At 41.5% G+C, this 69403-nt stretch overlaps 1 protein-coding gene across 2 annotated transcripts; it reads left to right on the top strand.

Moving 5' to 3' along the window:
* Positions 1 to 50702: 50702 nt before the first annotated feature.
* Positions 50703 to 60137, top strand: zc3h14 (zinc finger CCCH-type containing 14). Of its 2 annotated transcripts, none has more exons than XM_033647847.2 (17): positions 50703 to 50847; positions 53585 to 53627; positions 53716 to 53830; positions 53969 to 54009; positions 54125 to 54299; positions 54393 to 54714; positions 54802 to 54965; positions 55110 to 55210; positions 55885 to 56043; positions 56510 to 56587; positions 56710 to 56866; positions 56953 to 57155; positions 57250 to 57430; positions 57525 to 57664; positions 59385 to 59467; positions 59614 to 59720; positions 59918 to 60137. In XM_033647847.2, the coding sequence occupies exons 1-17, from the start codon at positions 50812 to 50814 to the stop codon at positions 59919 to 59921; spliced, it is 2109 nt and encodes a 702-aa protein (XP_033503738.1). In that variant the 5' UTR covers positions 50703 to 50811; the 3' UTR covers positions 59922 to 60137. The 2 variants fall into 2 exon arrangements, with proteins under 2 accessions (XP_033503738.1, XP_033503739.1); XM_033647848.2 differs by having other exon boundaries at positions 57292 to 57430.
* Positions 60138 to 69403: the final 9266 nt, after the last annotated feature.

The following is a 69403-nucleotide window of genomic DNA, read 5'->3' on the forward strand; positions in this document are numbered from 1 at the left end:
TGTAAGCTACCAGATGAATTCAAAACACTCCAACCACTGGCCCTGATGCTGACAGTGACACAGCACATCACAGGCTCTGGTTTGTCTCAGAGGAGACACAGTAGTTTGGCCGGACTCCAGAGGAAACAACATCTGGATTTTAGCTCTTAATGGGCTTTGCTTAATGCTAAAAGCACCAAGTGTGATGGACTGAGTCTGCCTGGAAACGTAACTCTCAGTCAAGTGGACATCAGCTGTTGTGTTATGGAGATTTTTAGATATTTAGAAAACATTTTGACATTGTTTAATTGCATTCTGGAACTTTATTCATTTGAATTAAGAGTGAGTGATGCCAGTTTTTGTCACTTTTTCAGCCTTTTCTAGTTTTGTGGCGCAAATATGTCACTGATCCTGTGAATAACACTTACTTACACTTACTATTTTTCTCTACTACCACATGGCTTCTCTAAGTGGTTAGTGTTTCTCTCAGAGAGCTGAAAGGCCACCATTTGAAACTGATGTCTGTCATTATTCACACTGCCGTTGTTTAACAGCCAAGCTGAGCAGAAAATCACTGGCAGCAGAAAAAGTGTACAGACTGTGTCCTATCAAAAAGGCTAATGGCAAAATTGCTTTTATAGTAAAATAAGTCAACAGTCCTTCACAGGGCACCAATCGATTTGCATATCATTTCTGTGTGGTGCAGCCTGATCTCTGACTAATGTAGTTTACTGCAAAGAATTTGCCCTACATAACATAATGCCCTGAGCTCTGTATAATGACCCATGAAAATTAATGTCTGGGTACACCAATATTTATTAGAAACGGAGCAGCTGTGGAGGCAAAAGTTACCATATTGTTGCTTTGAATGTCACTGGGTGTTTTTTATTAAGACGTGTCTGATTCCCCTGCAGCCATCGGACTCTTTCTACCCATCCCTACGACACATTATTTTATGGATCCCACTATGTGCTGTGATTTGGTAAGGACTTGTCACAAGGACACGTCATGTATGGTGATAGTTGGGTTTAGAACAAAGAGGTCATGATTAGAAAGATAGAGAGACATGCAGGTTAATTGGTGACTCTAAATGGTGTGAATGTGAGTGTGAATGGTTGTCTGTCTCTATTTGTCAGCCCTGTGATAGTCTGGTGACCTGTCCAGGGCGTACCCTGTCTCTCGCCCAATGTCAGCTGGGATAGGCTCCAGCCTAAACTGATGAATCCACAGAGATTCCCCCTTCACTGCCATTTTCTGTCCATCCACCTGATTCCCTCAGACCCATCTACACACCTGTTCCCACTTCCCTCGTCTGCTCCGCAGTTGCCTGGCCTCCTCCACCCACCTCCTCACGTGCAGCTCATTCCCTCATTAGCCTCAGAGTTTATATACTGGCCCACTTCCATTCGTTCCCTGCCAGTTCCTTGAAGTTGTCACTATGATGCTCAGATTTCCCAAAGAAATTTGGTGGAGACCAAAAGCAGAGATAAAGAGAGATTTAGGGTGCTTTCAGACCTAGAGTTGTCTTGCTTTGGTCTGAATCAGGGACTAATTTTGTTCCAAAGTTGTATAACTGTCTAGAGTTGGTTCGTGTTCTCACGGCAGCATTTACAAGCAGACCAGATCAAATGCCTTGCACGAGAAAGCTGCTCTTGATTGGTCAGAATTTCCATGCGGGGAAAAATCCAGGAAGTAAAGCAAACGTTGAAGAAGAGTACACTTGCAAGATAAATGTGACACTTTCTAATGTCACAATGGAGGGACAACTACGCAGGTTGATTTTAGCACTGCTCATCGTGGACTATATTGCTGTCATTGTTCATTTTAGTCAAACCATACAGTTTGAAAACGAGGCGCGGCTCCAACTAGAAAACAATGTTTTGATGCATTGGATGTGCTGAATGTGCATATTAAGGCAGTACAGGAAGGAGGTGCACATTAATAATCCTCCAGGACTGTAACATGCTCATGTTTAACCCAAACAATGTGTCACGTGACAGAGTTTGTTTGTAACCAGACTGAGACCACCTCTTCAAGAAGGTCTCGGTCCAGTTGTTTTGGTGCACACCTGAGTGTGATTGCTGTGTTCACACCAACCAAACCAAACAGGGCAGGTGTGAAAGCACCCTTAAATTTTTCAGGAACAAGATTGCAAATTAAATGTAATGTTCTGTATCTACTTCATACTATATATAAACGGTCAACTGTTCGCTAACACATTGGTCATAACCAGAAACCGCTGATAAACCAAGACGGCCCTCTTTAGATTCAGTTCCTGTATCTTTGTCACATGGTTTTCACCACTGCTCCGTCTTTTTAGGAGAGCAGTGGTAGCCCTGAGTCTGTTCATTCCAATGGGAAAAGTCAACATGAGAACAGATTATGACCAGTTCTTTCACCCCATAGTCACCAAAGTTATTTTTGGACCCAGTTATATATCTTCTGAACACTGACACTAAGATGGCAATTTTCAGAGAGATAAATCAGAAGAAAATTAACTTTGTTTGGGACATGTCTCTGTCTCAGCAACACACTCTCGCAAGACCTGGCTTCAGAGAATCTTTTCTGTCTTCAGTTTCACACCTATTTTTTTTTTGTTTTTATTGTGATCATAAAGCCTCAGCAGACACATTCTCATAGATATGGTCTATGAGTGATAGGATCTATGAGGTACAGTGTCTGTACACACCGAGGATGTGTTGTCATATGTCTTATTAGAGTGTGACCTGCTGTTCCTATCAGACACTTTCCCACAGGCTGACAGACATGGAAACCTCGTGTCAGACACTGACTGCTGTTGATAATGTTGTGGTTTTTAGATATTTGGAGGGATATTTACAGATATGGTTGCAATAAACATGCACTGCACATGTTGCCACAGACAGGCTGATATGTTTCATATAGAGGGAGATAACAAATCTGATCACACAGGACTTAGTTTCACTACCGGTTTAAGTCCTTTTTTACAGTAGGGTCTTTGTTACTGAGCATATTTTAGCGAGTCATTGCTGCGTCTCCAGTGGCTTTTTTAGCCACCAAATGAGGGTGTTTTTAGTGCCACAAAAAACAGTTGTTTTTAAGTGAGAAATTGCTGTGTTTCTGCTGGAATAGTGCCACAAAAAGCGGTTAATTTTTTAATGAGACATCGCTGTGTTTCCTGCCAGGATAGTGCCACAAAAACCGGTTGTTTTTTTACTGAGACATCGTTGCATTTCCTGCCAGGATAATGCCACAAAAAGCGGCTTTTTCCTGCTGGGATATGCCATGCCTGTGACTTACTTTCACTACCAGTTCAAGTCCTCTTTTTACAGTAGGATCTTTGTTTTTGAGCATATTTTAGCGAGTTATTGCTGCGTCTCCAGTGGCTTTTTTAGTCACCAAATAAGGGTGTTTTTTAGCAACCTATCACTGTTTTTCCAGCAGCGATAGTGCCATGAAAAGCGGTCATTTTTCTAATGAGACATTGCTGCATTTTCTGTCAGGATATGCCATGAAGAGTGGTTGTTTTTTACAGAGACACCAGTGCATTTCCTTCCAGGATAGTGCCACAAAAAGCAGCTGTTTTTGACCGAGACATCGACGGCCTCTCCAGTCATGATTGTGCCACCAAAGTTTCTTAGGCCCGAACACGATTCTTTCCTCACCATTTTGTGCCTAAACCCAACCTCAGTTAACCACAGAGTTTCTAAAACGTGAAGTAAAGTTTCAACATAATGACATACGAATGTAACATATCCGTGGTTTGCAGAAGTGTACAATACTAACATTTCTTCTGGTGATTGTGTTATTCCTGCTTGGTTCTGTAATGTTCCATCATCAGATCCAATGAGAGCACGGTGTCACTTACAGAGCAAATTATGTGTGTCTATGTGAAGTGAAATTAAGACGTGCTTGTTTAAGAAGTATGAATGAGGCAGCATCAGAGTGTAAACTGTTACAGGCACATCCCAAATATGACCAAATATCTTTTTTAAATCTCTTACAAACACATGGTTTGCTGCTAACCTGAACCAACTCTTTTGCCCTCAGCCTGGCTCACTGCTACCAGTGTGAAGCAGAGAGGCCGTTAAGAGTTTCCCAGGGTCATAAACAGTGTTGTCAAAAACTGAACATCTTCCTCATAATGTCTGTTTTTAATAACCTCTTTGTGACTTCTCTGACAGCTGACAACATGCAGCTCCTGATTTGAAGGATTTCATTTCAGATCTCAAATGTGCCAAAGCCAACTTTCCCCAGTGTGAGCGGGCCTTATTTAAAAAAAAAACAAAAAAACAAAACAAATTGCACCGACTGTCACGACACTGAGTGATGGGGAGCTTGTCCATCTTGGCAGAGGGCTAATTTCGTGTGGAGAACATTAAACTTCTGGTTGCTCAGCAGTGCACAGGGAAACAGCCTTTGGCTCCACAGACACTTACAAAAGGCCAAAAGGGGAGCTGAGTAGAGCACACGCAAACATGAGTAATGACATCCAGCTGCTGGTGCGCACACAGACACACACACACACACACACACACACACACACACACACACACACACACACACACACACTGTTAGGGAAACAAAGCATTCAGTAGCCTGTAGATTCAGACAACATTATAACTTCAGAGATTAAACCAGGCGATTTCTCCTGTGTGACATGACTTTAGTTTCATTTTTCCTCTTTAACATCGTGTGACAAGCGACTCTCACGAACCCAGCACACCTTTTTTCACCTCTTTATTCCCACACTCACACACAGACTTTGTGCATTAAAGGATTATTTGCAAATGCAAATGCCACAGCCTGCCTCGTCTGGATGAAAGTTGTGGGTGATGAGGTTTTCGCGATGAACGCTGTGTTTTGCCCATGCTGTGGTTACAAATAATCACACTCATGTCTGCATTGAGAGCACACAGACGTGAGAAACATTATAGCATCTCTGTTTGGTGACTCAAGTTTCAGTTTTGTTTACACACAGCGGTTTAGAAAGAGGTGGGCCGGTGAAAAGTAATATATCAGCAAATTTCAGTAGTTATTTATGTTGCTAAGATGTGATTGTGTGTTTGTACATGTCTGCGTGTGTTTGTTTGCATTAAAGACATGACAGCAAACAGGAGCATGAGGACTTTTACAGATAAGAGCGTTCTCACTTAACCAGTTTCTTAAATGAGCTTGGACAGTCACGCACTGGGGACTTTCCAGGCTCTTATCTAACACTGGGAGAGGTGACATCACTGTCCGTGGAGAATATCATAACACAGCATGGCATGACATCTTAAGAGTTGCAGTCCTTGTTATGAGCTTGCCGCAGTCTTGAGGTTAGGGAAATGGAAGTTGAATACACTAACCTGCTTATTGTTTTAAAGGGACATTATGACTATGGGTCATAATAACCTTTTACTCACCACTTCTGTTAAAGGGATTTAGGAAACACTGACATCAACAACAGTGACTTTACATTCACACTAATATTCCACTGTTATTCTGAATTTGATATGCATCATGTAAACAGCATATTATCAGATAGTGCTGTCACAAAATTTAAGGAAAAGATTACTTCGTCGTTAAATTCAATACCAATACCTTCAGTAACAGAGGTTTCCCGTGCCGACTTTAACCTCTCCCAAATTGATCATTTTGTTGATAGCGCCGTAGGCTTGCTGCGAACAACGCTCGACTCTGTAGCTCCTCTTAAAAAGAAGTTAACAAAGCAAAGAAAGTTTGCTCCTTGGTATAACTCTCAAACCCGTAGGTTAAAACAAATATCGCGAAAATTTGAAAGGAATTGGCGATTAACCAAACTGGAAGAATCTCGTTTAATCTGGACAGACAGTCTCAAAACTTATAAGAGGGGCCTCCGCAATGCCAGAGCAAACTATTACTCAGCATTAATAGAAGAAAACAAGAACAACCCCAGGTTTCTTTTCAGCACTGTAGCCAGGCTGACTGAGAGTCAAAGCTCTATTGAGCCTTGTATTCCTTTAGCCCTTAGCAGTAATGATTTTATGAGCTTTTTTAATGACAAAATTCTAACTATTAGAGGCAAAATTCATGACCTCCTGCCCTCGGATGGTAGGCCTACCTATCTAACCTCAAACACAGCTGTAGAATCTAATATATATTTAGATTGCTTCTCCCCAATTTCTCTTCAAGAATTGACCGCAGTGATTTCTTCATCTAAATCATCAACGTGTCTCTTAGACCCCATCCCAACTAGGCTACTTAAGGAGGTCTTTCCTTTAGTTAACACTCATATATTAGATATGATCAATATATCCTTATTAACAGGCTATGTACCACAGTCTTTTAAGGTAGCTGTAATTAAACCTCTCCTAAAAAAGCCCACCCTGGATCCAGAGGTGTTAGCCAACTATAGACCAATATCTAATCTTCCCTTTATGTCAAAGATCCTTGAGAAAGTAGTCGCAGACCAGCTGTGTGAGTTTCTCCAGGATAATAATTTATTTGAGGAATTTCAGTCAGGATTTAGAGTGCATCATAGCACTGAGACAGCTCTAGTTAAAATTACAAATGACCTTCTGATTGCTTCAGACAAAGGACTCGTCTCTGTTCTTGTTTTATTAGATCTTAGTGCGGCGTTTGACACAATTGACCATCAAATTCTACTGCAGAGACTGGATCACTTAATTGGCCTAAAAGGTTCAGCACTAAGCTGGTTTAAATCTTATTTATCTGATCGTTTTCAATTTGTTGACGTTCGTAATGAATCATCCTTACGTACCAAAGTTTGTTTTGGAGTTCCGCAAGGTTCTGTGCTCGGACCAATCCTATTTACTCTATATATGCTTCCTTTAGGTAACATCATTAGAAATCACTCTATAAATTTCCATTGTTATGCGGATGATACACAGTTGTATTTATCAATGAAGCCAGAAGAAAGTAATCAATTAACTAAACTCCATAACTGCCTTAAAGACATAAAAAATTGGATGAGCACCAATTTCCTGATGTTAAATTCAGACAAAACTGAAGTTATTGTTCTTGGCCCCAAACAACTCAGAGACTCTTTATCTGATGACATAGTTTCTCCAGATGGCATTGCTCTGGCCTCTAGCACTACCGTAAGAAACCTCGGAGTAATATTTGATCAAGATTTGTCTTTTAATTCTCATTTAAAGCAAACCTCACGGACTGCATTTTTTCATCTGCGTAATATTGCGAAAATTAGGCCTATCCTGACCCGAAAAGATGCAGAAAAATTGGTCCACGCTTTTGTTACCTCAAGGCTGGATTACTGTAACTCTCTATTATCAGGTAGCTCTAGTAAGTCCTTAAAAACTCTCCAGCTAATTCAGAATGCAGCAGCACGTGTACTAACAGGAACTAAGAAACGAGATCATATTTCTCCTGTTTTAGCTTCTCTGCACTGGCTCCCTGTAAAATCCAGAATTGAATTTAAAATCCTACTGTTAACTTATAAAGCTCTAAATGGTCAAGCTCCGTCATATCTTAGAGAGCTCATAGTGCCATATTATCCCATCAGAACACTGCGCTCTGAGAACGCAGGGTTACTCGTGGTCCCTAAAGTCTCCAAAAGCAGATCAGGAGCCAGAGCCTTCAGCTATCAGGCTCCTCTCCTGTGGAATCATCTTCCTGTTACGGTCCAGGAGGCAGACACCGTCTCCACATTTAAGACTAGACTTAAGACTTTCCTCTTTGATAAAGCTTATAGTTAGGGCTGGCTCAGGCTTGCCCTGTACCAGCCCCTAGTTAGGCTGACTTAGGCCTAGTCTGCCGGAGGACCCCCTATAATACACCGGGCTCCCTCTCTCTCCCTCTCCCTCTCTCTCTCTCTCTCTCTCTCTCTCTCTCTCTCTCTCTCTCACTCTCATCCTATTACTGCATCTTGCTAACTCGGCCATTCTGGATGTCACTAACTCGGCTTCTTCTCCGGAGCCTTTGTGCTCCACTGTCTCTCAGAATAACTCATACCGCAGCAGTGCCTGGACAGTGTGACGTGTGTGGTTGTGCTGCTGCCGTGGTCCTGCCAGATGCCTCCTGCTGCTGCTGCCATCATTAGTCATTAGTCATACTTCTACTGTTATTATACACATATGACTATTGTCACACAAGTATACTGTCTGATATTAATACATACTTTCAACATATTGTACCACAGTAGCCAGAACTATAACTATAATATTATTACTTTCATTAATGTTGTTGTAAGCTACTGTCATTACCTGCATCTCTCTCTCTCTCTGTCTCTCTCTCTCTGTCTCATTGTGTCATATGGATTACTGTTAATTTATTATGCTGATCTGTTCTGTACGACATCTATTGCACGTCTGTCCGTCCTGGAAGAGGGATCCCTCCTCAGTTGCTCTTTTCCCCGTTAAAGGGTTTTTTTTTGGGGAGTTTTTCCTTATCCGCTGTGAGGGTCTTAAGGACAGAGGGATGTCGTATGCTGTAAAGCCCTGTGAGGCAAATTGTGATTTGTGATATTGGGCTTTATAAATAAAATTGAATTGAATTGAATTGAATATTCCATTTGGATATTCCAGAGAAGGCCTTTTTCCAAATTTAGCATTTCCAGATTATGACATGTGGGAGGTGCTGGTATTACTCAGGCTTTAGGAGCGTTCTTTGAACATGTCTACAGGGCATTTGGAATATGTGTCTCAAACTGAGCATAGCATTAGGACATGATGTCAAGCTCAGCTCACATCCCAGCTACATCAGCTGATCTCAGACAGCCCAATCAGCTGATGGAGCAGCTGATTGATGGAAGGGAGTCAGCTGATAGATCACATGATTCCTGTCTATGCAACTCATTGGCGAATCTCATTCAGGGCGCCCCATTTAAACTGCTCTGACCGGCCGACTGTTGCTGTTTCCTCTGCAAGCCACTTTGCAACCTCCCTCCACACCAGCTCCTCCTTTTCATGCTGTGTCTGACTTATTAATGTCATTTCTGTTTGTCATTGATGCTGCTCTGCTCTGGTCCCGAGGGGTCTTTGCTGCTGCTCTCTCTGCCTTAGGCTTTCCATGTAGGCGCATGGAAGGGCAGGGAAGTGTGCTCTCCCCACATTAGGCTTTCCACATAGGTGTGTGTGGAAGGGCAGGGATGTCTGCTCTTTCCGCCTTATGCTTTCCACATAGTCACTGCCAAAGTGCTGGATTTCAATTACTTCAGAATGAGACTGAGTTGCCCTGGCACAAGCAGCTCCAGATATTCCACTTTTCCATATTTTAACTTGATAACCGACATGTTGTGGCACGCTAAATGAAGGCTACATGCACAGCTGCATGTAAATGGAAATATTAGTGAAATATTTATTTCCATTAGCCATGTTAACAGCTTTGTAGGAATACTGCCTTTTTAAGAACACTGGCAAAAAAAAACAGAATTATTTGTGCATGTGATTGATTGTCGTTAGCAGTTTGAGCCTCCAACAGCTTTCAAGAAAACCTTTCAAATGTTTGTCTTTGAGTATGAAAGTTAACACAGAAAGCTTAAGTGCTATATCGTAGGCAACTGGACTTCATTGTTTTCAATGTAGACACGCAGCAGGCACACTCAAATGGCAGAGCAACACAGTCGAGGCACGCACTAATTCCCGAGCACCTATTTTTTCAGGGTGCGACAGCTGCGCCCCAAAACAAACTGAGTTCAGCTTTATGAATGCAGCAGGGTGCGCTGCATGTCATGAGATGATGAACAACCAGTCACAGTTGTAAATATCAGTTTTTCAGAGATAAATACAGAAAAGTTGATCATTTTAGTGCAGGGCTACCCACGGACAAAATGTCCACATACTTATAAGCAGCGCCTGGAAGAAGATCAGCTCTGCACTCAGGATTTCAGGTAAATAGGCTATGATATGGTGCTTGTTCAGGTTGATTAGCAACCTCACATGCAACCTGACGCCGCGCTCTTGAACGCTGGCTCAAAAAAGGCACAAAAGTTACGCCTGGTGCCTGACCTTACGTTTCCAGGCGGTTACAGATGCCGCTTCCATATGGCTCCCTTGTCCGTTAGAAGTGAAGAAGCCTCTTGGATGAGAGTTGAACATCTTCAAGAAACTCAAGCAAGTCTAGTTGCCTACGATATAGCACTTAAGATTACCATGACCTGGATGACTGAGAGTCTTCACTAAACACAGTGAAGTTAGTGTGGAAAACTGTATAACATATCAAGAACACGTCTGGGTTAATGTGCAGGCTCACCTGAAGTATTCATGCAGTCATAGTTCTCACCTCCACCTGGTTAATCACTGTGTGAAGAAAGTGTACCATTTAGTTACAGAAACTGTCAGACGCAGCCGGGAGGGGATCCAGACGCTTTTCTACCATTTGACAAGCACCTTGGTTGGAGCATTTATGCACATACCTTTTGGATATGTGCAGAGGCTTTAAGAACATATCCAATGTGTATAATTTGGTTCAAAACTATTTTTGTTATTTTGGAAAGCTTTTGGAGGCTTGTGCTCTTTTCCTTGATGGACACTGTGCTTGTGAGAGTCTGCTTTTCTCCACAACAGAGCTGGTGAGAAAATTTTATCATGAAGTAAGTCATAATGGACAAAAATACCAAAATTACACCCAGGCTGAAAAATTGCTTAATTTCGCTTTAAGTGCTGCGGCCATGAGTCTATCCCAGCAGCGGGCGAGAAAGCCCTTAGAGAGGCCGGCAGTTCATCAAAGGACATGTCATTTTCCTGGATGTATATCAGCTTTAAGTGCTTGTGACCAGGCTAAAGCCATTATGTATCATCATCTGATTGTCCTGGTGCTCTGCTTCCTTGAAGTATTTACAGTATAACTATATAAAACTGCAGATATTAAGCACGTAGAGGACTGGGTTTTGTTTAAATAACAAGATCTGCTCTATCTATGCAGTGAAAAATATGAGGATAAGGTGGGAGCAGCTGTTAAATTCTGCAAAGCTACAGTGTTAAATGTATAAACAACTTACTTTTAAGACTGTCACCAGACTGTGCTCATGATTCACATTTAAAAAGCATTAAACTTTGATGCTGCAGCTCAAATAAAAAGGCTGTGGCAGGCTATAATTTCAGTGTCAGCTGAGGAACAGTTGGGGTTTGGGGGCACCAGCTGTGTCTCCCTGTCCGGGGCCAAAGTCTCAGCTGGGAATTTGTCTTTTTTACTAAGCTGACAGGAAAACACAGAGTCGCTGTAACCTGAGCTCAGAGATTGAGAGAGCGAGATGGAGGGAACGTAGAAAAACAAATCCTTTCAATGCTGCCAGTGTGTGTTAAGGAGAGAGGGATGGATTAGCGCAGGGCGGGGTGGAGGAGCATCCCTCCCCCTCCGTGACAGATAACTCCACGCTTGCACAGAGGGAGACAAAGGAGGAGGGAGGAGGCGCAAAGAGAAGGGAAGAAATATGCCGTGATGATAAAAACACATAATAACACATTATAGAAACCTCAAAATGGGCTGAAACTGAATAACTGATGTGATTTCTGATAATGTCAGAGAAAATTGTGGTGCCAAGACTGTTTGGTCTGTCTGCATTATGAGAAAAGTGTGTTGAGGATTTTGAGCTTGAAGAACTAGAACAAAACTCATTTTGTTGTTGAAGTCAACATTATTTACTTTTAGGGGACACACAGGTGTTTAATTACATGTAATAATGTGTCATCAGCACCACTACATGAAGCAACCGACAATCAGCAAGCAATTTAGGAAACTACCACATGAGAGAATGTCTCATTAAATTAAATACATCTGCACCCAATTTGTACTTAAAGGAACTGCTCAGGCACTTAATGGCTTTCTGACTGAGAGTTAGATGAGAAGGTCGACTCCACTCTTGACAACACAAACTACATTTACAGATGAGATACATTTACATTTTTCATGTTTGTTTACAGATTAGACACATGAGGTGTAACATGTCAAGGAACTTCACCCGTTAAATGACTATTTGCATTTCAATTACTCATCATGTGTGACTGTTTTTCTCACATGCCTGGAACCAAGAATTCAAAAGAAAGGAAGAAGAAAATCTCTCACACAACTGGTGGGGTATCATCCATAAAGGGATTTATACTTCTGCATTGAATCGGAGGAAATCTCAGCTCATCACTAGGCTACTTTATATAATTGAAAATGCCATAGGCTTGTGCTAATAACGTTAGGTTGTTACATTTGTTTGCAAAACTTGTTTAGTATAAGACAGTTGTTTTGTCAGTGAACCTTGTGAGTTATAATGGAGCCAAATTTTGTAACGTTACCTTTGTTAAATGTTGCTGTTGTCCCTGGCTTCATTTGAGTAGAGGAAAAGTCTGCTAGCTGCTAGGCTAATTTATACAATGTAAAATGCCATAGGCTTGTGCTAATAACGTTAACATGTTGTATTTGTGGGGAAAATGTGTCCAGATAAAGACAAGTGTTTGTCTGTGAATGCTGCGAGTCATAGTGAAGCTGATTTGTGATTTGTGTTTGAAATTGTCTATATTAAGTCATGTTTATTGTGTGTTTTGAATCAACTAAACTTCACAGCACTTCACAGAAACCTCAGCAGCCGACTAGTGTTTTGGAGGTGTAACTGCAGAGTGACACAAACGAAACATCCCTTTAATAGTTGAGCTGTAGATGTGTAGGTAGACAGTTTTTTTTTTAACACACGCTTAAATGCAAAAATAAGATGATCTGCTCTTGCCCCATATTTAAAACACATGAGAGTAGGATAGATCTTCTCATTTAACACTCCGCAACAAACCAGATAAGCATGTCCCAAAAAATGTCAAACTATTTTTTTAACTGCAAACCTGGCTCTGTAGGATGCTGCTGAGCACAAACGCAGATGTTGGTACCAGTGCTAGCAGCAGGCAGGGCAACCAACCAGGGGATATTCTTACAAACTGGCCAGGAAATCACAGGTTTAGAAAAATGAATGTGACCAGATGTGAGAATTCCTTTGAAACTAACACTGGAATGACAAAAATTACAACAACAGCCAAAATCATAAACTGCACCTCTGAAGTTGTCCAAAACATCAGAGTCCCAAATTTTAATGCAGCAGTCAGTTAGTTTTACACTGAATTCAGCAAATCAAACTTAATTTTTGAATTGTATTTGTGTTTTAGCATTAACAAATATCATATATACCCCACTGATTGTGCTATTTTGTGAGGGTTTTTTTGTAAGACTTACCTTTTGTCTTAAAAAGGTACTACACTTCTTTGGCTTGTCCCCAGAGGAGAACTTTTTTGGTTCCTGGTAGGACATTTTAAAAAGGTCCCACCTTGAACCCTTTCCCCAAGGGTTATACCTAGAACCATCTGTGAAGTGTTCAACCCTTAATCCCCATGAGAGGTTCTGCAGACAACCCTTCAGTGATTTAATGATTCCACCCAGAGCCCTCTCTGGGGATTTATCGAGAACCTTTCAACCTTATAACAGTGCTAAACCCCAAAGATTCGCAATGAGACAAAACTGTTGCAGTTGTGTGAACTGGCTGGTCTGAGCTCGACTCAAACTGACTGATGGTGTCACCTGCAACTCAGCAGGTCAAATCACCGGTGGCTGGTTTTAGAATGAAAAGGCTGATCACCTGTTTCTACAGCCAATCAGCTTGAAGTGAAGTCCGCTGGTCAAGTCAAAATGACTACAGAGGGAATGTTCACTTGCTGCGGCAGGTGCTCTGAAAAGCTGCAAACAGAGTGGAGGTACAGAGAGTTGTTGCATAGAGATGATACACCATCTCATCCAGTTGCATTGGTGTGAACCGGCAGGTTTTTAGAACGTTGCAGAATGGTGCACTACAAGTAGTTGCACGTTTCAGCTCATCTTATCCTGAATCTTTCGTTTGAACTGGGTGTAAGAAGAACTCATCCAGGGGGTCCTACCAAGAACAATTCCATATTCCACTAATCAAGGTCGCAATTTGATAGGTTAGCCTGCAGCAAAGGGAACCACATCCAGCAGTCTGGGGTTTCAGGGGCCTCTAAAGGCTGATGTGATTCAGCACAACCCAAAACACTCATGGTTCACAATCACATTTTTAGGGGGGCCGAGATTTTGTGAAATCACTACTATTGCTATGAGGATCCTTCTGACATCATCAAGCACCGTTAAACTAAAACAGCAACTGACTGTGTATCATGCCGACGTCAAAAGACTGCCGCAAGTCACTGCCCAAGATTAGTTTTTGGGCTTTTTTATGTCTTTATTGGAGAGGACAGATAAAGTGTGATGGGGGAGGGAGAGGGAACAACATGCAGCAAAGGGTCATGGGCTGAATTTGAGCCCGTGGCCGCTGTAGCAAGGACATTGCCTTTGTACAAGGGATGCCAGCTCTACCCACTGAGCTACTCGATGCCCCAGGAAGTGTCTATATAAATTAAGATTTACTTATGAACCTGGAACACTGCTGTTCCATAACTATTATGAGATTGTCAGGAGGGGACTTTCTCTGGTATCCCTGAGTAGTATCCAGAGCACCAGCTGTAACCCCGTGCTTGACCCCTATAACCCTCTGACCCACATCCCAATCTGCAGACAAGACAGGGTAAAAAAATGTGCGGTAAGAAATGTGACACAGCCCATCACTATCACCAAGAAAGCTTGCACGCACACACAACCACTAACACCAACCTAAACAAAGGGGGATATCCTGTTTTTCCAGAGCCCACTCCTCCCAGAATAGCACAGCATGGCAGGGAGGTTGTTATCGCTCTTATCACAGCCCGCATTATAATGGTCTGTGTGGCAAGGAAGCATCCCTTATTGTTTTCTCACAGGCTTCCTTTCAGACGCGGGGCTGAAGTGGCTGAGAGGACCACGTACTGCTGCTGCTATCGCTGCTACTCTTCGCCTGTGCAGCCCGCCTCATTAAGACATGTATCTCCATCAGCGTTTTCCAACTAATGTTACTAAGACCCCGCCCCCGACCTTATCTTAATTTGCCTGAGCATGAGGGTGCATTGTACAAACATGTACAGACACACACTTATAACACAATCGCACTCTTGCTGGCGCAGTGGCATGTGCATGATAACCTCTAAACACTTGACAGCCAGTGTACTTGAGAGTGTCAGCAATGTTTCAATAGCTATAAGTGAAATACATGAACTAACATGCCCCTTGTGCGCACGCAGTACATATCTCACTAGGAATCCCATGCATCTATATGCACTGCACATTGCTATGGTTTGCGTATCATAAACACACAAACTTGCACACACACAAGACACATTCACACATCAGTTACACCCATATCTGTGTCACTCCCCCGAGCGTGCCACTTCTCATATCCATACTCACTGATAGTTTGGTATGTGAAAGTATCACAGGCTCATAACAAGCAGCTTTACACAGCAGCTGCTGCTTTCCTCATGTGCGCGCTGCTGGCACGCCTTTCCCCATAAGTAAACCCACGCTCCAGGTATTCAAGGCATGCGATCCGGCCCAAGCCAGGGGCATTGTGCACTTGTGCAGGGGTCAAGGCAAACTTCAGCAAGAGGTCGAAAAGTCAGCAATTTGAACAGCAAGGTCAAAACTTTCAGTTGGAGGGCAGGTTGGGCAGAGGATTTGGGACGGGATGGTGCTGCAGCTTCATTCCTTCCCAGTGGAGGAGCTTTACTGTCTTCAGCAGAGTGTGTGCTGCCAAGGCAAAGATGTGTTTAAGAGTTTGTGGTTTTATATAAAGTTTGTTCTGGTGGGACAATAAAGGCTTTGGTGTTTGCTCCATTTGGCTCAGAGTACGTCTTTTATTTGTGTTGTTACAATATTTGCCCTCTGGTCTAGTTGGCCTTCTGGTGCCAAGTTGGACTACTTCCAGTGTGTGTATACAATGTCCTCTAACTAGGGACGTCAGTTACAATTAATTTTGCTTTGATAGCAAAACAACCATAAACCAATAACTAACCGGTTAATTATTAAGGAAATAAAGTGAAATACAATCAGCCTTTTCTTTAAGTCCAGTGCTTTATTAACTCGGTGAGTGTTGGCACAAGTGCTGTCCATTTAGAGGTGGTAAAATATTGATGTTTTGTCATGTAAATGTTTTGCATTTTATTTTATTTACTGTTGGCTTTGCTGTCAAAGAGCTGGCTAACCGCATATAATGCAGAATCATAGTGCCCACTGTCCACCCTCCAGTCTTCACTGGTTAACTAACATTAGCCTTGGTTGGTCAGCAGTACATATCACCAAGAGAAGGTGGGAGCTAGCTAGTGGCGCTGCTCTTTTGGCAGTTACTACCAGTAAAGCGGGATTTATACTTGTGCGTCAGCTCTAAGCAGAGCCTACAATGTAGCCTACGCCGTTGTGAGCATTTATATTTGTACGGTGGTGTGTCTGTGTCACTTTGCAGTTACACCTCCAAAACACTAGTCTGCATTGGGGTTTCTGTGAAGTGCTGTAAAGATTAGTTGATTCAAAACACACATTAAACACACATTAAACATGGCTTAATAGCAACAGTTTCAAACACAAGTACACATATCAGCTTCACTATAACTGGCAGCATTCACAGACAAACAATTGTCTTTATCTGGACACATTTTCCCCACAAATACAACATGCTAACATTATTAGCACAAGCCTATGGCATTTTATATTGTATAAATTAGCCTAGTGGCTAGTGGACTTTTCCTCTTCTCATATAAAACCAGTAAAAACAGCAACATTTAACAAAGGTAACGTTTCAAAATTCGGCTCCATTACAACTCACAAGGTTCACCAACAAACAACTAACTAAACACATTTTCTAAACAAATATAACATGCTAACGTTATTAGTACAAGTCTATGGCATTTTACATTGTGTAAATTAGCCTAGCGACTAGCGGAGGTTTCCTCTGCTCATATGAAGCCAGGATAAATCACACACGGGACTTAAAATGTTATTGTTGTGGAGGCTTTATTGTCTGCACAATTTATTGTTTCTTATGTGTGAAATAAAAGTAAATAAAAGCTTTGTTTCCACTGAAGGAAATGGTTTCAGCTTCCAAAATAGATAGGAGGTCTGCATCACCGTGACACGAAGTTACAATTCTAGGGAGGTGTACGTCACGCTATGGCGTAGGTTACGGCGTAGGCTCAGAAGTATAAGACGCATAAGTATAAATCCTGCATTACCCTGCACACAAGTTCCCGCTCAGCTCATAGATTTTACATTTGATGGCGCCGCAGGTGTTTAGTTTTTCTGGGCTTGAGGAGAATTTTACAGATATAAAACATTCATGGATCAAAACGTTATGATAGAGAAAGAATCAAAATTGACCTTGTTTTGAAGCCAAAATACTTTTTTTTCCTCTCATCCTCACCTTTTACAATTAAAGCCCTTGTAAAAACACTGCGTAACTGTTTACTCAGAGCATTTCGCTATGAATAGCTTACAGTAGCTAAGACTATAAAACAACTTCCCTCAGGCAGACGTATTCTTTATTTGTCACGCCCCCAGATGTCAGTCATTATATGAAGTGACTCCTAACCATATTTATCTAGTCATTGTAGATACAGTAACAGACTTAATAATCCTTGTTTTATCTAATCCCTCAGAGCAAAACTGAAGATCCAGACAAAACACACAATGACAGTGAGTGAACGTCTCCACATGCAGACTCTGTCCAAATAGACTAGTGTAAGTATAGGTTCATGTTGAGTGCTGTAATTTCACAATGTACACATAAGTCAATTTAATGTCTCCGCCTATAATGCAAACAGACAGGTCCTCGCCGCTCACTTACGAGTCAAGGTGACTGTGGACAAGCAGCACCGACACCAAAATGCACAGCATAGTGAAGGATGTGCACCTGTCTCACTAACTGCCAGGGCCAACTGTCGAGGACAGACGGTCGTGGGAAAAACTCAGAGAGCGCTGTGCTGTGATGTTTTGTTAGTCCGTCTCAGCTGAGTGAAGAGATGATTTGCCAGCTGAGGGACATGGGCTAAATTTACAGTCCAGTGGAGCACTTGACTTGCCAAATGTGCCATAACTCTACGTGTCAAAGATCAGCAAGAATTATATTCTAATCTGTGGAGAGTATTTTTGGAAGAACTAATTCAGTCAACGAAGATTTACTGATGAGCACGAATCTTCAGAAAGCGTTTTAGCCCACAGAAGAAGCCAGATTATGTTTATTGGGCTTATATAAACTCAACTGATGTTAAGACACCAGAGGCCAAAGATAATATTGTATTAACATGGATGGCACCACAGAAACTGAATCAGTTTGAGATAAGCTTGTTGAGACAAGGGCAACTTTTAATCTCAGTGATCGATGTTATTTTACAAGGCATAAGCATTTGTAATAAATGACATAAATGAAATGAAATGATCTAAATGTACGCTGTGCTGAAGCTATCAAGAGTGCTTCCATGTCAAGTATTGTCCTTGCTGTGGTTCAGGGGAGGACAGCTGACACGGTTTGGCACACCGCATTTCACACATCACCCATGCTGTCTGAACTTAGACTGTGCAGGGGAGATGCCTATCACGAGCCGAGTTTGGCTGCACATGGTGTGCCGCACGCTACAAGTGAAATGTTTACATCTCAACAGTGGCATGTGATTAGAAGAGCTCCAGAGACACCTTAGGAGGTTTTCATTAAAGAAGTATTTTGAGGATAAGGATGTCTATGCAGTAAAAAAGACACAAATACTTTTGAAATTTGTGCCACAGAACCAGAGAAAACAGAAAAAAGGACACTTGTTCAAGAGGGAGAAAACCTGCAGTGACCAGAGTGCACAGCAGCCCGCCAGTTTAGTTTTACTGTGTAATCAGCCTACAGAAGGGTTTTTATATATGTACTTCATGGCTACATACATTTTATTGTGCTAAAAGGTGAAAGTTACAGCTGCATGTCTCAAAGAAGTAGCCAGTCCTCACCAGTTGATGATAGCAGACTTGAAAATAAATCAGCATCATTGTTTTTTTGTTTTGCAGTATGGAACTGTTTGTCTTATTAGTATGATGAAAAAAAAATGTACGATCAGACTGCTTACTCACCCTAAATGCTTGTAGGATGACTAACAGGTGAGATTGGAAAACATAACATGAACCACCCCAAATCCAATAAATGGCATCCAAGAGCAGCTTCACATTTTTTTTAACCCCCAAAACTAATTTATTTATTCAAAGAGATAGCTCACCCCAAAATCAAAAATTCATGTTTTCCTTTTTCTTACCTGTAGTGCTGTTTGGCAGTTTAGATTGTTTTGGTGTGAGTTGCAGAGTGATGGCGATATCAGCCATAGAGATGTCTGCCTTCTCTCGAATGTAATTTATATAGATGGAAATAGATGACACTCAGCTTGTGGTGCACAAAGCACCAAATAATACATTTGAAAAACTCAACAGCAATGTCTTTTTCCAGAAATAATGATCTGGTTACTCAAGATAATCCACAGACCTTGTTGTGAGCAGTTTCATGCAGGAACTATTTTCTTTCTACCGAACTACATTCACCAACCAAATCACCACGCAGAAGGAAGAGTGCATCTACTCAGTGATACCAGGCACCCAGGAAGGGTGCCGGGCTTTGAGGCCAACCTTCGTAGCAGCCAAACAATTACATCATTGTGTGATGGCCTGCGACCCGAAAAGACATGTAGAGAAATTCAAAGCTGGACAGGCCTGCTGTGCCTGGTTACAGTTTCTAAGCTACGATTGGATGACGCTGAAGTCGTTGGTTTGTTAAATAGCGCGCTGCAGGGATGGTGTTTTTTGATGACCAATACAGCAGTTAATTGCCCTGGTTCCCTCGTCAAAAAGCCAATGGGATTTTTCCACTGGATTTTGGATTATTGCTGAAAATAAGCTCTGTGGCAAACAGAAGTTTATACTTATTTGAATTTAATTAACACCGCTTTAATGATTTTTGAATTGTAAATGCAATCACCATAAGTAAAAACCTAACTTTAGGCTCTAAACAAACCACACTACAGTCGCATGACTTAATATCGCCACCACAACAAGGGCGGTTTGGCGTGATGATGTCCTGTAGTCTCATTTAGCCATTTGTTAGCAACCACTTTTATTAAGACACCTACAAGCTTCAAATTCACTAGTGAGGTACACTGGCCCATTTTATATTGTGGAACAAAACCTGAAAGTCTCTTAAGCATCTCTTAAGACCTTATTTAAGGCATAACCAAAAACCCATTAGAGAAAAAAAACATTGACTCCAAGATGAAGGAACCAGGAGCGCTAAAATGCTAACTAATTTCCAGGCTCATTCCTGCACCATTCTATTGCACATGGGGGAATGACTGTAACGGATGACCGCTGCACTTTTTACCACGAAAAATCACAAGTGAAACCTTTTAAACACACCTGGATATTTTCCAGCAGGAATTAGATCCCAAGTCAGGGAGAAATTTACCACACCAGCAACCAATTTTACATGTTTCTCTGACGTTAGCATGTAGCTACATGTGGTAGTGTAATGTAAACACTTGCAACAGTGTGCCTGGAGCAGATAATCATATAGAAATCCATCAAACTACAATGTCATACTGTAGCTAGAGTAGAGAAAAATCCCAAAAACCCAATAAAACAAAACTCACTGACTTCAAAACGAGGGAACCAGGAGTGCTAAAATGCTAACTCGTTTGCAGGCTTTAGGACTCATTCCTGCACTATTCTATTGCACATGGGGGAATGACTGTAACGGATGATCGCTGCACTTTTTACCACGAAAAATCACAAGTGAAACCTTTTAAAGACACTCGGACATTTTCCAGCAGGAATTAGATCCCAAATCAATAAGAAATTTACCACACCAGCAACCAATTTTACATCTTTTCTCTGACGTTAGCATGTAGAGTTACATGTGGTAGTGTAATATAAACACTTGCAACAGTGTGCCTGATGCAGATAACCATATACGTATATATAGAGCCAGCAAACTATGATGTCAGACTGTAGCTAGAGCAGAAAAAACTGTTGGAAACAACACTTGAAGGACCTTTGGAGCTCATTGTGATGACGCTCTGTAGTCTCATTTAGCCACTTGTTAGCAACAGCCTTTTTTGAGACACATATAAAGGCTTCAGAATTTATGGAGGGGTAATTACTGACTAATTATATATGGTAGAACAAAATGTGAAAGTCTCTTAACCTTGTGTTAACCACAGACCTTGTTTCAGGCATCTAACCAAAAACCCACTGACTTCAAGACGAGGGAACCAGGATTGCTAAAATGCTAATTCGTTTCCAGGTTTCAGGGCTCATTCCTGCACCACTCTATGAACCTCACTAGTGAGGCAACTAAAACAACTTTGGTGAAGGCTGAGGCTCGTACTGCAGCCTTTGATGCCTTCACTCGTCCTCCACCTGACCTGTAATTTCGGTGTCACACTCCCGGCTCGTTTCAGTCTTGACACCTTTCGTAACTCATTTGTGGCGGGAAAATGTATTCTCTCACTTTGTGTTATGTCAGATCGATTCACAAATCAAGATGAGTCAACAAGTCATTTTTGGAAGGAAGGAGGTGAAAATTTGAGTCATTTTTCTAAACTTCTGTTTCACAATTAACTCATCTAAATGGTTTCATTAACACCAGCTCTCTCCACGGATCCGGCTGAACCAAACAAAGGAATAAACAGAAACTTTAATTATCTGAACTAAAGGTTATCACCCTAAAGTGGCTTTGTATTTTTTGACAGTCTTTCTTAATTGGTCGGGGTGTGGTGCCAAGACTCTATGTGAGAGTGAAGTAGTGAAGCGATGCCAGCAGAATAGCCAGGCCACATGGAGGAAGGAGTATTGTTCTTGGCATGGATGGAAGCGACCAAATCCAAGCACCCAGATGGACTCCAACAGGCTCCAGCAATAATACACACACTGAGAGAGAATAGAGGTCACCTCAGGATACACACACAATAAATCCATTGTGACTGGCTGTCTCTTTTCATAGATATTTCATTGCTCGAAGATCTTATCTACCTCTACACATCGAGGAGAACTACTTGGTGAACAATTAGTCTGAAATCTAAACAGAGAGCAGGCTCTCAAAAACAGCATGAGTGGATGTTTTAAAGTGTATGCTGAATGCATCAGACTGCAGAGTTTTGGTTGGTCTAATTTCTTTTATATGTGCACCACAAACACACAATAAGCTCCGCATTTAGGAAATCTGCTGCCTTCTGTTACTGTGTAAGCATTATTGGGATTCAGTCATTGTTAGGCTCTTGTCCAAGATCTACTTCAGAGCCTCTTGCTGAAAATTCATTATGTAAGTGCACCAAGCACTGCACTGTTTAAACTTGAAATGTGCCTCTATATGCACTAAAGTGGTGCATTAGGGAGTCTGTAAGGGACTGTTTGTTATTTATGAACGGGAAGGGGGTGGTGCAAAATGGGGAAGGCATGTCAATATGTATAGGACTTTTTTTGGCTCAGGGGAAGGACATGCAACTTTAAATGGCTGTATTTTATATTTATTTTAAACACCATCTGAACCCCAAAACCTCCCAGTGGGTTTGAAAACCGCCCAAATTACAACATTTATCGCAGCCAGAAACTATAAAAATAGATATTATCATTAGATGTTTTTTTTTATTTATCTATTTTTACAAATTTCAACTTTCACTCCCTCTGTATTTGCTTATCTCATGTTTTGCATACCTACATTTGGTGTGATTTTTTTAAATGTTATTTTAAGGTGTATTTTTATGGTCGAGGGAGGTTCATACATTTTCCCACAGACACTCAGGGAGACCAGGGGTGTGCCATATCATCTTGCTCACGATAATACTGGTATTATTTTTTTTTTTTAAAGATTATTTTTTTGGGCTTTTTGCCTTTAATGTACAGGACAGAGTGAAATTGGGGAGAGAGAGAGAGAGAGAGTGGGGGGGTGACATGCAGCAAATGGTTGCAAGCTGGAGTCGAACCTGCAACCGCTGTTGTGAGGCATCGCCATTGTAAATGGGGCACCGGCACTATCCACTGCACTACCGACGCCCCAGTACTGGTATTATTTTTAATATCTTATGATAAATTCATATTGTGATACTCGCAATGTTTTGACTTCTTGACATATTGATGTCATGCTGTAACCCATGGCAACAACAAACATGGCTGAAAAGTGAAATTATTACTGACTCCGTGGAGACTTCTCAGACTCTTTTAGTGAGTTACCGCTCAGAGGGAACTCAGTCAGCGGCTCCCCTGGCAGCAGCACAGCGTCTCTCCCTCAACTACAAAGCGTCATTAACAGGCGGCTCGCTCAGTGTGTGACGTGCACTTGCAGATAAAATATAGGCCTATATTAATGAAGGTTCATTAGTACGGTCAAGCTAGCCCAGCCATTTCTCCTCCTCTGATAAATACCAAACAGTCCCTAAGAAAGTTAAAAGACAGAAACAAAATACTTAAAAATACAGTGACTCATAGTTTGATTTTAATTTGAATGTCCTCCCAAATAAATGATATGAGCCTGTTTAAAATACAGATCTGACTGTCTCCATTACAAACCATAAAATTAGTATCAGTTAATTACTTCGCAGTCGCTGCAGGCATAAAGTGAAGACGGTTGGCAACTCTGGCAAGTTTGTAGCCTGTAATGTGTATCTATGCAAGTAGGACAGACTCTTCGCAGGTCGCTCTTTACTCCAATTATGAGCGTGTGTCAACACATTGACGGACTCATTACTACCAATCATACCACAACATCTACGTGTTGTCATGATGTCTAGACAAATGTAGACAGGCAGACAAATATGTAAGATTAATGAGAACATGAAAAAGGAGAAATGTGCAAACTCAGTAGAAATGTGCCACCCACATAAAATGACACACTTATCCACGTGTTACATGCAGCTTTCACCTTCATGCAAGCCACCACAGAACCTCCTGTGAGTCAGATTTAACGGCACACGTGTATATTTAAAGTGTGGGTGCATCATAGTGAATATTTACCCTATACAAGCGTTACTGGACTTCTCTGAATGACAGAAATGTTTTTCTCTCCCTTCATCTCTCTGTCACTCTTCTCTGCCTCTATCTCCAGGTTTTCCTCTCAGGAAAACAAAAAACCACAGCAGCCATAGCGACAGAGAGCAAAGGAAGACCTGGCCCGGGCCTGTCACCTTTGGAGCGTCCTGATTGGTCGAGGCCTGCTGTGTGAGCTTTGTTGCCGTGTGGACGGTGAGGCAGGCAGTTCTCTGAGCGTTGCCGTGGACGCAGAGCTATCTCAGCAGAGCTATCTCAGCAGAGCTATCTCAGCAGTCCTGTCAGGGCGGATTTACACCGCAGGCTCCGAGCTGATTTTTTATTTATTTTTTTCTCTCTCTTGTGTGACACATTTTGTGGCTGGGTGAAAGACAAGCTCAATGTGACGCTTCATGTTAACTTCAGTGACAGAGACAAAAGATCTGCTGACTTATTGACTGTTTATTGATATAGGAAATGTCAAGGAAAAATCAGACACCCTGTTTTTCATGTATAAAGTGATGTAGTCTGCAGTTACAGACAGACCTGAGAACACATTACATATAACATAACCACAAGACAAGTCAGTTACACAGAGCAGTCACATACAAAGTACAGGAATTACAATACTATTAAAATATTCATGAGTAAAGCAGCCTCTGAGGAATGAGTCTCTGAGTTAAAGTTGTGTTTCACTTGATAATAGCAGTACGGCAGCCTGTTTTAAGACCTCTTGAATTGCTGCAGATGTTGTTGTAATTCAACTTACAGAAATGACTACGGCATATTTAGTAGCTTTGAACTCAAGTAAGGATGTTAAATATATCTACAACTTATACTTATCTCATTTTTCACAGATTTAAGTTAAAGCTATAGTGCGTAACTTCTACAGGTCCGTAAATGTCCGTTTCACCCAAGCCACTACTAGAGGAGATGACACAATGCTGATTATGCCGATGGCTCCTCTAACATCTCGCAGTATTTTTCAAAATATATTATTTTTAGTTTGCGTGTCGACCGGCAACAGACCGACCACAGGAAATGCTTCCTCACAACAAGTGGGGGGGGGGGAGCGGAGAGTGTCACAGCAAGAGGTAGAGCGCAGGTAGAAAGAGAAAGCAACATGGCGGAGAAGCGGCCGAGACACAGTTCAGAAGTGGATCCTACCACAAAGAAAAAGCCTGGACATTCGGCTGAAGGTCTATTAGCAAAGAAGGAAAGTGACCGACAGAGGGGTCCATGTCATTGGTCCGACAGCCCATTGGTCCGACATCCCATTAGTCCGACGGTCTGCGGTACTGAACGGCTCCCAGCGGGCATATTTCTACCTTGATGGTGCACCGCGACCAGCTCTGGGTCAGCTGGGAAAGGCTTGAGACAAAGCAGGCTCACAGCTTATGTGTTTGTCACTTTCTTTTTCATTTTAACCCACACCATGATCTTTTCCTGAACCTAACCAAGTGGTTTTTGTGCCTAAACCTAACCAGACCTTAACCACAGGGCATCATGATGATTTCGGAACGGACTTCGGAACAATGGGTTTAATATTGTCGGAACAATGGGATGTCGGACCAGTGGGCAGTTCCCCGATGGAGAAAGCAAACAAGGATTTGTATTGGCGTCGCTTTTCCTCGGTTGAGAGCCCTGAACAACACAGTTTTTGGAGATAACAGACAAAAGCCAAAGATCAGAGGCAAATCAGCGCTTGCTTCTGTGAGCAACGATCTGAGCGATGCATTGATGCGTCGCAAACCCCCTAGAGATATCTAGCAGGTTAAATATCTGGAGCTGGCTGCGAGTCTGAATCCTGTAGTGTGAAATTTGTCTTGACTGGAAATAAGAGCAACAACAACCTAAAACCAAATACTCTGTTGGGTACAGGGAAACAGAGATCTGAGTGGGTACATAAAAAAGAGGGTGGGTCAAAAGGAGTACCACCACTTGGTCCAGGAGCTTCTCCTCGATGATGGCTGTTTCCAGACATATTTTAGGATGACTCGGGGGCAGATTGACAACCTGCTTTATCCTCCATTTTTTAACAGCTGTAAACTTGTCTTCGTGACTCTCAAATCATCTGATTTGACAGTGGGAAAAAAGATCATGAAACAGGAGATGACGTGGAGCAATTATCCGCTATGAGTTGAAGTTTTTTCAACTCAAGAAGTTCAGAGCGCTCCAGTAAAAATGCCAGGCACCTCGAGAGCGTAGAAATGGGAGGCACATTGCAAAAATGCGAGCAAAAAACTTCATTCTCATTAAAAACAATTACAAAAAGGAGCCTCCAGCTGCTAAAATGCTTTCTGTGTGATCAGGGCCTAAGAGTGCAAGATAAAGGGCGAGGAAAATATCAACAAGCTGAACAGACAGTCCTTACTGCTCGTGTCTCCCCAAATGTTCTCTGTTCATGTTCTTTTCTTTTTTTTTTTTGCTGCAAATCAGCACATAAACAGCTTGGATTGCTAGTTTCTTGTACCACACATGGTCTTGAATATTTTCCCTCATCACTTCAGGCTTGTATTTTGATGACTAAACGTAGTCTGGAGACCAGACAGACTTGTCGGGGGCTCTTACCAGTGAAAAGTCTAATATGTGACCCCCTATCGCTGATTACTCATGTAATGTGCAAACCACAACAACTTCAGTGTACCTCATTATGAGACAGACAGTCGTGTAATGAGATCGGCGCTGCAATCTGACAACTTTGAAAGTAGTTTAGTGTGAGGGTGCCGTGACTCACAGGGGAGGCTATATGATTATGGCACCATGCTAAAAGACGTCCAGTGGTTTCAGGGTAGTTTCAACAGCCTCAGCGTACAATGTAGAATAATGAATGGCACGAATCCAGTTTGAATTTATGTTTAGTTCCCATCCATCCAATTTTTTTTACACCTGCGTATCCTGTCCAGGGTCACAGAGGGTGTTTGTGCCAATCCCAGCATGCATTGTGTCATCAGTTCATCAGTGCTGTCTTTCATTCTTCTACTAAAGTTCAGGTAGGAAGTGGTGCAGATGTGGATCTGCTCTCTGTGCCATTGTTAGTCACCCTACGCTCATTTGTTATTGCCTTGTGGCACGTGTTGATAGATGAGGTGAAAATACAGTGAATAAGCACTGACAGTTGTTTCCTCCATGGGAAGGAGACGCACAATGAGTTCTCTGATTCTGTTGTTGCCAGATTGAGGTGATGACTTCCTATGACTCCTCTGACTCACATTTGTCTGCGTCGTGGATGCACAGTGTGTTGATCCAGACCCCATGTGTCTGAGCAGGGATGAAGTGAGAGGATAAATCATAACTCACCCTGATAACATGATGTTGCTTTTACAACACTGCAGCTATGATTGATGTGTAGCATTAATAGTGCTTGTGTACATGTAATTAACACATACATGTGTATTTTTGTATTTGTGGATCTGAATGTACACAAAAAAAAATACTTCTCCAGTCCAATGACACAATTCATGGCCACTATGATAAATGTACTTGTAATTGTGTGTTTGTGTCTGCATGCACAGGCATGTTTCATACAGCTGCAGAGTATGTGGTCTGTAATTACCTGCTAATGTGTCACCAGCATTAGACAGAGCTGTGACCCCTGACGGTTGTAAAATCCCCCAGAGAACAGCTCGGGGCGTTCTCACACTGCATTCAAGCTGAACTTTCAACCCACATCAGTGAAACGAAGGATAATGGTCTCATACATGACCATACGCACACACACAAATACACATTTTATGTATGTAGGAGTAGCAAGACTCACATGTACGAGCACACAAAAACTCTGCAATTCTGACAATTGAAAAAACATTTTCTCAACCATGACATTAAAACTCTCACCCGCAATAACAGATTGTTATGGCCACTTGGGGTTAGTAGAAACATCTTTAGCCAACACATTCTCACTCCGACCTCCCCACATCTTCACGTTTTGGTCATGGACTCTCCACATCCACATACGATGTGCAAGGTACCCTGGGTGCATTGGTTGTTGACGTTCTGGCCCCGTGTCAAGTTCTCTTCTTTCAAGATACACTTTTCACAGGAAATTTAACATTTACATGCAGTCTCTTTCAAAATAAACGCACTACGTCGATACAAGACTGCAAACAACTAACGCATGTGGTTGGGTTTAGGCAACAAAAACATGTGGTTAGGTTTAGGAAGAAAGAACAAGGTTTGACTTTAGAATCTTACGGGACATGAACACCGCTCTCTCGGGTGAAAGCAGGCGTTTGTTAGGAGAATAACAAATAACCTCCCAGCCTTAAGGCCCATCATAATAGCGTACACTGGGGCCTGTCGTAACTACCTTACGCCACTGCGCCACATGTCACTGTCCAAGCACCGGATTTCAACGAGACCAAGCTCCTTTAGCTACTAAACCATGGATGTATAAAAAGAACTGGATAAAGCGATGGAGGTGGGGCCTGTTCATTCCCATGAAAGTTACTTAGTGGCACATGAAGCCAAAAGAGTTTGACTTCCAAAGTGTAAAATCATCTGGATCTTCAGCATTATTGGACCAACAGGGCATACACACTAGAGACTTAGCTGCACAAGCAGCTAATGTCCGCCGGTTGGGCCAGCTGCTTCTGGTTTAGCCCTCCACTAATTTACATGTGGGCATAATGATTTAGTAGTGCAGCTCTTCTACACTTCTGTAATGTTATTGGACTGAATGGATCAAATCTCAATCGTGAAACGAGTCATTTCGTGGGGGTTGTGATGAAAATGTATCCACTGAATTTCAAACATCTCTTTCCTGATACAGGTCAATGGGGAAAAAGGATTCTTGTCCCCAGTGGCATCACATGATGAACCCAGAAGTTGTAGTTGTACACTTTAGCTACTATGTTGAATTTGCTTCACTTCCTAGGGACAAATTTGAGTTTCCTATGATAGCGAAGGCGTGACCCACCCTACTCTGCCTTATTCTGCATCTGATTGACTTACCCTATTCTTAACCTAACCCTAACTGTTAGAGCAGTAATGTCGTTTTTGTTTGTTTATTTTATCCTTATCTAAACACTAGGTGGATATAAATACACACCTGCAGTTCTGAAACGGAACACAGGGTGGCGCATTCATGTGTGAAGTGCATATAGGTAACCTCCAGGTAGTGGAAATCAGGTGTGTAGAACAGGAAGCAAACTGACTGTGTTGTGTAAAGACTAAATTTACTGAATGGAATAAAGATTTGAATATGGACAGTGCTGTTGCCCCTCTATGTCATGGTGAGCATGGGTATATTATTTTGAGAATAAATAAATCGCCAAATCCAAAGAGAGCCCAGAACACGCTTTGGGAACATGTTCACCCATTTGCCTCTCAGCGGCTTGTTTTGTTAAAAAGTCACTATAGTAACCAATCTCACTCCTAAACCTAACCAATCCAACCAACGAAAGTATATTCAAATTTGCTTCCTGGCAGTACTAAACAGCCAATGAATGAATGAATGAATGAATGTTAACCAGCTCGTCGCAAACTTCATCTGCTGTTTGGTGCTGCACAGTGGATTTTTGTGCTTTTCCTTTGTTAAAAGCTGCCCGCTGCTGCAGAAAGTGACGCTATGAGAGCTGTGAGAGTGAACCAAACAATAAGGCTCCGGGTTAGACAGCTAAACAATGAGGTGAAACTCTCTTCAAAGCCGCTAGGAGCTGCAGTGACAGTTCTCTTTGCACCACGAGCGTCCTTTTTCACATTACACTATTTTCACATCATATTTGACACATTATTATAAAACATCGATCATCGCCGCTTTAAAGGGCATTTTGGCATCTTTTTTCACATAATTAGTTTAACAAATGTCGTGACGGCTGGTTGGGAGATTTCCAATTTTAAGGCTCATGGCCTCGGCGAGAAACGACCATGATTTAACACAGACACCAGTGAATAATAACAGTGCTTCATTAAAAAGAAATCCAGATTATTACTTTAACGAAATAATGGAGTTTTAATGGTCTTGTTATCTTTCTTCAGCCAGAGCAGGTATTCAGTTCTGATTTATGTACGGATTACTTGTGAGGAACTAATGAGGGAACTTCCCTCTGAAGTCCCTTAAAATTGATTAAGCTGGAGAAGATTCCTGGGACTGTCCCTCTGGGAATTTCTCTCAGAACACGAGACCAGGACAAAGAAATGAGGGGGACATTAGAGACATACTTCATGGGCCTGTATGTCAGAGGCTGTTGTTTAGGAGTGACCTTTGCGACAAGACTAGAGAAAATGTCAGAGACTCAAAATCAAAAATAGGCCAACAAGAGCTCAAAAGTTGCTTTGGCAAAGGGCAATGTGTACCATCAGTTTAAGGATGACATGCTGACATGCAAGCTTGTGAATTATTTTTAAAATTTGTCTTCAAAAATAGAAGAAACCCACAGCAAAGAGCTGAAGTTGTTTAAAGCCCCGACAGATTTGACGTGTCTCTTCATTTGGCTGCATGAAAAGAAATATCACTCTCCTGTGGATCTGTAATTTCTGCTGTTCATAATCACCATTTAAAGGTCCCGTATTTTAGAAAGGTCCCGTTCCTGTAACTCCTGCTTTGATCATAAAGCGGGTCTAGGTGCTATTAAATACTGAAAGTATCAAAACGCTTAATTCACAGTGGTGCAGGAATGAGTCTTAAAACCCCGAAATGAGATATTAGCATTTTAGCACTCCCAGTTGCCTCATCTTGAAGTCAGTGGGTTTCTTGAATGGGTTTTTGGTTAGATGCCTGAAATAAGGTCTGTGGTTAACACAAGCTTAAGAGACTTTCACGTTTTGTTCTACGATATAAAAGACATCGGTAAACACCCCACTTGTGGATTCTGACGCTTTTATGTGTCTTAAAAAAAAAAAACAGTTGCTAACGTGCCTCAATGAACGTCATCATGACGAATGTGGCTTTACAGCCTCATTGTAGTGGCGACGTTGAAGTCATGTGACCTTGATATAGTTTGTTTATAGCCTAACATTAGCTTTTTACTTCTGGCATTCAAGAAGATCATCTTGCTGAACAAAACATGACCGTATGATAAAGATTTGTTTGCTACGGAGCTTATTTCCTGCAATAATCAAAAATCCAATGAAGAAACACCACCAGCGTTTCGTCGTGGGGACAGGGGCGACGCTAACTTGCGTGTTTGCCTACACATAAATGTCACCCCTGCAGCACCCTTTGCACACAGCCTGTATTCAGAATTTGTGCCTTCACACAAGTCGGCAGGACAGTCGTAAACCTGTGATGTCACAACAATACAGGTCCCGCCCTCGGCCAGCTCCCCAGGACGTCACTCGAATGTCCAACCTTTTTTTTTTTTAACTAATCTAATCAACGACACAATATCAAGCAGTGTTGCCACTCCTTTGCTAAGCAACAAGCAACAAGTGTTACACAATCGATGAATGTCAGGAAACAAAATTGTCATTGTACAAGGATAGCAAGACCAGTTTCTTTTTTCAGGAATTGTAGAGCACTTCAGTACCAAGTCGAGCATCCGTTCGGCTCATATCAGCGCTGACTGCTTCCTCATCAAACACGGTATAGTACTAGTTTCTCGAAGGAAGCTTGTGCTCAAGGATACTACAGTCCACACATTGATAAGCCTGACATGACAGCTTTTTTCGCTCGGTGTCTGACACGGAAGTCACTACCCAAATGCCAGTATACGATGACTTCAGAATGAGACCCAGTTGGGTTTATTTACAGTACATGTGATTTAAGATGTGTGTAATATTATATTGCAAATGTGTATTGCTGTAGGTCTGCTCACCATGTAAACTATTTCGACGCCAGGGAGGAAAGCTAATGCGATGCAAATGCTAAAGGGGATCTTAATAAAAGCACACAGAAACAAATTAAATTGCTGATTTACAGCCAGTTTCGTGCAATAAAGTTGCTTTCTGCATCATCAGTGTGCATCTGGATGCAGAACAGCTTGTCCACATGGTATTAAAGAGAATAAAGAAACACTTATTTCTGTTTATTCTCCACAAAGAGAACCATTTAGCAAATGGTTGAACTGGATCGTCAGCCATAATGAAGTTTTTGTGTTTTCCCCACAACGTGCCGGTCTGTTTAAACCCGTTAAAAGCATGACGTTCATTAGGAAGATCAAATCAAAATATAAATCCAACTGAACAGCACGTTAATAAATCAGCTATCCCTGTGTTTTTCTATGAGACATTTTTTGTGTGGAAAAAGAAAACCTTCTATGTCATCAGACTCTGTTTCTCATCATTTAGCACCCATAATCTCCCGCGGTTTGTCTGACCCTCTGAGATAAGTCCAGCTCCTCAGTATTAGCCTCCCCTGTCCCAGCCGTCAGGTGTAGAGTGTCCGACAGCTTTATTCATGCAGTAACGCCAGCAGTGAAGTTCACACAAAGGTAATTAATCTGGAAACCTAAGGCTGCTCCCCATTCACAGCACACTAGATAGATAATTATAGCTACAGGCCTTTGGGGCTACGAGGGCAATGAAAGTGCTGAAAGACGGGCTTAAATGAGAGACTGGAAAGTTATATCTAAAGTTGTTTTTTTTGTTTCACCCTCCAGAGTTTCATTAGCTCCTATAACCAGCTGCCCTTTGTCGAATGAGGAACTGTGAGGATAAAAGGAAGCACTAAAGGAAGTTTTTTGTACTTTGTACTTATTCAAAACCGAACAGAAAAATCATTACGAAGAAGTTAATCCTAATACTCCTCCTCCTGCCATTACCAACAGAGGCATAGCAGGAGGTTAGTGAGTGGTGCAGGTGTGGAGCTGTGTAAATGATGGTGCTGATGGATGAGTTGAGAGGACAAGGTCAGAGGTCAAACCTGCAGGCCATGACTGCAAAATTACCATTTTAAGAGACTTGTTTGGACACTTCATGACATCTGTGGGACTCCATAGCAGATTAGACAGTGAAAAGTCCAGACTACTTCTAAATGCTTTTTGGATAAAGCTAATTGCTGAAATAAGTGTCTCATTATCACAGCCATTTTTCCAAGAGAATATAATACAAATGTCTTTATTATTAACATCCAATCTCAGAACCCATTCGCCACTGGTCTCATGACATTAAAGCCCCTTTTACACTGTTGTTGTGCTGTTATGCTGCCTCACCATTAAAGGTACAATCATGAAATGGGGGGACAGAGGGGTCTCGCCTTTAAGCCGTCACAGGAGGTAGTTACTGTTACTGACATGTCTGTGTAAACAGGACAGCCAGCAGGAAGGGACCATAGGAAGGACTTGTGTGACTTTTTGATGACATGCCATGTGATTAACCTACTGCAAGAGATTTAAAAAGTAGCTGTTAGCAGTTAGTGGCTAACTCAAAAGAGAAGATCAGTGGACGAGAATGTCCACAAATTGGGAAAACAATGAGATTCAGGAGCTCCTTACCCTCCAAGCAGAGGATGAGATCAGCAGCCATATAACAGAGACGATACATGATTGTTATTGCCATGTTAATGCCATTGTCACACTAGAGGCCTACTCTGATGTGTTACATGTCATGCCTGTCATGCCTCTTTTGATTCTGCGGTGCCAGCATGCTGTCTGAAATCACACACTGGAGTGGAATGATGCTGCCGTTGTTTGGTTCTGTGTAAAAGAATCCAGCGGATATCAAGGCCATGACTTCCTCTGCTGTGCACCAGTCATTTAGGCTAATCTCTATAAGCAGATATCAGCATATGATTGCAGGTACTTTTTAAAAAAGCTAATATAGCGCTAAACCGTCGTCAGACACAGCTGATGGGTTCCAAGATTGCATTTTGGCGAATGCATTCTGCCTCTATGGACTGTTTACCTGGAGCTCAAATGAGATTGATCAATACCAGTCGGACTACAAATGAACCAGAACGCTTCCCATACAAAATCTTATCACGTCACCTGCAGATTCTGCAGACATATGCAGATGTCTCTTTATAGAGATATCTGACATCCAGCAGCCTTCAGGCAGGGAGCACACTGCAGGGCAGCCAGTGGGAGCTTGGTTTCTCTTATGAAGACATAAGCTCCCATGAAATCAATCAATCAATTTATTACTTGTCACATGTAAATCATCGAATACAATTTCAGTGAAATGCAGTCTGTCACTTCCTTGAATTTGTGTGTCAAAAACAGTGTTTTAGGCAGAGTCTTTATTCTGGATCCTTATGGCCTGAGGGTAGAAGCTCTTCCTGAGCCTCGCAGTGCTGCCTGCTGTAACTGTTAACGAAACCTCAACAAGGAGAAAATGAAGTTATCCTGGGTGCTGGAATCTTTACTGATTCTTCTGGCCTTACTTTTGCAGTGCCTGGGACCAAATGCACAAAACACCTTAAGTTAAAATTTTCCTGAAGCCCCAGTTAAGGTTTCCTCAGAATAAAATCAGGTGCACAAAACACCCTTAAGTCTTCTCCTTTAAGTTTTCTTAAAATGTTTTCTGGCCTAAAGTGTTTTCTCCTTGTCTTGGTCTTATACTAGTACCAAGTACCAACCACTTTTGTTTTAACACAATAGATCTGACTGAATTCATTTTCATGGCACTTTCCTCAGCAATCCCAAATAAACCTAATAAATCCAAGCAAATAAACACACTTTATTGGAACTTTTATCACTGTAAAATCAATTTCAATGCAGTTAATGCCTTCACTAAGGAAACCATTTAAGGAAATCTGTGCAACATCCTTAAATAAGTCTCTCAGCTCCAGAGAAATTAAGCCTTAAGTGTCATACTTGAAGAGAAAACTTGCAAAAAAGGTGTTTTGTGCAACCAGTCCCAGGTGTGAACATCCTTTATGTAGTGTAGAGCAGCACCTAACTAGTCTTTGCAGGATCTTGTAATCCTGTTCGATTCTGTTTCCGTATCAAGTGTTAATGCTCCCTGTCAGGAGGCTCTCGATGTTGCAGGAGTAGAAATTCCTCAGTATTTAAGGAGATACCTGGAATTTCCTCAAGCATCTGCGGTGAAACTGTCTCTGTCTTGACTTTCTCATCACTAACTCAGTGTGCAGCATCCAGGTCAGTCCCTCACAGACACCAAGGTACTTTTTATCAACCTTCTCCACCAATCGTTATTAAAGGGGGCACAGTTCCTATTCTGCTTCTCCCCAGAGTCCACTATCATCTCCTTAAATTTGCTGACGTTCAGGAGTGGGTTGTTGTCCTGACACAAGCGGCTAAGTTCAATATTTCAGGTACCTCTTCTCATGGTTATCTATGATCACCAGCATACACGCTGTTCTTGCCATCACCATCGAAGCGTGGCTGCGGAATATCATAAACTTCACTCCCTTCTATATAACAGATGTGTGGACATAAAGCGAGGAGGCGTGCTTGCAGCTAGAGAGGCTTGCAATCTGTCTTTGAGGCACTCTCACCATTCTTAAAATGGTTGCAGTGACTAAGCAGCCTGGCATCATGGTAACATGTGACACTGCATGTTGTTAACAGGCTGTAATATGCTGGCATGTCGTGCTTGACATAATTCAGTATGCATATGATGCATGAACAGGTTTTCATACGTGAAAGGATGATAGAAGTGATCATTTGTTTCTCTTTCGCTTCTTTTGCTTTTGGAAGTTTGAGGAAATGTTTTCGTGTGTTCACACTGAGTCACTTAGAGTGATAAACTTCACACCTACAAACTATAAATGAATGTTTCCTGTTGCAGGAAAAAGTCCTTCATGTGGGTGTCAATTCATTGCTGAGTGATTAAGTAGTCAGAGCAGAGGTGGGACCAAGTCACTGTTCTGCAAGTTTCAAGTCTTTTTACTCAAGTCTCAAGTCAAGACAAGCAAGTCCTAAGTCATAAACTTTGAGTTTCGAGTCCTAAACAAGGCATAACACGCTTTTCACCAAATGTAATGCCATTTTAATGACAGAGTAGAAATATATTTGATTTACAAATAGCATGATTGTTTTTTAATTATATTTGTGGAGAGTCGAAGCTCATAAACTGCCTTGACTTAACTTCACTACATTCACTTGAGCAGGAAAAAACTCAGACATAAAAAAGATAAAACAAAGTATTTTTATTCCACAGTTCAGTCGCATCTTCGTACAGGAGTATTCAAAGTTAAGCTGTCCTCAGTAAAGGTACTATGGTAAGAAAACAGTGTGGTTCGGTCGTCAATTGAGCCTCAACTGAACAAATGCACCTCCATGTGGTCAAAAGACCTATTCTCTTTTTTATACCGCAATTTCTTTTTGTTGACCACTGCGTAGTTTGCGTACACAAACAAAATTATCTTTCTTATATTTTTTTTTACAACTGGTGCTTTGTAACGTAATCTTAGTTCTTCACGGTTCTCACCTATAACTTGCCTGAACACTGTCGGATTGGTTCAGACAAAGTGGATCATCTTAGGAATTAAGTGTCAACTTGCTCGGAACAAGTGAAGCTTTGTGTTAGTTCATGCAGGACACGGAAGTCATAGGCCCCAGCTGTAGCTGACAGCCAGCTGATTGGATCATTGCTTCACATCAGTCACACACCAATCACAGCCCATTCTCACAACATGGCAGTCCATTTATATATGGCTTCCTACTCACTGGTCCCTGCTATACCAGTGCTGCCACACACTGCTGCAGCAGCATCCACCTTCCTAATTCCTAACATGGCTTAAAGGTTAAAAGGGTGTTTTATGTGTTGCTTTGGGCCCACTCTTGTACACCCAGGGGGGTTTTCTGCACTGCGCTCTCTAATTTGGCTTAGCATGCTGCTTTTCGGAGCATCTTAAGCGTGCAGCAATCAGCGCCAAGCATAACTGTATTTCCATTTGTTGCAATCAATGGTTAAATCTATGATGAGTGCTCCTGACTGAAATATTGATCAGGAAATTAGAGTAAATGAATTGATTTGTGGTGTGCTATTTAAATAGCATACTTTAATCGTTGAGCTTGTGGGCAGTCATCAAGTATTTTCAAGTCAAAAGGCTCGAGTGCAAGTGAAGTTAAAAGTCACTGATGTTTCAAGTCTTTTTCTACCTTGTCAAGTCAAGTCTTAAGTTATCAAAGTCTGACTTGCGTCCAAGTCATGTGAATTGATTCTACACCTCAGAGTATTCAGAGTATTACAGTTCGAGATGCAAATAAAACATATATTACAGGATATAATAAACATGTCAGATATTGCCTAACACGTTAATTGAAAACTGCAGTCGTGATGAATCTTGTGCCAAAGCAGAAACAAAGGTCACGTTGAACTGACAGCCATGAATCATCAGACCCCATACCCTTAACCATGAACTGAAACATAATCATCTATCTCACAGCTTAATAATGCCTCCTAGTATATTTAAAAGCAACATGTTAATTATTATGAGATTTTCATTGAATATTATATCTCAGTGTTCACGGAGGAGATTAGTCTTATCAACATCAGTGATAAACGAGCTCTGCGGGGGAGCTCATTGTGAAACTTCTCCCTCCTTTGGTCCTCTGATGAAAAGCACAGCTCGGCATCCTGCTAATACTCTAATTAAAGCCAAACAGCCGCACAGCTTGCTCCACCACATAATCACAGCACATCCACCACAATGGCTCCCCCTTACTCTGTCTTTATAAGAAGATTATTAGTTAAAATAGCCTGAACGTGATGTGCTTTACAATATGGGAGGGGGACAGGAAGACTTTGTTGAAGAAGGTCAAACATGTGGCGTAATGTTTACTGAAAAACACTTTCAAAGCCGTCTTCACACTTGGTGGTGATGTTAGTGCAATATATATCTGAGGTGTTATTTTGTTTAATTTTAGAAAAGTATTAGGAGCCTTAGGATCAAATGTCAGGCCCTTAGACAAACATAAATGTTATTGGAAGCTACAGTATAAAGAAAATCAGGGGTTGAAACCTCTCTGCAAACAAAGAGACTCCACATATGTTGTATATTCAAATGGGAAAATGCACTTGTTGAAGCCAACCAGCTGCAAATGCAATCAGCGGAGGTTGTTACATGACTCAGAGAGGCGTGCCAAGATGTGAACGTTCTTAACAGGTTTCAGCTGAGAAGTGTCTTGAGTAGCTGCAAACTGAACCTGTCATTGCCATTGATTCAGACCAGCATATCCTCGCTAAATGCACAAAGTAACTGTGCACAAGTTGGGATTGTAGTGTCCAGGCCGGGGTCAGAGTGGAGGAAAGCATGTGGGAAGTTAATACGCCTCTAATGTGACTTATCAGAGGAGATCAGTGTGGGTCCTTTGCACAAAATGTGTAATATCTGACACTTGTGCAATGTATGTACTCAGACATATGAGGTCAAATCGATCATTAAAGGTCACAAAGTTCTTTAAATTCTCATCGTGCATAGACCCAAAGGCAGCAACTTTTGGACAACTGTTTTATATTTTAGAGAGGCAATAAAAAAAAACGAGCAAACCACATGGTCAGCTGTAACCCGGGGGATTTTTCCACACATCAAGGTCAGAGAGGATCTTGTACTTTGGCTATGTTTCTGACCTACTGCATTGATAGTACTGCGGTCATTAAAGAAGTATTTCACTGCTGGAGAGACGCTCTTTTCATAAAAACTTGGCAGTGTACGCAGCAGAGAGACACAAATACTTTTGAAATTGGCAAAGCTATTTAATGAGGACCGGGACATGGTCCTCATAACCCCATGGAAGTCATAGGGTGCGACACATGCACAATGTAGCTGGAGCTGCGATGTTGGAGGGTGTCCGCTCAGGTGCTCTTTGGATTCATTCTTTTTAGCTCCTTGGGTGCGCTCGGCCAGAAAAATCTTTTGAGTGAGCACGAATGAACAGCGGTGGATATACAATAGAATGTTTTTATCTATAAAGCATTTGTTCATCGTCTTTTATTAAAGATGTTTTAAATAATTGCAGAATTGACCCTTTGCTAAGTCCCGCCCCCTGACACACATCCATCCAAGCTCGGACAACAACACAGCTGTGCTCCATTGACTCTAATGCAGTCGTTTCAGATTTCCTTAATTTTCAGGCTGGTTTTGTGGATTTGGAGCTAAATGTTGTGCCTGGGGCACGTCGTGTATCAATAGCCCCTTTTACACTGCCAGATTTTCCGCGAATGTTGGGCTGTTTTGCCGGCAAGCTGCAAGCATTTAGACACACAGAGCTGGATTGGCGAGTTTATCCGAGGTGCCCAATTTTCCGCCTCGTAGGGTAGTCATATTGGTGGAACCTTTTTGGTTTAAAAAGAACGAGGCGGCCTTCCGCAACGGGAGGGGCTGTTGATGATGCCGCACATGCAACCCACTGGCGGTGGACTAACAGGAAACAGATGATAGCAGGAATGAGCAGCTAGTAGCAAGAGGGAAACGCAAACCTGACAGACAGTACAGTAAAGATGAGCAACTGGGGAGACAAGGAATTGCTCCTTGTCCTCGCAAATGAAGAGGCCATTAACCGTCAGATGACGCGGACAATGAAAAACGGGCCAACTTACGAGAGAATCGCCGAAGGACTGACCAGCCGCAGCTTCCCTTGGAGTACGTCATTGTTTACGTCACACGCTGAGCTACATGTTTTGTTACTTGCTCACGCCCCCCGTTGCCCCGAAAAAGGCACATTCTGTATAAACAAAAGTAAGTCGGCAGCATTTTGCTGCACTCCTCAATTTTGTTTTTATACTGCTAATGTTGAAAAAACACTGATTGGGCTTTCCTGCAAATTTGCACAATTCCTGTTTAAAAAGAGCTAATGATTCTCATTACCAAAATCAAACCCTGAAAAGTGTAGGGTTAGCTAGCTAGCTAGCTACTGAAGATATAGACTACTGAATGTATACACATACTGCTTTTGCTTTTTAATGATTATAACAGTGAAAAAAAGACTGACCCTGCTGTACAGGAACCAGTGAAGGGAAGCAGGGAAACTTTGCTGATATTCAATCAGCTCTGTGTCATCACAGTGTGCACAGGTGAACGTTGTTTGACTTCCCCTGGAGATCGGCGGAGATCCAGGTGGTGGCAGTGGCAAACACTGTTCATGTGCACACACTATGATGCCACACAGCTGGTTCAATATCAGTGAAGTTTCCCTTTACCCATTCTTACCCATGTTTTTATTTTGCATATTAAATATATTCTCACTAAAACCTGACCGCGGATGCCGCAGTGAAACAAATCAGTCATCCCCACTTTCTATGAGATTTCACCAGCTAATGATGCTTTTGTCAAGCATAGACCAGATTTTACTGTGTGTGTGTTGTACCCCACTGATATTACATGATATAACGTCGTGACTTCTTCTCTTTTTAACCCTCTTTGGAAATCAATGCCATATAACCAGAGAAAACAGAGGAGGTGACGTACACTGCATCCATGTGGCATCAGAATATTTAGAAAATTGAGTTCCTGTAAGGAAAAATTCACATGAACGCCACCTCAAGTTGGAACAACAACTCAGAAACTCACATAGTGCATGTCAGTTTTTTGACAGTCCATGCAGAGTGACCTACATTAGTTAGAAAAGTTATTTGCTAGCATTAGTCAGGTTAAGAAAAACAAGAAGATATATGCAATTGTTAGGTAGATTTAGGGGACGTACTGGTGCAGCAACAAAACTGGGACAAAATCACTTTGTAATATAAAGCTTCAGACTGCTATCAATGAGTTTTTTAAATGCCCTGAGCAATGAAATACATCTTCTTTGTAGCTCCCATGTTATTTCCACATTATGACTTAGAAGCTTGTGAAAACACTAAACTCAGAAGAATGACTTCCCAGTTCAGGAAATGGGAAGCTTGTCCATTTTGACACAGAAAGCAAAATGACAGTCAGCTGGTAACAAACTATGTGGAATTACAGTCAAGCAGTGAGCTGAGATATGTTTCTGAAGACATTTAAAGTGAGAAAAACTCAATGCAGTAAGAGAATCTTGGTTTATCTTTGATCAGCACTGCTTAGTTTCACTTTACTTACATGTCACTTCATTAGATTCATAGTAAATGATCTGCAGTTAGCAGGAGCAGCTGGTAGAATTAAAAAAAAAACAGCTGACAGTGTTGATATGTAAAACTGTGGTATTGTTTCCTGTCAGGTCTCATTAACATGTGCACTTAACATTACCAGAATTTTCACACCATGTTTTTCCACATAAACATAACAGATGCACCTGATGGTTTCCTTTTTATGAGACTTAATGTGGCTGGTAACTACAACCACTACATTTATATTTGTCCGTGATGTTTTCTTTCTGCACTATTCTGTTGCTGCATTTGGGTTCTTCCATAGTGTTTTATTGATTTTTAATTTTGTGTAATTACATTGGCTGTTGCGTGGTAAATTTTCTTTTCTAATGGCCTTTTGTCAGATGTGATTTTTCACTGGTTATAAATATGTGCTTGCATCGTCCTCAGTGGTCTAACACATTTTTATGGGGCCTGCAGCGTCAACACGAGCCAAGCAATAAAAAGAAAACCACAGATTGTTTTATTTGGTTTGGAAAAAATGGTAAAATCAGGAGACTACATTTGCTCCTTGATAACTGAGAACCTGTTCTCTAAATAACCGGTTAGCTTAAAGGTTAAAACAACGGTTTAACATTTTTGGAAATGGGCTTATTTGCTTTCCAGCTGAGAGTTAGCACGGTGCTAGTTAGCTTAGCTTAGAAAAAAGAAGAGCTACTCTGGCTCCGTCCAAAGGTCACAAAACTCTCTTTTGTACTAATTAACAATAATTAAAAATCTGGAAAAGGCAAAAAAGGCAGAATTTAATCCTTTGACATCAAATTTGACACTTTCCTCCTGCAGCTCTCCCCTGTCCAAAGCCCCACCCACCAGCCAACCATGGGCACATGCACATGCTTCATATAGTAACCCAGTGTTTCCCATATACTTTATTTCATCTTATTTTATTGTACAGTTGCCTGCAGCTCATTTGATCAGCCCCTCCTTGCCCTGATCTTTCTTGTTCTATCTAACAAACCACAAATGAGACAAGAAGCTAGCCAACCCAACCGCCTCACTCCCCGCCATTGTAGACTGCTACCCGAGCAGGAGAGCAGCTTGGGAGACGGACCTTTGGTTGGCGGCTGTAATGGCTCACATTCAGCCAGTGCAACCTCCCAGCGCCAGGTGTCACATTAGATTGGTGGCCAGTGGCAGCACTGGGTCCAGGCCCACCATCGGGGGGTCAAAGGGTACAGATGACCCCAGCCCAAGGCCAGGGAGGGGCCCATAAAAAGGTTTGTGGTTGACCCTTAAATGGGATCAAATACAACAATTTACTTAATGACTTAAATCACTGATAATACAAGTTATATGTATTTACATGACACATAAATTCCTTCCTTCATTCATTCATTCATTTTCTGTAAGCACTTATCCTGTTAGGGGTTGCTGGTGGGGCTGGAGCCTATCGCAGCTGACATTGGGCGAGAGCCAGTGTACACCCTGGACAGGTCACCAGACTATCACAGGGCTGACACATAGAGACAGACAACCATTCACGCTCACATTCACACCTACGGACAATTTAGAGTCACCACTTAACCTGCATGTCTTTGGACTGTGGGAGGAAGAACAGGGTTTGGCTTCATAATCTTACAGGACGTGAACACCGCTCTCCTGCGTGAAAGTCGGTGTTTGTTGGACCCATTCACCACCCCTTCTGCCAGCCCCAGTAGGACTTTCTCCAACTTAACTTTCATCCTTGTCCCCGCCACATTTTCCCCTGACGCCGCCGGGCACTGCTAAACTATAACAGCAACCGGCCGCGTATCAGGCCAACGTTAAAGGATGCCTTTTTGGACTTTGGAGTCAGACCGGGCTCAATAGCAGCCTTTGCTGCAGGATTCTCTGCCATTGGATCACACTTTCACTGAAGTGATGTGCACGAGACAAAGTCTTCCATCACAGGCTAGATTTTCTAAAGCCTGAAAACAGAGTCAATGTGAGGTACAGAAGTTCACTTTCCTCTCAGTCCACACCTATTACAATATGCTCAAATTTGTCATTGGATTTTGGCCTAAATACAGCATGTCATACGCCTTGTCACAAACTGGCTCAGTGAATGCGACAAGTAGAACTCATTAAACTGAGACTGACTTAAATAAACAGTGGAGTGTGTAGGTCAGCAAAGTCAGTAATGAAAGCCATGAATGAATGTATTTTAGGTGTGCCGCGGAGATGCTGAAGGGGAAATACCAAAAAGCAATCATGCAGGGTGGACGTCTGCTGTAGGAAGGGAGAGAGCAAGTGAAAACATGAGGCAGCTTTTACAGCCCGGAAGGCCCAGGTGAGCTTAATCAAGGCACCGACCCTCCCATGTCAGCCAACTGCCCGATGAGGTTGGCTAGAACATCCTCCAAGACAGTGGGAGGGGCGTCACGGCCAAAATTAAACTGCCTACCCCAGCTTTAAAGAGTTTATTACCTCTGGACAAAGCCAGGCTAGCTGTTTCCCCCTGTTTCCAGTCTGTATGCTAAGCTAACTGGCTCCTGGTTCTCTTCTCATAAAACAACAAAGCAAACACAGGTATTTCCCAAAATTCAGTCATTTGAATATGGGTTTAAAAGAGTCACGCAGGCAGATAATGCACTTGACCAGTGTCCTATATCATCTGGAAATTCTCCTTCTCCTTTGCACTCACATCATGATGATAGTAAAAAGAAAGAGTGTGGATTTGTCCTGAACAACCAGCTCCTGTCTCTTGAAGAAGCAACCAAAACATACCCAGTCTGTGTGGGTGGTTGGTGTGTGTATAAAAAATAAAAAGGAGGTTCATACAAACAGAAACAAAACACTCAGTCCTCACAAATGATGCTGCTCTCCAGAGGGCCAATTAATAATACATGTAGATGCAGTGTTGTAATGGGCCAAACTACATGCTGGTGAGACCTCTGCAACACGAGTTCACCTAACACAGGCTGCGGTGCAGAGTTCATCAAGTTCCTCAGAGTGGAGTTTGCTATGTGGACCACTTTCCAGGTTGTATAATTCTCTAAATATGCTGCTCAACCCTTGACCTGCACTCCTACACAACACAAAGATGGATATTTGAAACTGTTGCCTGCTGTGTAACCCTGACTCATCCAGACTCGGTGCTGCAGTGACCCACCGAGTCCCTCTGCTGAACCTCCAGCAGGTTTGGCAACGGCGATTGGCCCAGTTGTAAATCTTAATAGGCCTTCACTTCCTCGCCAGACTAATGAGTAAAAGCTTCAGATGTCATGAATCAAAACTGGGTTAACCCTTTAGCATGTGGGTGTAGTCGAAACTTGTCCTCAGTCAACCTCTCTCTTGACATAATGCGCAAAACAAGACAGTTCAGGCAAAAAAAAAATCATATTGTTGCACACATGGCTGCAAACAAGCACGTTTAACTGACTGCATGGTGTTTTTGTCTTTTGCAGCGAACCGATAATTTCACTGGAGCTTTTCTGACATCACCCCTGTCTCGCTTTCTGAGTGTGCACAAAATCTGAGCAGCTGTTCCACTGTGTGACTCTGTATGCATAAAAATCTTCCTCCCTGTGTGTGTGTGTGTGTGTGCGGTATGAAAATGTGATTGTGTGCTGACACCCAGCTGCAACAGCTTCATTCATACAGGTGTCATCTTATCCAGGAAAGCCTGTATTAGGTTTCTGGACATTGTCAGAGCAGGTGCAATGAATTATCTTCCTGTGCACGTCTTTGTTAAAGGCTTTTTTCTGTAATCTACCTCTCTATTCTCTCTTTTCCCTCTTTCCAGCCTCAAGGCAGGATCTTGACTTATCCAAACTGCAACATGACACCAGGAGAGTATTGCTTTCCTTAATGGTGAAGAGGCTTCAGAGGGAGGAGAGAGGGGCACTTCGCTGCGTCTCTTGGTTAGGAAGAGACGAGACAGGACTATCGTCATCACAGCATATGCGGTTGAAGAATTCGCAGAAGTTTATCAGCTGATTAACAACTGCAAGTCTCTTAGGTCACGACAACATTTCAAAGAAAGGGGAAGTAGATTCACCACAGCCCTCTGTGTAAGAGTGGATGCCAGCCACAGGAGAGCAGATTTGCGGTCACATACGTACAGTACAGATGGCGCCTGAGTGCAGTCGGAATTAACAGAAAACTTCTCAGAAGTGTTTTTCACACTGCGTTCTTATCTGATGTTATGCTTCTGGTATGTTGGCAAAATTTCCATGCAAATACAGTTCCCGTCACCTGGAACACCAAACAAATGTATTCAAACAAAAGTACCAGAATAGGCCCTGATGTTTCTAAAATAAAAACTGAAAACAACATGCTGCCAGTAGTGACATAGCATACAGAATAAGCTATGGTCTTTGAAGAGGTCACATATCAGGACTTCAACTTCTACTTTATTTTGTCCATAGAGGACAGTTAGTTGCACAGCAAGCAAAAACATACGTAGAAAAAGACACGAGAGAACAGTGGTCATCATCAACAACCATCAAATCAACATCATCATCATCATCTGGAGTAAGAAAGTAAATTGCAGTAGTGTCTTTTGTGTCTTTTCAAAATACAGTTTTGTTTCACAGGACATGTACAGTTTCTGTTTGTTAGATGCATACAGTTGTTTTTGACATAAACTCACAGCGTCGTACTGACTTTTTTGTCCTTGTCAAACAAAAGCATGTGATTGGTTTAGAAATAAACTATCATGGTTTGGCTCAATATTCACATGAGAAGCAAACAGCGGCCTCCCAGGTGAAAGTCTGGGGTTTGTTGGGCCCATCCATCTCCCCTCCTCTTTGCCTTATAGGCACTTTCCAGCTCCTTATATTTATATTCATCAACTGACACCAAGAGACAATATTTTTTTACTATCGTGCAGTGTGTTGCTTTGCTCAGCGTCTTCTTACCCCGCTATCACTCTCTCACTGTTCATCATGAGACCACTGCTGTGGGAGTGTGAGCTCTGTGCTGGGTACAGTTGGTGAGAGTCTCCCCACACACACAATGACAAGGCTAACTGTTAGCACCACACGGCTAACATTATTAAAGGGTTTAACGACAGAGTTGAGGCATTGCGGTGTGTGTGTGAGTTTGCTGGGATCGTTAAACGACTTGATGTTGGATGTTAGCCTCTGCTGCTGTGTTAGCTTGTGCGAACTGAGTAGACATTAAACTGACCGTGAGGAGAGCAGCTCCGGATTACAGAGATGGTTTTTCAGACTGTGACCTATGTAACAGCAGCAACAGAAAGTTTGCAGATGGTTTAACAGGCTAATTGAAGCTGACGTTCCTATTCTTAAATAATAATTAAATAATAATTCAGTGGGTTGTGCTTTAAGTTCTTTTCAGTGAAAAATATGGGCATAGTGTAAAAATTTAAAAAAGTGATGGAGAAAAACTGCAACCATGGTAACAACAATTGCATGACAAGGTAACACAAACTCAGTGCTTTACCTTACAATAATGGGCGGGCTCAGGTCAGTTTGGACATAAGAACAGAGTGACTGTCAGACTCAGGTCAGGTTAGGACAGAAACATGCAGCCTGAGTCGCACTCTAATTAACATGCTGTATCTTTTGTAAAAGATTATTTTGGGGGCTTTTTGCCTTTATTATAGGACAGCTTGATAATGAAATGAAAGGGGGCAGAGAAAGAGGGGATGAGATGCAGCAAAGGGCCCCAGGTTGGGAATCAAACCCATGCAGCTGCAAGGACGCACACTCTACCAGATGAGCTAGAGGTCGCCCCTAACATGCTGTAGCTTGTTCATTTAATTAGTACTCAAACAGTGATGTAAAAATGACATTATGTGGTTTTATGGGGAGTCGTCAAGATTATCCAGTATTCCAGCATGAGTTGCAAAATGACATCAGTGAGCTGAGGCTGAGGTGAAGGTCTCTGCAGGCATGATGTTAGCAAACGTGGCAGTCTCACAGGGACGACAAGGTGAGGTGACATGAAGGCAGTCAGAGCACTGGGGAGCCGCTGCACAGTCTCTGGGGATGGACACATATGAAGCAGGGGGGTGTTGGGGTCCTCCACCAGAAAATTTTTAGCATCAGAAGCTTAAATTCCTGCATTATGGGGAATTCTTATGCATCAGTTTTTGCCTTTTCTGCATCAATGTATGGTGTAAATGTTCTTACCGAGAGGGGCAAATGCACAAACACTGGGGGCGACATGTCCCCTGCACCTGCACAAGAAACACCACCATTCCTCCGAACATGCAGCAGGGCAGACTGGTTGCGTGTGATGGTACAGTACGAGGGCTGTTTTGGTCTGCTGATGGATGTTGTTGCGACACTATTGTTACAGGGGTCACTGCAGAGGTCCTGCCTCTGCCTTGATGCAATTAAGCACTAGAGAAATGGACAACAATGAGAGAGAGCACTTCTCGTCTCTGTGTGGAATCTGTGTCTGCCCTACTCCAGGGTTTCTATCGGGGCCATTCAAGGTTCTCTTTCATTCCCTTTGAACACAGACAGAAAAAGAGTCTGCTCCTGTTTTCCTTTGAAGATAAATGGAAACTGCAGAAAAGTGTGGTTTGTGCGACAAATTATTTAAGTGACCATTAGGCTCAAGTATGTGAGCATGATTTATAGGAAAACGTGACCTGAAAGTTTTGGTCCTGTGCTGATGTATACCTGTGGGACCAATAAACACTTCTGTATGCATGAACAACCCTGTTGGTCTTTCTCAGGGGAATCTATGCCGTATGCATTACCTTATTTGACTTGAACTTCTGAGGCAAGACTGGAAGAGGCTGACAAAACCTGAGAGCAAGCAGCATATGCCATGTTCTATTTAAAAGGTAAATTATCATGCAGATGTTAGATAATACTCGGCTGGTGCAGCACGAGTGTGCTTCACCACACAAATGTAAAGAAAAAAACGCAGTGTGGTACTTATCATGATGATAGGAGTATACAGTATGCATCGAGAGGAATGTTAAGTGAGGTCAGCGTCAGTTCTTATATAACCAAGGCTCGGTGTGATTGTGAAAAAAGACAAAGTTGATGTTTCTACACATTAAAACAATTTGTGCGTCCGCATTGCTTAACACAGACGGTGTGAACAAAGCAGACAGTGAGACGGAGCAGACGGCAGTGGCTGTGAGTGTGTTAGACGCTCGTCTAGACGGCGAGCAAGATCCTTCCCGTCATTGTTGGTTGGCATTGAGGGGCTGCAAAACAGGAAATAATATCGGAGGGAAAAAATACAGCTATGGACATTAGAAAGTCACGAGACACAATGCTGTAAAATACACTTACAGTACAATTTGAATGTTATTTTAGATTTAAATTCTCACACTGACATGAATGTTTTAACAAAGCATGGTTTATTTTCTTCACTGTTAACTTGTAACAATGTTTATTTGACCTAACAGACTGTCCAAGATGATGTTGGTTCAACCTTATTTTATACAGTCTATGAGTACAATATTTATGATTATGTCAGTTTGACATGATTAAGACTAATATTGAAACCTTAATTCTTCAGGTCTGTATTTTGCTTATCAATCTGTTTTTCAAACTATGGTTAAAGTCACTACTTGAATGATCTGTCAGTGGTTTAAGTTGAAGGTTTCTGAATCAGTTTTGATCATTGTTTATTAGTGTACATCCATCCATATGTGGAATATGACCTGTCCTCACAGTGGTGTGTTCTTAATGGTCTCTTCTGCCATCTTGTGGTAACAACACTCAGCTACTAATACTCCTTAGGTTTGCTTTTCTTCAGTTCAGTTCAGTTCAGTTCATTTCAATAAACTATTTATCCTGAAGGAAATTCTTGACCCAGAGAATGCTTCAAAGTACAGTAACCACAATTTGACATTCACAACCAGGCAACCAGTGGGTTCCTTGGGTCAGGATCACTCACTGGGCCCAGTTTTAGACACAACAGAGTTGTTGAGAGTCAGTATCTGAAAAAAATATACAAATATACAAGAAGTGTTTTCAAGGAGCAAAAGCAAAACCAGTGCCTAATGGAGTAAAGCAGAGTGTGCATGATAATCAGTGTTATATTGAATATGATATATCAATGAGAAGTAATATTGCATGTGATTTGAGAAAAGTATTGAACAGGATATTGAAAAGTACATCATAGTAATAGTATAGTAAGTAATAGTGGACCTAATGTAGGTGAATATTGTTGTCAGTGTCCTTTGTTTCAGCTCTCCTCCCTATGCAATTTGATGGTGCTCCTCTGTGTCTCAGTCTGCAGCTGAATGTGCCCTGATATGACTCCAGAGTGGCTACAGAGGGTGAGAGGTGTTGTCCAGAATACTGAGTAGTTTTCTCAGCATCCTGCTCATGAGGAAATTTTATTCACAGTTTTTGTAATTCACTTTGGCTCAATTCTTAAAGCAGATTTTTTTTTTTTTTCAAAACAGTGGGTTAAAACCTCTGAACAGTTAGTTTGTTGTTCACAACAGATTTGAGTTTCTGATTCATTCAAGCAAATTGCAAGTTTTGGCAAGTGTGCAAGAGAGTTAAGTACAAGTGTCCACAATTTGCACAACATGGCTTCCTTATCAAAACTGATGAGTTGATTTTCAGTGAAACTGTCAAACTCTTCACAACATGTAAGTTTCATTCATTACTTTAGCCATCACATGCAAAACGATCCATTTCGTTAGGAAAAAAATCTGTCATCTGACATATATGTGTATTATAACCTGCCAGATTACAGCAATAAACTAAGATTCACAATCAACTAATCTGTCAATTTTTATCATTTTTATTTTTATATATTTTATTTTATTTATTTATTTATTTTTTGCATGGATTTTGCTCATTTTTTTGCATGGATGTCATATTGTGGCAAATTCTCTGTTCACTGTGTGTGACCGTACATGGAAGATGAAAGGTAGGTAAAAGGTACATTTTATAGTACATGTAACACATTGCTACACACATCATGTCAGCCGAGTCAGTGATCTCTTTCAAGTCCCTTCTTTTTTTTCATATACTTTATTAATCCCTGAGGGGAAATTCAATTTTTCACTCTGTTTGTCAATTACACACAGGTCCGAACACACACATGCACAAACTGGACCTATACATGCACTAAGTGGAGAGATGTCAGAGTGGGCTGCCCATGACAGGCGCTCTGAGCGGTTGGGGGGTTCGGTGCCTTGCTCAGGGGCACCTCGGCAGTGCCCAGGAGGTGAACTGGCACCTCTCCAGCTACCAGTCCATGCTCCATATTTTTGGTCCGGACAGGGACTTGAACAGGCGACCCTCCGGTTCCCAACCCAAGTCCCTATGGACTGAGCTACTGCCGCCTTAAAACATACTTTTATGTGAGAGCCCTTCCTGATATTACTTCAGTTTTACGTTCATTTAAACTGTCTTTTATTTCCTTAGTTTTTATATGCCAAAATGTTTTTAATCAGTTCTTCTTTCCTTAAAAAGTTGTTGTTTTCGTGGTTTGTCTGTTTTAATTATTGACATCTAAAGCACTTTGTAACTCTGTTTTGACAAACACTTTATAAATAAAGATTATTATCATTATTATATATATATCATGTAGGCTACTGTTTACACACAAATGTGCATATCCTTTTTCTGGGTACTACAGTATTCTATAGTATTGATTTTCCCACTAAAAGTTTACCTACTATTAAAATTGAATCTAAAATAATCAGTGCAATACACAGCAGCATTCAGCTAAATAAAAACTGAGGGTGTTGTTATTGACACTTGGTTGATATGAAGGGAGAAAAACAGCAACAACAGATTTATCATATTGGAGTCTGATTGTTGTCCCTCCTATCAAGGTCTCCGGTTAGTAGTGAAGCCTTACATATTAGTAAGTCTCACTTTTGGGATTTTTTTTATGAGTTTCTGATGTACTTGTCTTGCATTTGTGATTTGTGTCCTTTTTAAATTGATTGCCTTGTTTGCAGTCTGTCGCTCTTGTACAAAGATAGTATCATATATGTCTGGATAGATAGATAGATAGATAGATAGTATTGAGTTAATTTAGTTTGTCCCTGTTCGGCTTCCTCCGTTGGTCACGTGGTCTTACGCCATTATTCTTGTCCCAGTTGGTTAGCAGCAGTAAAGCTGAGAAAAACAGTCGCTTCTTTTACAACTTATTCACCTGAATTAAAGGACGAGCATGGAGATTGGGACAGAGATCAGCAAGAAGATTAGAGTGAGTGTGACTGTGGGCTGAATAAGAGTCATTTACACCGGAAATGAAGCCTGGTTGATGTCCGGTTAGCACAGACGCTGCTATCTAACATTAGCATGCTAGCGTAAGGGCAGAATGGTAACAAGGTTTTTATTTACAGGGCCGGAGAATGAACGTATCCAACAGGCAGGTTTACAGACGTGTTAGCGTGGTCTTGTTTTATATTAATATAACTTATGCAGCAACGATACACAGCGCTACTTCGCAGTGAATGAAGATGTTAAGTGCTATATCGTAGGTAACTGGACTTGCTTGAGTTTCTTGAAGATGTTTCACCTCATCCAAGAGGCTTCTTCAGTCCTGGATGTCTTCAGTTCACCTTAACTTGTGTCCAAGAGTTCAGTTCTGAACTGAAGTCCAGAACTGAAGAAGCATCCCGGATGAGAGGTGAGACATCCTCAAGAAACTCAAGCAAGTCCAGTTGCCTACAATATAGTATTTAAGACGACCATGACCTGGATGACTGAGAGTCTTCACCAGCAGTGGTGGAAGAGGTACTTAGATACTTTATGTCAGTCAAGTAGAAATACTACAGTCTAAGAATACTCAACTATTAACAAGAGTCCAAAACAAAAGTATTATCAGCTAAATGTACTTAAAGTATTAAAAGTAAAATTACTCATTAAGCAGAATGGTTCATTTCACAGTGGTTTATTGTAGAGCATCATATTGTTCCTGTTTTCTTCACTAATGAATACATGTAAGAGCATTTTAATGTTGTAGTGTATCAATGTGAAGCCAAGTACACTACTGGGTAGATAAGTAGTATAGTACTACATCATATTGTATCATAAAAACATACCACATAGTCGATCAAATGCAGAGACATGGTGGCTCCAGCTTCCTTTCAGCTCTGTTTGGGGGAAACATTTGCAGTCTTCTTGCAGTCTTTTGCGACCCAAGCCTGAAGGGGTTTCTGGGTGAAATTCCCTCCAGAGAAACTTTTTTAAACGTACAGTTTTCTCCATTGTATACACACGAAAAAATGACACTATTAGGGCTGTGCAGTATGAAGATATTGTTCTCGAGGCATGAGGCTATATATCGTCTTATCGCATTAGTGCATAAATGGGGTTTTAAAGGCTGCACTACAGCAAATGTATGTACATGTGTCAACTTATCAGACTTTCCTATTTGTTTCAATGCTTCCCATTAGTTGTCCTATCCACATTGTTGATGATTATTGATCAAAAATCTCAACAATAGTCATCCCTACAACTTTGTCGCATCAGAGAGGGTGTTTGGTCAGGAATATTGTAAAGTTCGATTTCGTCTCCCAGTCCTAGCATTGATGAATTGTTTTTGAGGAGATTTAAAATATCGAGATATATGTCGTGTATCGACAAACAGCCTTAAAATATTGTGATGTAACTTTCAGAACATATCGCTCAGCCCTGGAAACACTTGAGGCTTGTGTATCAACAACAAATCTCTAAAAACCGCTAAAGTGTAAGCACAACCTGCAACATTTAGTACACTTAGTTTTAGGGATAGACCGATATGGATTTTTAGGGCCGATGCCGATACCGATTTTTCTCCATCACCCTTAGCTGATGACCGATTATGGACTGCCGATTTTCTTGAGCCGATATTTGGGGCCGATACTGCTTTTGCTCCCTCAATTTACATAAAAAAAAATGACACAATGATAACAAATATTACAGGTCTCAAGTTTAAAATAAGAAACATTTATTGAACAGTAAAAAATACTAAAAAAAGATGGAAAGTTGAGGTAGAACAGGTAGAATATTATTATTATTATTATTATTATACATTCAAATAAAAAAAGAGTTCAGTGCTCTTAAATCTTCCAGTAATGTCTTTATAAAATAAACAAATATTTAAGCTGAAGCATAAATAAAACAACAACTACTGTACACAGTAGGATTCAACAGCTTTGTTCAACTTAACCACATACTTTCAAATGAAAAAAAGTGCCAGGGAAAAATAAATCCGCGAACCCACGCGCGTATCGGCCGATGCCGATACAAGTAAAAAACTCAAATATCGGCCCAATATATCGGCCGGCCGATGTATCGGTCTATCCTTACTTAGTTTACCTTGAAAACACTCTGTGCGTTCCAGTGCCCATACCATACTACATAGTATGCTAGGAAAATATTTAGTATGTCCCGATACATGGTATGTGAAATGCAGTATGCCAGAAATACCAGGATGTCCTGTTACATCCGGTCTGATGTTGCAGTTTGCAAGCCAGCATGCTTTTCTGGCTGTTCTGACCCACAATCCTCTGCACAGCGATGATAAGTCACATCAAGTGTCAGAAATCTCAATAATAGATGACAGTGCATTCAGATGACTGGTGAAAAGTCACTAAGTAATAATAGGAATATTTATTGTTTCATTTCATAAGATAATCATAAATATAACCAACAACAAAAGGGAGTAATTATTAAATATCAATGACAGACTACTAAATGTAGTGGAGTAAGGAATGCAATATTTCCTACTGAGATGTAATGGCAGAAAAGTACACTGTAGCAGAAATGCTCAAGTAAAGTACATGTGCCTCAGTACTGTACTTAAGGACATATACTTAGTTACTTTCCACCACTGCTATGAAGTCGATGTCAGGTAACTCTCATTTTGCATATGAGTGACATCAGTGCAGTCAGGATGCTCCATTATTTGTTCAGCTAAATGATGTCATCTGGACTGTACTTCTGGTCTGTTTCAGGCTGCTATCAAGGGCAAGCTCCAGGAGCTCGGTGCATATATTGGTGAGTGAATAAAGCACAGATCTTAAAGTCAGAGACGACAGCTGCTTCATATTTCAATCACACATTAACATGTTGAATGTGTTTCCAGATGAAGAGCTCCCTGACTATATAATGGTGATGGTGGCGAACAAGAAAACCTCCCAACAGATGGCTGACGATCTCTCTCTTTTCCTTGGAAACAACACTAGTAAATTCACAGCATGGTACGATGAGCACAGACGGGAAGTTTTTTTTTCCTGTCTAATTAAATTGAAATTGCACTCTCTACCCTTTTAACACCTTGCTGTTAATCTCAACACTATCTGTTGTAGCTTTAACATGGGTTTGTTGATTGATTTTAGGCTACAGGGTGTCCTCGAGAAGTTGAGATCAGTTGCAGTTGGTAAGTCAGTCCATGCTGAATACATTCAGGATGTCCTAAATGCACATAGCCTGCTGTTTAGTGTCCCAGACAAGCTCATGTTTCCTTCCTCCACTTGTCTCCATTGTTGCTACAGAGCCTGCATCCCTCAGCAGACATCAGCTCCAGTCTGACGGCGGCACTGTGGCTGGGAGGAGCCGGTCATCTGTAAGTGACGACGGCAGAGCAGAGGAGTTGAAGGTGCTGATGGTGTCCAGCTCACGCTCTGATAGGACTGAAGCACGCGTGTCCAGTTCTGCGTATGAGAGCAGGTGCCTGATGCAAAGCTAGAATTTTTTTTTTTTTGCCCTTGTGTGCTGACGTTGGCTTAAACAGAACACTTACACACCTCTGTTTGTAATCAGGAGAAGCAGCTTGGAGAAGAATAACTCCCGACTCACCTCCACCGTGAAGCCCCTCATGGAGCCCCTCCCCTTAGAGGCTGTTATTGACATCAAACCAGAGATGGACGATGACCTCATCGCTGAGGATCCTGTAGAAATAGGCACCAACCACGGTCGAACACGTGGCGCAGCCAGTCGACCCACAGCTGAAATCTACAGACCGGGTCAGAGCAAATTCACATCAGTAAGCTCCGTGGACACATGTCGACCATCAGATGGCTCCTCGCACTCCCGCCAGCAGGACAGCAGAAGCAGCAGGACCTCCAGACCTGGATCCAACAAGGTACTGTGATTCGATGAGAGCCACTTTCTGTGTTGGACAGCTGTAGGTGAGGATCTGTATTGATAATGATCTGCTGTCTTTGTTCAGCCGGAGGAGTTGTCACGGAAGCGTAAGGCGCCGGTAGCGAGCTCAGTGGTGCGAGTGAACCGAGCAGAGGATGAGGACAGCGACGAAGTGGAAGAGGAGGATGCGGCTTATGGAGGCAGAGGCCTGTCCAGTAGAGTGTCCCTACCCTCCAAACCAGAGCGCAAGTCAGTGTTAACACCTCATAATGATATTGTCGAACATTAGATGACATATGCCTTATGCCAATTCAGCGGTGACATATCTTAAATTACCAGACTGTTAACGCTCTTTGCTGAGTTTTATAATCACTGTGGTGTCTCTTGTTTCAGGCCGACTCTCCCTCCAGCCAAGCAAGCCAACAGGAATCTGATACTGAAGGCCATCTCTGAGGCTCAGGACTCAATCACCAAAACTACAGCCTACCCCACAAGTATGTTTACTACATTAGCATGAACACTTATTTATGATGTTTTTGGATAATTCTGAAGCTTTCCAGTAGGGTTCCTTGTGTATTCAAACACTGGGTCCTTCTGCACAGTGTCATTGCTGCACATAAGCCCATGTACTGCTCTGGATGCCACATTAATTCAGTTCTAAAGGGACACAGTAACACAATCAAACTAAACAATCGAGTCGGCAGTAGACCAGCAACACCCGTATGCTGTGAAGTCAAATTTCTGCCTCTGTCAACGGAGTCTGGTGACTTCAAAGAAGGCAATATGATGGCTTCAGATGAGTGACGGCAAGGTATAATGGTCTATAAATGTGTTTGTACAGTACAAATGCAGTGTATATTGAATATCAATGTGTCACCACCTGGTTACATAAAGATTTATAACAATAAAAATAGCACCATCTTCCACCTTCAGGCTTCACGCTTTCCTCATTCTCCATGCTTACACTGTCAGCTACTGTAACAGCTGTGTATGTGTAGGACATCAGTGCTGTAACCTACATCGTCGCGTTTTGATAATAACTGAGTGGGAGTGTCCACTGGAAAAACACGGAAAAGAACACAGATGGACCTTCCCTGTAACTGCAGTTCATGCCTCTTAGTTGCCGTCATCACTTTCTGACATGGACCTCGCTGTGCCCCCCCCACAGTACCACAGAGGCAGACTGTCCCCGTTGCACCTCGCACTCGCATCGCCAGCAATGAAGAGATGACTGCAGCCATCCAGCTGGTCCAGGAACACCTCCACAGCCTGGCCCCCAGGGTTCAGGCCTACACCGCCACAGAGCTACCTCCCACCAGAGCACCTGGTATGTGAAGTGTAGAATTACTGCTGCATATGGAGTGTGTTTTGCTGAGCACCGCTTTCAGCACCCTGCCACCCAAAAACCTGATTCACAGCAGCCCTGTTTACACAGAGATCGATTGGCATTTGAGTTGCAACTTTAGTGGGAATGGCAATTTTTGCATTTCATGTTTACTGAAAAAAGCGATGCCCCCTGGGTGCCTCCCGTTAGAGGTGTTGCAGGCACGTCCCACTGGTAGGAGGCCCCAGGGTAGACCCAGAACACGCTGACTGGATGAGCTGGAAAGCATTGCTGGGGAGGGGGACGTCTGGGGTGTTTCAAAAGTTGTTGTTCCCATCAGTCACTTTGACACAAAAATACGTGAAAATAGGGTCCAGGTTGAAAAATACCAAAGTTTCCCTTTAACTAACATTAATTTAAAAATCAGTGTTTTCTCCACTGATGACTTATCATGATGTTTTCCTTCCAGCTCCAGTGAGATCCTTAGCTTCACGCCTCCAGCTAGAACTAGCAGAGAGCAATGACAGCGGAGAGCACAGTGACTATGGTGAGTGTTTTTGTACAGTTTTGCTTTTATTGAATAATGTAAGTCTCACAAATGTTTTTCTCTCACACAAGTCTTCAGTGATACGTTACACTCAGATGTCTGTGTTTGTTGTGTTCCTGTAGGTGCTGAAGTCGCTGCAGGCAGTGAGGCAAAGCCATTCGACACCCGCTCCTTCATCATGAGTCGACCACAGCTGGAAGAAGCTACGGCCAGAATCCAGCAGCGTCCTCCGGTCAAAGGGGAAGTCCAGTCTGCTTTACCACGCACTGTCCAGGCCAGGTATACACACACACAGTATGCTCACAGCTCTTTTCCTTTTATACATGAGCATTTGTCACAAATTCTTCTTTCTTTGCTCACACCAGTAAGGAGAGGGGCGACTCTGCCAGCCCCAAGTTCATAGTGACGTTAGACGGGGTGCCGAGCCCGCTGGGGAATCTTGACTGTGAGATGGAGCTGGACGACGTGAGACCGCCCACAAAGGTCACCGAGGCGGCCATCCTCACCAACAGGGAGCCCAAAGTCAGCGTCCTTCAAAGACTGCAGGGAGTTGTCCCATCATCAGAAGGTGAAGGGTTTCATCAGAATAATTTGTTACTGTAGTTTTGCATAAAGCTGAAATACAAATGTGTTCTTACAGCTCATTTTAAACACAATTACAGAGTGCTTCAGTGAAGGGTTGACATTCTGTCCTCCTCTGACAGATGATGTGATGGACTTTGAGATGGCAGACGAGGATGCCGTCCCTGTAAAGAAACAGAAGGTGCTGGAGCGCTGCAAGTTCTGGCCTGTCTGTAAAATCGGAGATGAGTGTTTGTACCATCACCCTACAACACAGTGCAAGTGAGTATTACTGTTAAAGAAAACTAAAGAAATTATCATGGCGTTTTTATCACTCACTGAATCATTATAAATGTTTTCTGTGTGTTTTCCGAAGGACTTTTCCCACTTGCAAGTTTGGGGATAAATGCCTTTTCGTGCATCCTAATTGTAAATACGACGCCAGATGCACCAAGCCAGACTGTCCCTTCACTCACGTCAGCCGGAGAAGCACAGCTGCTCCTCCGCCCCGGCCAGGTACTCTCTCTCATTACATCTGTGATTCAACACACACTGCTCAGCCTCTCTCTGCCTACAACACAGATTTGAATTTTGAAGATTTGTTCCACACCCAATACTATCCTGCAGTGATGTTCTGACATGACCCAGCTAACATTGTTCAGGCGGTGACGCCATGTCCTTGGACAAAAGTGGTCCCGATGGGACGCCAAAAACTGCAACGCAGATGGCCAGATGGGGAAGTTGTTTCCACATCCAATAGTGATTTAGTCAGACCTCTCTTACACGCCAGGAAATATTGATCATATAATAGTGATGGAAAAACAAATGCATGTATCTCTTTTTTTTTTTTTTTTTTTTTTTTTTTTTTTTTGGTAATACAACATTTGATTAACAATTTATTTGGTTTTAAGAAGGCTGTGATCAGACGTCCATATTGTGACGTCCACTCCACGTCCAAAATCAATGACATGACTCTATAAAACATGTTTATGCCATTTATGTTTATCTACATGTAAATCACATGCCTGTCTTGTCACGTAAAACCTGTAGTGTTTGTAAGGGCCCTGACAAACCAAGCCAATGGTCTGCTGTCGGTCCATGTCAAGCCGTCGGTGAGCATCATTCGCTGTAGTCGGCGCGGTGTGTCTCACACCATTGGCTCTTGTTGGCGCTAGTTGGCTTTTATCGGCAATTCAGCATGTTGAATTGGCGTTGGCGACGACGAAGCACGTCGGTGAATGAAATCACTCTGATTGGCTTCAGCTCAGTGCAAGAGAAGAGAAACGGAAGTGAGGAAAGTAAACAAACGACTCTAGTCTAGAGGGGGCGTGAGATCAAATAAACTTGTTACATCAGGTAAGATTATTTTTCTTTAGCCATTGAGACCTTTAGCAGAAATGTTTCCTGATGGTTTGTGTTACGGTTTACTGGTGCACAGGAAATATGCTCTGTTCTTTCAACATTGGATTGTGCTGTTGTTGTGCTAACTGGCTAACTAGCATCAAGACAGTCTTACGGTTTCCCTTTTTTAATGATGAATACAGACTACCACTGGTGTGGAGAGTTATTTCATCTCACGCAGGCACAGAACATATGTGCTGGTTTAGTGGCTGTAGTCTCTGCAGTGTGTTCTCGTGCAACATTTTGGTGGAGACACAGGCAACATGAAACGACACAGCAGGGGACTTTCGTCACAGCCAGTTCTCTTTAGTGGTTTGGCGTGTCTGGGCCTTAAAGACCCAGACTTGTTTATCTAAACTGTCTTTGATCACACATGGGGGAAGTTTGCTTTGAGGGCTTTCTGCCAGAAAGTCAGTTGATGTAGTATGAAGAACAGCAAAGTCCACATTGAGAGAACGTCCTGGGGGATGAATGGATCAAGAACAGGACTTTTACCCAGGAGACCAGGGTCAACATGTGAATCAAAGTTGATTTATTATTTTGAGGCTCAGGGTGTGTGGAGGACACGAATTAATAAAGAGTCACAAAAAGTCAGGCACTTTTCAAAGTATTTTCTACGAGGGTGAGCGAGAGGGAATACAAAAGGACAGGAGAACCCATCCACAAACCAGTCTTTGAGCCATAACAGGACGCCATGATTAATGTTCAAACAACTGTCTCAGTGTTTGCTGGGTACAACTGGAGGCAGAGCCAGAGTTGCCATCAAATCAAACAAATCTTAGTTAAACTGTATTTAGTATTGATTCATCTCTAACTTGACTCTCTGTGTTTACAGCAATGCAGCCAGTGCAAACCCAAAACGTGTGCCGCTTCTTCCCAGAGTGCAAGAAGATGGACTGTCCATTCTATCATCCCAAGGTAAAACATTTTAAAGAGTGGATGTAGAGCTCTGTTCTGTGATAGTAATTTGATTGAATGTAGGATTTGGTTAAAAAGGAAGAGTCCAGTCAGGATGTTCTGCACAAGACCTGAGACTTTATAACTGTTGCTTCTTTTACCCACAGCCATGTCGCTTCGCTGGACAGTGTAAACGAGCCGGATGTACCTTCTACCACCCAACCACGACGGTGCCTCCGAGACATGCCCTGAAGTGGACAAAAACACAGAGCAGGTGAACAGATGAGGATAATAATAAATTCCATATGGTTAGCCTGGTGATCGAAATATCTCCTGCATATCATAATCTAACTAATGCATGAGAAGGATTCACCCAATTAAACATACAAACGTAAAATAAGAGCCTTTATTTAAGGGATGTCATCACATTTTTTGCACTTGGTAAATACTGTCTGTCTTTGTGTCTCACAGCTAATAAAGTCCAGGGTGTCTGGTGGTTTACATGTGAAGCTGTGGGGGATGATCTCTATCTGCGTCGACAGATCTTCATCCTTCTTTTCATTCTGCAACTGTTGTTTCGTTTCATTTTAATGTATTGTTTGGACTGGTTTTAACAGAAGTGTTTTGTAAGATGAAGAGGCTTTTTGCTCATGCTCTCAGAATATTAAAATTCTCCACAATGAACTTTAAACTTGCATCAACTCGTCATTGATCTCATGTTCTTAATAATACTGGTTTGTACAGATGTTCACCACTGACATGATCATTTTTAAATGTCTGAAGTATTGACTTAGTCAGTGAGGATAGTTATTGATCGTTCAGTGGAGATTTTGTTCTCAAATAAAAGGATAAGATCAGGTGATGCAGCACAGAGCAGATGATAAAACTTAAACTATACAATTTTAAGTTATATTGATAAGAAAACATTGTACATGGGATCTCTAAGATTTAATTATTGACGATGGAAAATTAAGATTGTTTTGTTTTATTTTTATTTAGTTTTTAATTTTTGTTTTATTCAGTTACTTTACAGAGGGGTTTGCCTGTTTCAGTTTAGTTTTTATGATTATAATATAGGGTATTTTTTAGGGGCAAGATTTAAGAAGTTAAGATTAGGTATCACAATACAAACAACAGTTGACTTACAGTTGTGTAGGAATCCCAGTCTCAATAAATGTATGCACAAACACCCTCTCATGCTTGTCTTGACAGATTTTTTAGATATATTTAGGGATTTTTTTTTGCGTTTAATTGATAAGACTGGGGGTTGGAATCAAACCTGTGGCAGTTACAGGAAGAACAGGGCCTTTGCACTCGGGGCGCCCACTCTACCAGGCAAACTAATTGGCGCCTTTGTGTTGACAGATTTGACCAAACTGACAAATACATAAACTAAAGACATTTTCTGTATGTTTCAATTTATTTTATCCTACAAGCACTTGGTATAGTTGCAGTAAGTTTGATTTCTTTAGGAGCACATAAAACAAATATGTAAATATATGTACAAACTAAGTATGAAACAGAATCAGAAATTTCATATAGTGATGCATATCTAGCCTATACACATATGTAGGTGTATGTACATATAATACAGCAACATATATAATTATTTTTCCTCAAAATATCTGAATTTGAATTTTGGTTTTCATAAATTTACATATTGTTAACATTCAGTATGTTCGCAACATAAAGTACCATGTAAGAATTCATCATATAAATATTTTTTATGCATGTACATATACACATTTTACCATGGGAAGGCCTTTATCATATTTGTTATAAACTTTTATCTTTGTATATCCAGAGGATGTATGCATGTGATAATAATATATCATCTTACAGGGAGCATATATGGCAATAAAACTCCTGATGAAGGGCCATATATTAAATATATTGATGAAAACATCTGTATCATGTAGATAAACGGTTTAAACAGCCACATTACACACAGAAGATACAGTAAATTAAGCTCAAATATTATCAGACATTACCGGTAAAATATGACATTCAAACAAACATGAATAAATCACCACATTATATTTAATTTCTCTAATAGTTTCATGTTTTCTCAGCCTTCATCTCTGCAGTTGCAGTTTCATTTTCCGCCGCTAGATGCCGCCAAAGCAAGCTCAGCCATGACGTCACTTTACTCCAATTCATAAGCACTATGACTGTTAACATTTCCTCGCCGGGTGCGGTGGCGCGCGCCTGTAATCCAAGCTACCGGGAGGCTGAGGCTGGCGGACCGTTTGAGCTCAGGAGCTCTGAGCTGCAGCGGACTATGCCGATCGGGTGTCCGCACTAAGTTCGGTATCGATATGGTGCTCCTGAGGGAGCTCGGGACCACCAGGTCGCCTAAGGAGGGGTGCACCGGCCCAGGTCGGAAACGGAGCAGGTCAAAGCCCCCGTGCCGCTCAGTAGTGGGATCGCGCCTGTGAATAGACGCTGTAGTGCAGCCTGAGTAATACAGCGGGACCCAGTCTTTTACTAACATACACACTCACACAACACATCTGCACAGCACACACCAGCTTCATCGCTCATCTTCATCTTCTTATTCTCATCAACTAACCTTCACTAACCAGCTGCTCCCTGTGCCCTACACTGCCTCCTCCTGGAGGACACCTGCAACTACATCTGCCAACCACACACCACTTCTCACTAAGACTATATAAACTGAGGAGCTTCCTGTTGAGTTACTCATTAAAAGTTTTCCATTGACTTTTATCTGTGTTTTTGTGGTCGTAGTTTCGTTCTAGTGAAAGTGCAGCAACAGTTTTAAATAAAGGAAACACAACACAGGAACATAGTGGGCCTCTAGAAATAATAATATGTGCCTTTAAGTAGAGTGTGCAGTTGTAATACTGTTGTACCAAAGTTTAATATCTCTAATTTGTATGTTAAGTGTTTCACCCTGACATTAACTTTAACAACATTAACTTATGGATGTAACCTATATATATTCATTCTGATCAGAGGGGATTTAAAAAGTACAACTGTATCTTTAGGTCAGTTGGCTTTAAAAGGCTCCCTCATGCCTGAAACATGCGTCAAGGTCAAGACTTTTTTGTTATTTGCATAAAAAGACATAAACACACAGGCCCGTCCTGCTAACTTGACTCTGTTTGCTCAGTGCGGTGCCAGAAAGCCCACACAGATTGATCCTCGCTTCTTCCACACACTGATGTTTTAAAAAGGTTGAATAGTTGCACTAAGGTTCAATGACACCAGGATCATGTACTGTTTATACTGTAGAGTGTGCTGCAATTTTGTGGCAGCTAACAGCTCTTTAAAATGACTGGGTAACAAATATATGAATGGTGTGTAAACTGACTTTATGGAGCCTATCCCAGCTACATTATACCTTCCTCTCAGTGTTGTTGGCATGTTTTTGAACTAGTATTAGTGAGGTTGAACCCATGAGTGTTTTTATACATTGTACACTTTAAAGACAGTGTATAAAAACACTCATGGGTTCAGCCTCACTAATACCTAACACCTACTCAAGGTGCAAGGGGGGCGCACTCAGTGATGGCAGTGCTCAGAAATGGCCTGGGGGACGTGACTAAGACCTCAAGGTGTCAACCTGGCCTCCGAATTCCCAAGATCCCAATCCAATTGAAAATCCACTGGGCACCTTACCTCACAACCCACAAGACTCAAAGGATCTGTTGACAATGTCTTGGTGCCAGAAACCACAGGACACCCCCAGAGGTCCTGTCTCCATGCCTCAACAGGGCAGATGCCCCACTGCAGATCAGACTTGGCTCTGGCCTGTTGAGCCCCGGACAAAGGATCTCTGTCCCACAGATGCTTGATCAGATTGGGAGCTTGGGAATTTGTAAGCTAGATCGATGCCCAAAGTTCTTTGTCACGTTCCTTGGACCATTCCTGAGCGGTTTCTGCAGTTGGGCATGGTGCATTGCCTTGCTGAGGGGCTACTGCCATCAGGGGTACTGTCGCATTGAGTGGGGGTACTTGGTCTATAACAACATTTAGATAGGTGGTGTGTGTAAAGGGGCATTCACATGAATGCCAGGACCAAAGGTTTCCCAGCAGAACATTGCACTGTAATGAAACCATCAATGGTATTCACTTCACCTGTCAGTGGTTTTAATGTTTTGGCTAATCAGTGTATATATTATATATTAGATTTCCATGTGGGATGTTAAAATGAAAACATCTGTACTCTAGTTAATATATACCAATCCAGGCGTGCAGTAGGATTCTGTGATAACCTCACATTATTATTGCAATATTCAGCTAGGTCTTTACAAAAAGTTATGAATGGATTTTTAATTGACTGTATCAGTATGTTGGTCACATCGATTTCCTAATAAAAATTGAATTGAATGTAACTTTATTTAAAAAACATCACAGGGAACCTATTTGTTGCAGTTCATGTGTGGGAATTATAAGTGTGTGACACATCACATTATCTGACATTATCTTACAACATTTCCTGTTTAAATTGATGTGTTATTGGTGCTTTGATGAAATTTTAAAAAGTTTAAATCATTAATCATTTTGTTAAATATTTCACGAGAAATAGTTGGTTGACAGTTGTTATTTGAAATTTGTAAATAAAAACAAACATTTATGTCGTGGTAAAAGTGATAACACACCTTGTAGAGGCTAGTGTGCACAGATACAAATAGAGGTGTGCCTTGAGATTTTGGCTTGCCCTTTGGTGTGCCTTGGGCATAAACAGTTTGAAAACGACTCATAACGGTAGATAAACGGTTCTAACATGCACATTACACGCAGTAGATACAGTAAATTAAGTTAAAATATTATGAAACTTTATCGGTAAAATATGAGATTCCAACAGGCATTAATAAATCAGCCCTTATGAAAATATAATATGTGTACATAAATTATTGTACATTAAATATGTACAAACATTTGAAATTGAAACAGAATCTGAAATTTCATATACTGACATATATGTCTAGCCTATACAAATATGTACATTTATGTGCATATAATACAGCAACATTATATATTATTATTTGTGCATATAGAATATCTTAATTTAATTTTTGTGAATTTGTGTTGATTTTGTTTTAATAAACTTGAATACTGTTAACATATAGTATGGTAGGAACATAAAATACTGTGTAAGATATTTTATATATACATACACATTTTACTATGGGTAGGCCTATTTTATATTATATAATATATATAACTTTTATCTTCATATATCCAGAGGATGTATAGATGTGATAATAATATATCACCTTAGGTAACATATATGACAATATAACTCTTGATGTCGGGTCATATATATCATGTATTGCATTTCCGTATGGGATGTTAAAATGAAAACGTGTATATTCTAGCCTTGTTTGCCCATACATGTTATGTATGAGTGACGTTATTTATAAATTCAAGATTTATTTATTATATATTTCCTCTACAGAAATGTCAAGTTAGATATAACAACAACAGTATATAGATGTAAAAGTGTTTTATAAAGTGAAAGAAGCAAAAGACATTCTTTTTAAATAATTTCATCAAAAAGTAATCAAAAAATTTTTTTATGAAATCATCTGTATATTCTAGTTAGTTTATAGATTTGCTCTGTGTATCAGGGAGACTGGACAGATATTCATGTAGATAAACGGTTTAAACAGCCACATAACAGACCGTAGAAACAGTAAATTAAGCTCAAATATTATCAGACATTATCGGTTAAATATGACATTCAAACAAACAGATAAATCACCACATTATATTTAATTTCTCTGATTGTTTCATGTTTTCTCAGCCTTCATCTCTGCCGCTGCAGTTTCATTATCCACAGCTAGATGCCGCCAAAGCAAGCTCAGCCATGACGTCACTTTACTCCAATTCATAAGCACTATGACTGTTAACATTTCCTCGCCGGGTGCGGTGGCGCGCGCCTGTAATCCAAGCTACCGGGAGGCTGAGGCTGGCGGACCGTTTGAGCTCAGGAGCTCTGAGCTGCAGCGGACTATGCCGATCGGGTGTCCGCACTAAGTTCGGTATCGATATGGTGCTCCTGAGGGAGCTTGGGACCACCAGGTCGTCTAAGGAGGGGTGCACCGGCCCAGGTCGGAAACGGAGCAGGTCAAAGCCCCCGTGCCGCTCAGTAGTGGGATCGCGCCTGTGAATAGACGCTGTAGTGCAGCCTGAGTAATACAGCGGGACCCAGTCTTTTACTAACATACACACTCACACAACACATCTGCACAGCACACACCAGCTTCATCGCTCATCTTCATCTTCTTATTCTCATCAACTAACCTTCAATAACCAGCTGCTCCCTGTGCCCTACACCGCCTCCTCCTGGAGGACACCTGCAACTACACCTGCCAACCACACTACTTCTCAGGAGGTGGGTGGTGTCAGTTAAAAGCCACAAACTACGGTAAGTGGCTTCAATCAAACTGTCATTGACGAACAAAACCATAACAAACGTCACGCTTTTATCAGTGTTTTCATCTTTATAGTTTTATGCTACAGAAATGTGGTGGCACTGAAACAAACTAGCTCCCATATTGACTTAGGGGGTTGTTCAAATAATCAGCAGATAGTGATATAAACCATGTACACGTACAATTGTAAGCATATTTATTATCACCTTTTCTCATGTTTAAACCCCAAATAGAGATGTTTAGATTAGTTCCCAGCAGCTAAGTTACATATCAGAATGTTACAACCCTGATCCATGATTTTAGGGTCTGTCCTATAGTTGTGAAAGAATTACAGATTTTAAAATGGTTCGTTTGTGGACCAAAATCTCAAGGATGTCCTCAGTTGCTCAGGAAGTGTTGCCTCACATCTAGACTTGTGCAACATGCGAACAGTACAGGATTTTGGAATAACTCGAGTGGCTTCAAAGTCATAAATGTTCCTGTCTGAAATCATTTTACCAGCCTTTACTATATTTCTAAACCTAACTGCTATGTTGAGGTGGGCATTTACCACACAGGGTGTTTCCCAGATTCACAGAGGGTCATATTCATATTTTAAAATGACAGACAGGTGACATTTGTGGTCAACTACCAACTATTCCTGTAACAGCACATAGGCTGTCAGTATTAGTTTGAAACCAAACTCTTTATCTGTATCTAAGGGGGTTAAAATAACTTAATATCAGCATAATATTTAAAACTGTAGATGTATATCTCCTGGTTATAGCTTGCAATTGCTGACTTAATCAAAACTGCGACACAAAAAAAAAACTTTTTACAGACTGGACTTTACACCTCTGCTGCAAGTGACTCATAGGTGGCCTTTGTTTTGAAGCGAATACTGTGTTCAGTATAATTAAATTCACAATACGTGCATCAGTGTTATTTTTACAGTCATCAGCGTCTACACGATTCTTCACTTTCCCTCAATATTTCGGTGCTTATTAGAAACCTCCCACGGTCATTTCCAAGGAAGGGAGACCACAAATGAGGGCATCTCAGTTTGCTATCTAAATAACTGGCCCTTCAGGGGGTTTTCCAACTAAGTGAGGCCCTAAAGAAGGAGAAGAAGAGACTACTATTGACAGTACTTGCTTATATTAATTGAAACTGTACTTATCAGCTGTCACTTCTACTAAATTTTCTCAGGATGGACGCTGTGTGAGAAACTGTGTTAAGCTTTAAATTCGGTTTAGTAAGCTGCTATTGAACGTGTTTTGTGAGGCCTTGCAGCTGCTGAGAGCTCGACTGAGCACGTGAATTAAATGAGAGCAAAAAGCTTTCTTTGTTTTGATAATCTGGAAATGAAATAGTCCAGAAATGCGCCTGAAAAACATCACAATTTAAGGTCCAGTGTGAAGGATTTCGAGGAATATCTTGGCAGAAATTGAATAAAATCTAATAACCATGTTTTATTTTGTGTATAATCACTTCAAATAAGAATTGTTGTGGTTTTTGTTGACTTAGAATGAGCTGTTTATTGTTACATAGGGAGCAGGTCCTCGTCCATGGAGATCACCATGTTTCACCACCGTGTGTCTACAGTAGCCCAAAATGGACAAACCAAACACAAGTTCTAGATTGAGCTATTCATGTTTTTGTGATGTAGTTATCAGCCTCTCCGCAATGACAGCGCTGGAAAAACACTGTTTTTTTTAGCGTGAAACTGCTTATTCAGTGTTTTTACTGGTTTAAATCCATGGGTACATTTGTTTTGGAGAGAAAGAGACCTCTGTGGATGATTTGGCTCCCAGTAAAAACCACCAGAACAATGAACACTGATGGAATTCTAACCAGGAGAAGAGAGTCCTCACTGCTAGATACCATTAACTAAAGCCCTCTAAATCTTACCCACTAGACCTTTAAAATTACAAAAAAAAACTATTCTCCCCTACATATATTGACCACATCATAATCCATGTAACATTTAAATAAATTTAAAAGGGCAGTCTGCAGAATTTAGTGACATCTAGGTAAAGATTGTCGATTACAAAGCTGAAACTTACCCATGTGCCAAGGGTGAACTCCCAGTTAGAATTCCTTCAACGTTCATTGTTCAGTGTGTTTTTACTAGAAGCTGAATTATCCACAGAGGTCTTTTCTTCTCTAAAACAAATGGACCAGGTGTTTTAAACTGATAAAAACACTGAATAAAGCAGTTTCACGTTACAAATCAGTGTTTCTCTGATGCTGTTCTACTCATCACAGATGGGCTGCTAGCCCAGTACTTACTAACGTGTGCTCACCTTTTTTCTCTGATAACTTAAGGTCCAGACGTTCAGGAGGTTTTTAACCAGTAGCCAAATTATTCGCAGAGGTCTCTTCCTCTCCAAAATAAACAGACCTGCTGATTTAAACTTTTAAAAACACTGAACAAAGGCCATCAGCTACCAGCGTTAGCTAGCATTCTAACGTTAGCAAGCCTTTCAGTTTCCCAGGATCGTACCTGGATAAACAGGGACCAATTTAAACTTGTATTATTTTACATAAATAAAGAACACATTTCTTGCGGTGGCCTTTCTAAAATGAGCACTGATGAAAGTTACTATATTCTGACAGAGGAGTTAATAAGCAGACAGTGTTAGCTAGCTAGCATGCTAGCCAAAAAAATCAAAACTAACTGAGGGCAAAAAATGTTTCCCACTAAACCCTTGAATGTTAAAATGACTCATGGCAATTGGTTAAGAAATGTAAATGTTATAGTTAATTTCTTGGGGTGGCCCTTATAAAATGAGCACTGGTGAAAATTACTATATTCTGCTTTGATCAATAAGCAGATTGTGGTAGCTAGCTAGCATGCTAGCTAGTTGAAAACTGGTCCACTTCCACATTAAATCCTATCGTATAGCGACACTTCCACAAGTATTAACCAAGGATAATAAGTCAAGTTCATGCTTGACAAACATGAGTTTACATAATTTCTTATGATAAGTAATTCAGTTTACATAACCCAAACAAAAACTCCTCTTATGAGCGTCCAGTGGTTATTGTTGCCAAAAAATAAGAGACTCGACTAGAGACAAAACTCTTTTTCCCACTATTTGTGGATCATAAACCTTTGACTGTTGAAACGACTCATGGTAATCAGTTAGGAAATGTGAACGTTATAGGATTTTGAACCAGAAAAACCACAGCGCCCCTTTTACCTTCATTTGTTTACAGGCAAGTCTATCACCATGGCAGTGCCTTTGACGTAGGATTCAGCGGCCAATGAGGCATCTATAGTCTATCTCTGCCGCTCTCTATGTGGATATAATCGGTTCATTCTAAGGTAGCGAAAACACTAGTATTCTTATTTTCAGGTGATTACATGCTAAAGAAAACAAGCTTATTATATTCTATTTCTGCCAGTATATGCCCCTATATCCTACACACCGCACCTTTAAACACATTTTCTGAGTATGTCAGGACTTGCCATATCCCCACTGCCTTAAGATCATTTAAGGCTTAGAATTAAGCTCAGTAGAGAAACTGGGCTGCACTAAAGCCGTAGATTTGTTATTTTTCTATATTT

This window comes from Epinephelus lanceolatus, chromosome 13 (genome assembly GCF_041903045.1).
Source record: "Epinephelus lanceolatus isolate andai-2023 chromosome 13, ASM4190304v1, whole genome shotgun sequence".
NCBI lineage: Eukaryota > Metazoa > Chordata > Actinopteri > Perciformes > Serranidae > Epinephelus > Epinephelus lanceolatus.

What these genes read in the sequence shown, in the direction of transcription:
- zc3h14 (XM_033647847.2), top strand. Translation starts at nt 50,812, where the DNA reads ATGGAGATTGGGACAGAGATCAGCAAGAAGATTAGA. An exon ending in CCAGACCTGGATCCAACAAG is followed by an intron (nt 54,715 to 54,801) that starts GTACTGTGATTC and finishes GTCTTTGTTCAG; the next exon opens with CCGGAGGAGTTGTCACGGAA. An exon ending in CCACGCACTGTCCAGGCCAG is followed by an intron (nt 56,867 to 56,952) that starts GTATACACACAC and finishes TGCTCACACCAG; the next exon opens with TAAGGAGAGGGGCGACTCTG.